The sequence below is a fragment of the Paramisgurnus dabryanus genome, chromosome 11 (genome assembly GCF_030506205.2).
Source record: "Paramisgurnus dabryanus chromosome 11, PD_genome_1.1, whole genome shotgun sequence".
Classification (NCBI taxonomy): domain Eukaryota; kingdom Metazoa; phylum Chordata; class Actinopteri; order Cypriniformes; family Cobitidae; genus Paramisgurnus; species Paramisgurnus dabryanus.
Genome location: NC_133347.1, coordinates 30,587,332 through 30,648,279, shown reverse-complemented (window position 1 = coordinate 30,648,279; position 60,948 = coordinate 30,587,332). Strand labels below are relative to the sequence as shown.

Here is a 60,948-nt window from a genome sequence, read left to right as displayed (position 1 = left end):
TCTATCACGGTCATCTCCAGAAAATAAACAGTGACATAATCGATTATGGCATTTGCTGCATCGATGCTGAATCGTGCATGTGCGCATTGCGATGCATTGCCGAATCGATTATTGTTGACACTCCTACCAATTTGTGTCCAAATTTTGGCGCGAGTTTTGCAAATTGCTAGGAGTGACTGTTAGTCTTTTATCAGGGTTCCATTCCCAGAGCAATGGTCAAACCGAACGAGCCAATCAGGATGTCGAAAGGGTGTTGCGATGTTTGGTCTCCAAGAATCCTTCGTCCTGGAGCCAGCAACTCTCAATTGTGGAGTACGCGCACAATTCATTGCCAGTGTCATCCACAGGCATGTCTCCATTTAAGTGTAGTTTAGGTTACCAACCACCTAATTTTTCCAGTCTGGAATCCGAGGTCTCGGTCCCCTCCGCACACCCACTAGTCCAGAGGTGTCACTGCACCTGGACCAAGGCTCGTAGATCCACCAGGTGGCGCCCTTCCGCAACTTTTTAAACTCGGAAGTATTGCCCTATGGCAAGCTGCTGCATGTCCGTGTCTGTTTTAAAGATCGCTCTGAATGGGATCTCTATGAAAAGTCCGTCACAAAAATGGAATTATCTCTGCTTTTTGCTCAAAATATGGTGTTTTTGCAAAAACCTACCCATATTCAAAAGCTGATTGCAAAAGAACCACTAAAGGTAGGATGAAACGTTTTTTTTTTTGTTTGAAAGCAGAGGGTCTGTTCTTTCATTTGGTATATTGTATGTTTATATATTTAAAGAAGAACATTTTCTGGAAGGCATTAAACTTTGGTGAAAATCATGCTGGCACTGGCTGGCAACTTTTTTTTAAAACGCTGGCGGTGAAAGAGTTAATAAACATTGTCATTTTTCACCTGCATTTGCTTCCGCGCATTTCGTGTCATTACAAAACCAGGGAAAGGCATGCAAGAAATTATCAGAGGAGGTGCTTGTGGTTGGCAAAGCTCAGGAAAAATAGTAGTATTGTATTAGAAATATGATTGAAGTACACAAAGAATAAAACAATTATGCTTCATTTAAAGAGTTTTTAATATGTACTTTTAGTTTTGCACAAAATGTACTTAAACACAACTAAAATTTGCGCTGCAATGCCTTAATGCCAGTGTGCTTAATTGCTCATAACAAATTTTCTATTGTAATGATAAATAGTAAAAACAATTACTGCTTTTATTGTTTTACTGTGTGGTTATTTTAGTGTACAGTACTTTGGTACGACTATTTTAAATTTGCTATATAAATAAAGCTGACATTGACATATGGGCTCGGCATGCCGTGAATTACGACTTCAAAACCATGACTCACGACTCTATGCGTTCCAGGCAGCCTGTTACCCGTCACTTCCCACCCGTGAACTCGTACTAGATCGATGTACTCCCAGTTCAGAGTCGTGGTTTTGAAGTCGTGATTTACGGGTTACAGGTTGCCTGGAACGCAGCATATATCGGGAGATGCAACTGAAGGAGGAATCGCCGGGTTGTCACGGATCCTAGAAGAGGGAGCTAACTCGTAAGGATCTGCACCGCCTTTAAATTGTAATTTCTCAGAATATTGTGCCTTTTCTTGTGGTCCAAGTCCTTCCCTATATGCCTTTGCATCTTGGATGGGTTTTCTGTTGTTTAGACATGTCTACATTCACTTAAAGTATCCAAAGCGCAGAATATTCCATTGTACTCCGTTCAGTTCTTTACACCGAGTGCCTCCACAATGGCAGCGCATCCGGGTTACCGCCCAGAACGTGACGTCGGTGAAAACCCTCTCTTGAATGGTTTTATAGATATAGACATTTGAATTAAAGTTGTCTGTCCCCTTTTTTCAACTGAAAACCTGAGAAAAAACGCATTTAAAGTTTTTTGCCCATTTTAAAATCCATTGCATTTTTAAAGGGATAAATGATTTATTTTACAGCTTAATTTGACCAAAGACATTAATATAAATGCTATTACAGTAAACCAAGAAACAAGCTTATAAATCAAACAGAATGATGTTTATTGAAAATGTGAAGTAACAGAAAAGTTTCTGTGATGGTTGGGGTTTGAGTTAGGGGAAGGGAATTGAACATTACGTCTATGGAATGTCCCCACAAAACATGGAAACCAGAATGTGTGTGTGTGTGTGCGTGTGTGTGAGAGAAATTGAGGGAGGCAGAGAGACAAGCAAAAAGAAAACAAATAATGCTTGCCTATGAAATCATATCTTTGTGTAGGCTAGTTGACAATAACAGTGTAAACATTTCAAAAAGGAGTTAAATAGGAGAGGAGAGTGCTGCGAGTATGACAGGAGGATGGCTGGACCAATCGCGTGCCCCGGGGTTTCCCATTGACAAATGATCAGCGTTTATGAAGATTTCTTATTGGCTCTAAAACAACATGTAACACCATATTTGGAGAGATAGTTATGTTTCAGGGGATACCCGGGAAATGCTTGGAGGTGACGAGAGGATTTGAGAAAAGCAATGTTCATTTCCAGCGAATTTAGTAAAACTGTTTCAACTTTAATAGTCATTTAAACACCTTTAATCAATTATTTGGACTACGAAACTTTGGGAGATTATTTTTTAATGTCTGTTCTTTGAAATTAGCTAAAAATATTTTTTTTGGATAATTTCATTGTTTTTCCACATTATCGGCTCATATCTTAAACGGAACGTTGCGACTTCTGACTCATTTCGCCAGAGCGGGTCACAAATTACTTTCAGACTCATGTGTTCATCAGCCCATCATCTGACTGAGAAGAACTAATTTCAATCACCTTTGATACTTTTGTGACTTGATCAATATTTGATTTGTTTTCTGTTTTTTTTCTCTTAGTTGACAATTTACATCCATTAAAACCTCCATCTCCTTAAACAACACTGACTCCGCGACTCTAGTCGCCGTTTGACCAACCGTGGTTCTATGGCGTTAGCGGCTACCCTGCTCACACATGCTCACTCTGGGCACAAGCGAATCATATGCCCTGAAGCTCCACACCCAAAACATTTCATAATTTCCAATGTCACATGGACGGAATAATCATAATCATCAGCTTTAAACTTAAACACCAAGTTCTTCGTTGCTGTTTTTAAGAATCATTTGAACTTGTCTCCTAAAAGACACACCATGTTTTAGATGAGGAGATTTGCAGCTGATAGGAATCATCTTAATCGGAGATACTAATTTTCCGTGTCTCTCTAGTTCTTTATCTAAAAGCTCGTTTTTCAAAAACAGGGGTACCTTCGAAATAATAACCTTTTTAGCAGGACTTACTAGGGACAAAACTGGTGTGTAAGCAGTGGTTAAATTGGCTTTTGTAGGGAGGGGGAGCCCTTATTTATGGTAAATAGTCATCATTCAAAATACGCCGTAAAATTACTTAATGTGTTTTACACTAAAGGGGCTCTTTTTCCAGTATTAATGTGTAAGGTAAAGTTGAGTATAGTTATTCAAACAAAGATAAATACTTTACAATTCATTTACAAGTTTCAGCTTTAAATCTGTGCCAGAGGTTGATCCAAACTTTAAAACCTGAACTTTAAATTATGCTAATCTATGAGTCTGACACCCTATATGCATTTTTTGCACATGTTATTATGCACAATTGATCAAACTTTGAAAGAAGGTATAAGACTCAACCTCTTTTACTAATTCTAAGCATAAGATTAAATCAACAAGAAAAACGACATACTGAATCAGCATCAATATGTCTTATAAATTAGCCATAGAGATAAACTGGTCAGCAGTTAGTATAAATAATCACTATAGTTAGATTGTAATTGATTTTTATAATCAAATACATAATTTTATTAAACTATACAATAAGTTCAGTGTTATCTTTTAACATATTGTAATGAGATTAGTGATATGGCTATACATACTTTAATCATTTTTTTCTAGACTTCTTTTAAGTTTTCTCGACGTGTGCATCACTCTTACCTCTCTATCTCTCATCTCTACAATGTCTAATGTCATCCTGTGAGAATGCGCATTCTTGAGGATCTGAGTGAGACGCGGGGCTGCGTACCAGTGATGCGCGGGTCAATGTATAAACAACCGGCACCCGCCCGCAACTTGGACCGCAAAAAAAACATCTGTAATTTTGGCAGATCCGGACGGGATAAAAATTATCATGCTATTCCTGAGATAGGAGCGTCTGTTTCCTGCGTTGCAAAAGATCACGTGCTCTGGATATGCGTGTTTGCAGTTGATATTTTGCTTTAAATGTAAAATTATTAGCCTACAAAACATGTCATTTATTAATTTAATTTTAACAAATCAAAATAACTTATACAAATCATATAAAGTAGCCTACGTGTTTTATATAACTGGCTGCTTATAAAAAGCCCAAATAAATTAAGAAATAATGATTAATAACAATTTATTATCTTTTATTAATTAACATTACCATTCCAGAGTGAAACAAAATAAGGTTGAGTTCATACCTTATAACGTTACTGATATTACAGTGTTTAGTCTTAACAGTATATGCAGCTCGTCTTGATTTAATTATTTTATTCCGCCAAATGGAAAAAAAACATATCTGAATGAATGGGACTCAAGACCTATATGTCGGATTGCGTTGGCCAAAACACAAAAAGAACTGCTTTTTCAAAAGATATTGCGAGCAGACACAGATATTTGCATCCGGGCGGGATTACATTTATCAAAAGACCTCTGAGTTTGGCGAAAAACAGTAAGTAAATTGCTCTGGAATTTTTTACAGAGGTTGCAGAGAAAAACACAGACACGGATGGCCGATTCGGACGGGATTAAAATCACAGTGGACCTTTGAGAAGCATGATTTTTTTCAGAGGTTCCCTTGTAAAACTCCCGTCCAAAATTACAAAGGTTTAAATGGCATCTTTATTCAAACGAACTGACCGACCGCGACCCGAATGTCATTATATTTGGCCCGGCCCAATTTAACCCTGTTGCTGAAGGAGACGGAGCTGAGCTCCGGCAGGGTGTGTTGTGGACCTGAGGAGGCGGAGCTGCGCTCCGGTGAGCTCCGGCCCAATTTAACCACTGTGTGTAAGTATCATGAATCACAAAACCACTCTCAAGTAGCTGATTCACCTTTTCTACATTATCCAGAAAAATCACAACAGCACTATTCATCCTAGAAGTTGATTTAATATTTTCATAAATAATAGCCTGTCGGCGCATGAGTGTATGTAAACTAAACTGACTTCCTGCAGCCATGCTAACCGGTCACACTGGCCGCAGCCGCCTCCACACAACAAACAAACAATAAAACTCCACCAAACACTGTTTCTCTAATCAACTCTACAAAACATCAGCAGAGAAATGTTGAGAGGAGAAAAGTTTAGAAAAAAATTACGAAACTCACAATCACCACGCTCACTCCCAACACACACATGCAGAGAGAGAGAGAGAAAGAGAGGGAGGGACAGAGAGAGAGTGAGAGAGAGAGAGAGATGAACTGTGAACTGTAAACATAAGAACAAAATGTAGTTGAATGCGGAAGAGTTTTCAGCAGAAAGATTTGATGAGAACAGAAGATCAGAGCTAGAAGACTTCATCAGAATGGAAACCCCTGACATGTCCTCAGTGAGTAAAATAAAAACTGTTTAATGATAATAAGATTTTAAGAAGGATGTTTAAATGCATTTGATAGAAATAAAGTTGTAATATCAGTATCTAACATTTGATATCATTCATCTGACCATATAAATGCTAGTGACATATACTATTCAACATGAGATTAATAACATAATGAAGAGATTACACTGCAAAAAATGACTTTCTTACTTAGTATTTTTGTCTTGTTTTCAATAGAAATATCTAAAAATTCTTAAATTAAGGTGTTTTTTCTTGATGAGCAAAACGACCTAAGTAAATAAGTCTAGTTTTAAGACAAATAATATACAATTTAAGTGAAATTGTCCTTAAAACAAGTAAAATTTTCTCACCCAATTGGCAGATATTTTTGCTTGTTTTAAGCATAAATTCACTTAAATTGTATATTTTTTGTCTAAAAACTAGTATTATTTTCTTAGGTCATTTTGCTCATCAAGAAAATACATCTTGATTTAAGAATTTTTTGATATTTCTACTGAAAACAAGACAAAAATACTAAGTAAGAAAGTCATTTTTTGCAGTGTACAAACTTGAATAAATATCAATACATTAAATAAATTGAATATTAACCTTTAACTCTTTCACCGCCAGCGTTTTTCATGATTTTCACAAAAGTTTAATGTCTTCCAGAAAATGTTCTTCTTCAAATATATAAACATACAATATACCAAATGAAAGAACAGACCCTCTGCTTTCAAAAAAAAAAAAAGGTTCATCCTACCTTCAGTAGTTTTTTGTAATCAGCTTTTGAATATGGGTAGGTTTCTGCAAAAACACCACATTTTGAGCAAAAAGCAGAGATAATTCCATTTTTGTGACAAACTTTTCATAGAGATCCCATTCAGAGCGATTTTTAAAACAGACACAGACATGCAGCAGCTTGCCATAGGGCAATACTTCCGGGTTTAAAAAGTTGCGGAATTAACCCAGTTGTTTTGTAACCCAACTTTGGGTTAAATATGGACCAACCCAACTCTGGGTTATTTTAACGCAACAAGTTGAGTTGTATAATCAACCCAACTCATTGGGTTGATTTTTAACCCATCTGTTGGGTATAAATAACTTTTTGTTGGGTTGTTTCAACCCAATGTTTGGTTAATGTGTTTAAAGCTGTTAGTGGTTTAAATTGCATTCATACCTTTCATTGTGGCGTCTATAAATAACAAAGCATAGATTTAATTGAAAAAAGCATATTTATTGCCTATAAAATAAAAGAGTACATAAAAGAATACATAGCCCTACACAAACAATCAAATTTCTGATAAAAATATATTAGTATTACATACATTAATCTGCAAACAAGCATCATCACACCACTTCATGAAATCATCAACCACTGGACCATGGCACGTTTCATTGTCTTCTAGAAGACTCACAATGACTGTTTCATCTGCAAATAAAAAATACCTATTTCTATGTTTACTTAGACAATAATTTGTGTATAAAATATACAATAGAGGAGACAAAACAGATCCCTGGTGAGAACCTGTGGATGTTGTCAAGGGGGCTGAAAGACTACCATTTACTCTCGCTCTCTGAGTTCGTTCGGTTAAAAATCTAAGACCCAACCTACCAAGTTAAGATCAAGACTTAAATGAGTAATTAACTTATCTGCTAAAATATGGGGTTGTAGGGAATTAAAAGCAGATGAAAAGTCTATAAATAAGAGCTTAAAGGAATATTCCATTTTCTTAAAAGAAAAATCCAGATAATTTACTCACCACCATGTCATCCAAAATGTTGATGTCTTTCTTTGTTCAGTCCAGAAGAAATTATGTTTTTTGAGGAAAACATTGCAGGATTTTTCTAATTTTAATAGACTTTAATAGAGCCCAACATTTAATACTTAACTCAACACTTAACACTTAGTTTTTTTCAACGGAGTTTCAAAGGTCTATAAACGATCTCAAACGAGGCATAAAGCCGAAAGTATACTATGGACGTCCGCGTATGCGCGCCGTCCGCATGACGTCATTTTCGTCATCAAGAGGGTCCAGCCCAAAATTTGAGACCACGCGGACAGTGCGCGTACAGTCCGCGTACAACAGCGCATGCGCGTGAAAATATTTAGACAGTGCACTCCACTATAAACAATTATACAAAGGAAATAGACAGCATTTGCACACACACTATGGTTTTTCTTCTTTAACTTTTACTTCTTCCAAGAACAGAAAGCTCTGGAGCATGTTTGTTTGATTCCTGTTCTTTGTTGTCTTGTTGTTTGTTCCAAACTGTGTTTGCAATGGTGGATCAGTTACTTTTCTTCACCTATCCTAATGTTTTAATGTACTGTAAATGTCGCCAAATCAGTGCTGCCCTGACAGCCTGTTAGACTAATAATTTGAATAAGAAATCATTTGTATTGCATATAGTGTCGAACACGGCCATCCGCGTGTAGCCGCGGGGAGTATACTCGAAAAGCTGCACGGACGTGTGCGCGCGCGAGCCGGACGCGGAAAAAAAGTATACCGCGGCCTTAAGGGTCTTATCTAGCAATACGATTGTCATTTTTGACAAGAAAAATAAAAAATATGTACTTTTAAACCACAACTTTTCGTGTAGGTCCGGTCCAGGTGCGACCTAACGTAAATGCGTAGTGACGTAGGGAGGTCACGTGTTACATATATAAAACGCACATTTGCGGACCATTTTAAACAATAAACTGCCACAAAGACATTAATTAGTATCAGTTGACATACAACAACGTAGGAACGGTCCTCTTTCAAGACGCTTGTAAAAACTGGGGCGGAGTTTCTCGTTCGTCCTCTGTGACCTCTTGACGTCATGACGTATTGCGTGGGGTCAGCTGGCGCATAACGATCGGATCTACATGACGAGAAGTTGTGGTTTAAAAGTGTATATTTATTATTTTTCTATCGTTTTGCTAGATAAGACCCTTATGCCTCGTTTGGGATTGTTTATAGACCTTTGAAACTCTGTTGAAAAAAAACGTTAAGTGTTGAGTTAAGTATTAAATGTTGGGCTCTATTAAAGTCCATTAAAATAAGAAAAATCCTGCAATGTTTTCCTCAAAAAACATAATTTCTTCTCGACTGAACAAAGAAAGACATCAACATTTTGGATGACATGGTGGTGAGTAAATTATCTGGATTTTTCTATTAAGAAAATGGACTAATCCTTTAACATAAGTTCTACTACCCTCCAGGTGCTTTAATGTTTAGTAAAGTTAAAGTAGCATCTTCCACATCTCGCTTTGTTCTATATGCGAACTGAAGAGGGTCTAACAGATCCTTAGTTTAATGTAATAATTCTTCTTTTACTAATTTCTCAAAGCATTTTATTATAAGGGATGTTAATGCTATCGCCCTAAGGTCATTTAATGTTACAGCATGTGTGGTTTTCGGCACTGGCACTACAGTGGCTTCCTTCCAAAGTTTTGGAACTCTCTGGAGGGCAAATGATCTTTGAAAGATATTACAAAACACTGGCGCCAATTGTTCTGCACAGACCTTAATTAAACACTCCCATACTTTATCTGGACCAGGGCTTTTTCTCATATTGCAACCCTTAAAGCAGGGGTCTTCAAATACTCTTCTTCGGGGGCCAGATTTAAAAATTGTAAATATGACGAGGGCCAAACTTTTACCCATATTTTTTATATATATATATATTTGTGTGTGTTGTTGTTGTTACTTTTGTTATAGTATATTTAAAAAAAAGATAATTAAGCACCTGCAGATGGTTAGCACCCCACGCAGCCCCTTTCTGACTCACTTTCCGTGTTTTCGGTCGTCATTTGTCATGTACAGTGGAAAGGGTAAAAGTAACCACACTGAATTTAAATCAGACTATAGTGGTTTCTCAATCGGAAGGCTGCAGTTTCCGGAGGTCGCATTTTCAGGCTGCATACGTCATTAAGTCTTATTTCAGAATTTTAACAATTATAAAGTTGACTATTATTCTTAGTTAATCATAAATTGTTGTAATATGCTTATGATTTGTGAATGTAATAATCAGTTAACTTAAACTTGATGATGTATGCAGTCTGCATATGCGACCTCCGGAGGCTGCAGCCTTCCGAATTGAGAAACGGTCAAAGGTGACCAGTTGACTAGCCCTGCCTTAAAGGAACAGTATGTTAGAAATGTATATCAATTAATCATAAAATGACGCTAATATGTCACTATACATTAGGAAATAATTTTCATTTCAAATACCTATATCACTCACAACAGTGGTCTGGCCAGGATATTGTTATTTAAAAAGTGGAGTTGCAGCCTTCAACTGATGTTTATGTTGTCATGTTGTGTATTGGCCACCAGTTCTGTGATTGCAGTACCAGTTTTAGCCACAAGTTTTGTGATCAGCTTTATCCACAATCCTACATACTGTTTCTTTAAAGACTTTCATTACAGACAACAGGCACGTGCACAGATAGGGCTCAACCTGTGCAGAACACATGCCCTTTTTGTCCTTACACTCCGAAGTGCCCTTTTTTGGAGGTGTTTTATTATTATTATTTTATATATATAAATTAATGCTATTGTTAAACATTTACCTCTGTCTGTGTGTTTTACAAATATATTTATCAAGTAAAATTATTAAAAAACTAAATATTTTTGGATCCGCTCAAACTGTCTGTCAAACATCTTAACTCCGCCCCCTGAGTGCAGCGAGCTGAAGTTCCACAGCAGTCAGAGGCAGCTGAACGTCTTGCAACGGTAAATAAGTATCTTGTTGTTTGAGTACAATGCTGTCTCATTACGAAAGAAACACTAGTATGTATATAACGGCGCATGTTTTATAAATTTTAGCAGAGCCGAATTATCCATAGACGGGATTGGTCGAGTGGGCAATCAGGGGGCACTAAGAGCTCCAAACTGCGACCAAATTGAGTTTTTGACAAAGCGCGAGCAGTTTTTGAACAAGTGTTCACCCATGTGAAGGGCACCCGTGACAACAATACGGAATGCACGGTCGGGTTTTTACCGCTTTTTTTGCATGACGCGTCTCAATCGTTAAAATCGTTAAAATGTCTAGCCTACATTAACACCAAAAACATATCAGATTAGAAAGGTCTTAGACATCAGATGCCCAGTTGGGAAAACTGGATAGAGACGAAAAACGTGTAAAGGATACAAGTATGTACATTATATTGCCTGTCACTCATTATAGTATGCAATCTGGATATAATTTATTGTATATGCATGTATCTTATGCCTTGAATTAGTCAAGGGAGTTGTATGATTGTTGTATGATTATTTGGTTCATAACTTTTTATTCTGAAATCAACTGCATAGAGTTAAGTCTACTTAGTATTTAGTATATTTATTAGTAATGCAGTTATTTGCACCTTCAAAAGACCAAGGTTCCTGGTCCTCAGCACAGTTTTTGCCAGGTAGGCAGAGATACATGTTGAATATGCTAATGGTATGGCTATAGTATAGTATAATCTCCTATTTTGATCTTTAATCTCCTATTTCCCCTCTTCTCAATCACATATCAATCACACAAACATGTTAACCAAATAATAAAAATGAGCTTATAAAACAAACAGAATACCTTTTTTTTCTTCAAACATATTTTAATGTAACTTTATGTAAGCAGAGGAAAAAAATAAAATTTATATATTCTACAATTAAATAAGAGCAAGTTCACAAGAGCACTTCACAAACACATGACTACAAATAGGCCTAATACAGACAAACACCCAGGATGTAAATTGTTAAAGCCAACTTAAAAGGGCAGATATCGTTTGCACTGTATAATGCCAAGCTATCATAAAATGTCATTTTTCATTCATTAATAGTGATTTTTTTCAATCATTAATAGCGAATAAATATAAAGCTATTAAGATGATTATTAAGTTATATTTATTTGGAGGGGGTGCCCTTTTTCAGTTTCACTCTGTGCACGGCCCTGACAGACAATTCATAAAAAAATATATGCACAAGCATGACTCGTTTTAGATTTCATAAACTCTATCAATGGATCAGATTCAGGCACATCAAATTGTAAATAAAGTTTGTTTAAGTCCTCTGTTAGCTGACTGTTTCAGTCATATTCAGGTAATTGAACTTGCTTAGTCTCACAACCTTTAGTTCCAGTTATAAGCTTCATTCCCCTCAAAACAGAACCCAAATTGTTCATACAATATACCCTTTGTTCATGCCAATAACTCAGATTCATAGTAATTTCAGATTCTGCCACATCACTCTACCTGGCAGTAAGCCCAATTTTTAGATTTCGCAACAACCTGCATACTTGCCCTACTTAATATAGCCAACACTTTATTAGCATATATTATGTAACGAATACAGGGCTGGACATTGACGTTTGTCCCTGAAGTTAAAATTTTAGATGTGCTAGTGAAAGACAATTTAACTTCCGAGTTTTAACTCTATTCCTACTTATAAACATGTCTACTTGCTAGTTCACCAACAAAATATTAAGTGTTTTAGGTTGCTTGCAAAGCAAAGTGTGCAATACTTCCATTACTTACATGTAGACTTAAGATTTTCTTCCCACTTTTGTAGACAGGAGTTGGAATATCATCATGGGGTTCTGTAAAGATTAATGTTTAGATTAAATTAGTAACTTTATTGTCATAATACTCAAAAAAACTTTTGTATTCCCAAGTGTACCTGGAGGTGATTTGTTGATGTTCCTGGTTCCTGAGTGGGAGGTTGCAGGATTCTGTCTGTAAAATGCAATGCCCAAGTTTCAAATAGCTTAGTCTTCAATGAGCAAATATAAAAGCACAGAGACATGCTGTATCTCTACAGTGGGACAGTCAGTCGAGTCGAGTGTTTAATACATGGAATATACCGACACTTCTTGTTTTTAACCTTCAGGTGATGGTGATGTCACAACTGTCCCTGGTGTGAGTTTTTTTTAAACAGCAATTTTTAATCGACTTGTTTGAGTTTTTATGGCGACACATCAAGCTTCACGCGATCCGACAGCAGCAGTAACTTATGCTTCTCATTCAACACATTGTATGTTATTTAAACAAACCATAATAAACATATTAAACTACTATTACATGTTTTCAGTATTGTTTTCGTTTTATGGAAATATTATTATGGAGTACTAGATAAGACATGAGCTTATGAAATTATTTGCTTAAAAAATCATTTAAAACATAACAAAGGTAACGGTACGCGTAAACACATCACAAACTATCATAAACATTAACTAATAAGCAGTTAATGTAATCTCATTTTTATAATAATTAGGGCTGTCAAATTGAACGCGTTAATAACGTGTTAACGCAAATTCATTTTAACGGCACTAATTTCATTAACGCGCGATTAACACAACACATAATTTCTGTTTGACCCACAGCTGGATGAATTGAGACGCAGCAAGTGTTGTCTAGATGAGTCGGAGGTTTTCATAAAAATAAGAGCATTAAGCTCTCGTTTAGCGAATCCAAATAGTTGTAAATAGTCATTAAACATCTAAAATGATCTTTATCTGCACGTCTCCTGAGAGGTGTACCGTCCCAAATCCATAATCTAAAGCAAAGATGCGTCTTCATTCAATTTTTGGTTTCGTTTTTAAAGCATTCAGAAATTATAGAAAATAGACTGCAGGATTTTCTTGATGTTAAAATAATTATTAAGAGAGATAAAGTTCAGGACCTGATTGATGTTAAAATAGTTATTAAGAGTGACAAGACTCAAAAGCGATGTCTGACGCAGAGCAGCGCATGCACACAAACATGCGAGTGCGCGACCCCGATATAAATAGACATCTAACACAAAATTACAGTTTTAAAAATATCTGTTTTGACAAGAATTCATGCAGGTATGACCTATAATCTTTTATATCTGAAGTGAATGTTTGGTTAACTGTTGAGGAAAAGTATCTGTTGTGTAATATTATATTAAACCCTTGCATTAGTATACAGTATCTTAAAGCGTTTTTTTTTTTCAATATCAAAATTAAACAATAAAAGAAAAACATATATGTAACACATATTGATATTGTTTTTGCTCTGCGTAAACAGGTATAGTTCTGTCATGCTTTGTCAGATTCCAACAATTGTTCCAATTGTTTTGAAGTTTTTTAATAGAGAATGTTAAAATATAAATAACACATTTTTGAAAATTTGCTCATCCCAACTCAATTTGCCAGCACATGTCACAAATGATGCAGCAGCAAACAGAAATGAAGAAAGAACAAGGTCTTCTAAAGGGAAAATCATATATAAAACTGTGGCTGTTGGTTCTGTTGAAAATGTAAACAGGCTGTTGTAAACAAACATTTGCATAAAGCATATATATTGACCAAATCCATGCTGATTAGAGGATTTAAAACTTGAAAAGTTTTACATTTAGGTAAATTGAGAACAGATAAAAATGTGCAATTAAGTTGAAATCATGAGATTAATCTAGATTAAATATTTTAATCTATTGACAGCCCTAGTTATAATATATAGTAGCAGAATAAATAAATCAGCATATTTTATCAGCATAATATATTGTTTTAGAATAATTATTGTATTTATTGTTCACTGTCAGTTTCTATGAAAGGTTTTACTGGAAGGATTTGTGGATAATAGATGCACGTGCATCACATTCAGTTCTTGTGCGTGTATTATAGTTAAAACAAATGTTTGGAAAAAAATTTACTGCGTTTGTATCATCTACTATGGCAACCCCTAACTGAACAAGTTATGCCTGTCTTCCGGGATTTCAAAATACCAGTTAAAACGGCAGACTCGTATCCCTCGCATTGGACTACCATTAGCTGTAGTGGCTCACCAGAAGTTTTACCCATCTGAGCTCAAAGATGTTGTCGATCACATTTACGTCATGAATAGTATGGATATGGCCAGGCTTGTCAGTGAACCACGGCTGCATGTAGTAAATGGTGCTTCATCTGAAAACAGGTGATGGCAATTTACTAATAATCACAGAACCGGGTTTACCGATGAGATGTGCTTGACAATTTTCTACAATTAAAGGGATAGTTTGGCTAAAAATTATAATAAACCCATGATTTACTCCCCCCAAGCCGTCCAAGATGCATATGTCCATCATTTTTCAGACAAACAAATTTTTTGTTATTTTAGAAAATGTGTACGATCTTTCAGTTAATCAAATGTGAAGTTATGGGGTCCACTTCCTTCAAGTCCAAAAAATGTGCATCTATCTTTCACAAAATAAATCCAAACAGCTACAGGATGATAAACAAAGGCCTTCTGATGGTAATCCGTGTGGTGTTGTTGTAGAAATATCCATATTTAAAACTTTATAAACGAAAATAACTTGCTTCTGGTAACGCCGCCATCTTGGTTGCATCCGCATTCAAGATGAGAGCTGTCCTGAATGCAGATGAGGCTAAGATGGCAGCATGAGATTAAAACTATCAGTTTGATTTCAACTTTTACTTTATTTATTTATTTAAAATGTACATGTTTCTTTCTCATATTAATGTTTTCTGTTTTAAGCTGGATTTCTAAACCATTATAAGTTACCTTCTAACGTTATCCAAGTTACGTTTCTAAAATGATTAAAACAAGCCATGTTTTAAACAGGTTTCATAAAAAGTTTAATCAACCAAAATATTTTAATTATTTAAAAGCAAGCATAAACATAGTTTAGATTTAGTCGGCATTACAGACTAGCCAACAGAAGCTAATAAAACTAGTTTAATAACAGTTACATGTGAACCATCATTTTGCATACTTTTACATTCAGAAATAGTTTAGATTAAAAACAATGATACAAACCTTGTTCCTTCAAATAAATCAAAGATAAGTAGATGAAAAACAGTTCATGAATCGTGAGGTGATAGTAAATTCCTGCATCAGGTAGCGTTGCAGTGAGAAGCAGCAGCAGGAGTTCAGCTGATGCGTCTGTGTGGGGGAGGGGAGGAGTTCTCTCTGGGGAAAAAGAACACTGACATCCGGTGGTTGCGCCTGGAACTTTTGCGACTTCACTTAGTGCCAAGGTGCTATCTTTAAAATTGACTGCAAATTTGAACATTACACATACATATTCTCGCCTGAACTGATACATTTTGATGAAAGAGAAAGTAATATTGTGAAACAGCTATATGTATCTATTAAGTTGGCTCTATTTCAAAATTACCCAACATAAAACCCAATGCGTTGTGTTACACAAAAAACTACCCAACACTGATAAAACAACCCAACAATATAACCCAACTGGCTCAACCCAGCAGTTGGGTTGAAAAAACAACCTAACGTTTTTTAGAGTGTATACTCTAATTATATTGCTATTTGAAATTGCATATGCATTTTAAAAACAGCTTGTTAAAGGGACACTTCACCCATTTGCATTAAACTTTGTATAGTTAGAACCCCAGTCATGTTTTTGAATGGTCATGCAACATTTCCTCAGTTGCCGCTGAGACAGGAGAAATACAGATTTCAGTGTTGCACTTCCTTCTTTCAATGATGTAAAAATCATCATTTTGAATCATTGAAAGAAGGAAGTGCAATATCTTTGTTGAGTGTGTGAGACTTCAAACACCCCTTTTCTCGGTCAAATGGGCACCAAATTCTAAATGTATTTTACATTTTGACAAAAAATTGACACACTTTCAATAAAGATTAATGTTTCTACGGGTGAAATTCTCCTTTAATGTTTTCAACAATATTGGAACACATTGGCTTCTATGTTTTCAAGGCGGTGTACAATTTTTTAAATGTAGCTTTCAAATACTCTTATTAAGACCTTAACAAGCATTTCTTCTCCAGATTATAAAAAACCTTAATCCAAAATGACATTATATAATAACCCAGTGCTTCTTAACTCCGTTACTGGAGTCCCACTGCTCTGCATATTTTGTATGTCTCTTTTATCTCACAGATTCAGTTCAGTTCATGTAGATCTCTGCTGATCTCTGAACTAATGATTAGAATCAGGTGTGTAAAATAGGGGAGACATTAAAAATGTGCAGAGCAGTGAGGCTCCTGGAATAACGTTAAGAAACACTGATATAATTAAACTTTTACTAAAACAGGCCCTAGAACACTGCTTATCAGCAAAACATGTTATCTGTAATTACTCATCAATGCGTGATTATGACAGTGTGAACTTTTATAATACTATAAAATTTGTCATGAAAACAAGCTGCAGTGTTTTTTAAGCAAATCATTCATGGGGTATGGCCCTGAAGCACATTCCATGACAGAATTAAACTACATTTAAATTTGTATTTGGGTGATTACAGAACTGCTTCAAATTCACAGTTGGAGACCTCTTAAAAAAAAAACACAAATTGTGCATGTATTCAAAGTGTATAATAGGTACACATTTCTAGTAATTGTGCAGTTAATGCACATAATTGTACTTTCAGAGAGTTATATTCTTCCTCTACCCAAATTGCAAGGCTCCGCATCAGAAAATGACCAACCTAAACCCATATCGTCGCTGCCCGATGAAACTCACGTATGTCCAAAACGGTTACTTTTCAGTAAGTGACAAAAACACAGTATTTCAAAAGCAGTTGAATGTAGCGTTGTCATACTTGGTACGGCATCTTGTAACCATATTCTTGCCAGTGTAATGCTATAATCCACATTTGACCAAAATTGAGTTTAAATGGACATACGTGCATATTTTACACTAACAGTGGTCGATACACGTTCTTCCGATCATTAATGAAAATGGCCAAGTCGCATTTCATATTGACAGATGAATACGCTCAGTTTATTAAATAGCCTACCTCTTAGTTTATTTAATATTAATTATACATTTATTAAATGTCTCTTGCAAACTATGAAGGGACAATGAATCAATACACTGATATGATAATGCTAGACCAGATGTGTCCAGACATTTTTGTGGTGGTCTACTTTTAAAATGATAAAGCCGACAAGATCTACCTGCTAAAAAAACACAGTTAATTATTTTTATAACACTTTCAATGCTTGTAGGACTATACTGCATATATCTCTACATTGAATTTAGGGATGTCACCATTACTCTATTCTTTCTGAGGAGTTTTGGTGAAAATCCTTGAGTACATGTTAAGTACTCCTTAAAATAGCTGAGATGCTGTGACTGTAGAAGATGACAACAGTATCAAAAGCATACAAATCAGCGCTACGCTGCCTCTCTCTCTCTCTCTCTCTCTCTCTCTCGTTTGCTCGCTCTCTCTCACACACACACACACACACACACACACTGTGCGCATGGATCAGCTACTGCGTGAAGGCAAGAATGTGCATCCTGGTAAATTTTGGAAGTTAAAGACGACTGAGCTGCAGCGGCCTGGCATAAGATTTATAAAAACACATTTGAGAAGAAAGGCGCAGCAACTCAAAAAGACTTGCATGTTTCACAATTACTCTAAGACCATAATGCCAATTTCGCGCGTGGAGTAGCAGTTAACTTATGTGCAATCTACTGGCATTGCCTTTGCGATCGACTGGTTGATAATTTTGTCACTCCTAGACAACGTACGTATGGCGTCAGGGAGGAAACGTTTACCTCGATGAAGGAAAGTCATTGTCTCACCAGGCTATGTTTATTCTGCTATCCAGTGCTCGATGAAACTTCATGAGATCGGCGAGATGCTTCCACAGGGCGGGAGATACGCGGCGTGATTGACAGCTTTGACACCACATGGATATACGTGAAAATCAGATGACATGATTTCACAACTTTTCATTGGCCATTTAGATATGTGAAGCATACTGTATATGGAAATAAACCTGGACATTCAATCCGTCGAAAAATCTCAAAATCGGCAAAATGGACATACGTGGTTTTCATCGGACAGCGACGATATGTTATATAAGTAAAGCGCACTTCTGAGAGTCATGGGGATTACTTTTGTATTGTATTTATCTGCTTTTTGAACTCTCAAAGTGACGGAAACCATTAACCTGCATTATGTGAATCACAGAACACTGGGGTTTCTTTATTTTTCTACTGAAGGACAAATGACACCAATATATCGGATGGCCTAAGAGTAACAGCTTATTTTTATTTTTGGGTAAACTATACATTTAATAAATTTCACTGTCTTTCTCTGCAAAACCCTCTAAGCGCATTGAAAGCATTTTGGGCCAAAATATGCAATTAGAAATTTAGAATGTAAAAATGAAGAAACTGAAACACACATTAGGGGGTGCTGTAATTCATGTGACCGCCACATATGGGTTATGATCAGGTCCAAGTACTCACAAGGGACACAAGTTTGAATGTGAACTACAGTTTTTTCAAGCGCCTTCATTTATCCAATTCATCTTTGGTGGAGTTAGGGTTAAGACATTTTTGATGTGAAGTTTAAAGAATTCTGCCAACAAAGTGGTATTTCTTAATGGCCTGAGGTGAGGATGGAGCAGAATTAAAGCAAAGGTTTTTGATGAACAAATAATACGTGCTGAGAGCATTCGGTTAATATCATTATCTCATTTTTGATGGTGGTTGTGCAACTTGATGCATGACCTGCTTATTAACTCTTTTAAAAGTTGCCAGTCAGCGTCAGCATTTCTTATGATTTTCACAAAAGTTTAATGCCTTACAGAAATGTTCTTCTTTAAATATATAAACATTTAAATTAAACCAAAAGAACAGTCCCTCTGTTTTTAAACAAACAGACAAACAAGGTTTCATCCTATCTTCTTTTGTTTTATATGGTGGGCAAGAGCGCCAACTAGTGCATAATAACGGAAATATGGATTGCCATAAAAACTTGTCTTTGGCAGGAAAGCGTTTTCTCTTGTTAAGATAACTCATCAATGGCAGGGAAAGAGTTAATCAATTATTAAATGGTGTATAATAGATTTAATACCACTAGTCAACAATTGAAGTGGATCAAAACCTTTTCTAAAAGTTGTCTTAAAACCAATACCCAATATACGTTCATCTTAGGACTACTTTTATAAACATTTTTGATCCACTTCAAATGTTGACTAGTATATTATTTTATTGTAAGATCACGACACACCTAGTTTTTGTCAGTGATAATTCATATATTGATCATTAATTGAAACATGAAACTGATCTAATTAGTTTCATTTTATTACAGCTGATGCCATCTCGGCCTGAGCTATTTGATTTTGAGGGCATTTCTATGACCCACTTCTTTACTGACAATTGGGAAAATGTTAAGAACTTCCAAGCGAGACCAGACGACATCCTAATCGCCACTTACCCTAAAGCAGGTGAGTGTACTGAATGAAGTGATTTAGTGTAGCTGAAGTAATTGTGCTTAGCATACGGCTAATCTTCTGACTAATGCAACTAAAAATGCCAGAGCACTGTAACTTAAGGGCTTACATCAAACCTAGAACACTCTAGATCAGTGTTTCTCAACCCTGGTCCTCAAGGACCCTCTTCCAGAAAGTTTTAGATGTCTACCAATTTAAAACACCTGAACTAACTCATCAGCCTCCTTCCAGAATGTCTCCCTAACAAGCTAATAATTTAAATCAGGTGTGTTAATTAAGGAGACATCTAAAACATTCTGGAAGGGGGTCCTTGAGGACCAGGGTTGAGAAACACTGCTCTAGAGCACCTCAATATTTAGGCTCTGTTTACACGTACATGGTTATTTTTAAAAACTGAGAGATTTACCTTCGTTTGTGCCCCTCGTTTACACGCAAACGGAGAACTCGCCTCTGAAACCGATTGTTTCTAAGAACTCCGGCCAGAGTGGAGATATTGAAAATCTTCGGTTGCACGGTTGCATGTAAAGTGAGACAAACGGATGTTTAAGCAGGCAACGTCACAGAGTATGCGCCAGAGCTCACACCTACGTCAAAAGTGCGACCCATGTTTACATGTGACTGCTACTCTGAACGCTTCCAAGATCACATTTATGTTCGTGCAAACTCGTTTCGTGTGTTTGTATTTGCAAATACAGCTGCTCCATTATGTCAAGGAGCAGAGACGAGTGCTCTGAGGTCAGCAATTTTACGCGTGTTTGACTTCATGCGGCGCTGCAACGGATGATGTCAAAGTACCGCGAGAGCGATTCGAAATTAGACCTCTACGTATGATTCCTCAACTCGCTCTCGCGGTACTTTGACGTCATCGATCACCTACTGCAACAACTCCTCCCTCCAACATGAAGAACCAGTTCGCGTCACCACCAGCGCAGCCGGTGATTGGCTTACGTGGGCTTGAGCTTCTCTTGACGGCATATATGCACGGGTACGTGTAAATAAACACTTTTCTGAAAACTGACATGTGTGCACGATATTATTTTTGAAACCGGAGAGGTTGAAATGTCCGTTTATGAAAATAACCGCCCACGTGTAAACATAGCCTTAATATAATCTGAAAAATCTTCTGTTGAAGTCATATGACCAGAAAGTGTTTATCCAATCATCAGATACAATGATAGGATGTCCTATTAGTCTGTCAAATTATGTAAAAGTTAAGACACTCCAAAGATCATATATTTGCATATCTCAGCACACACTGCTCATGCATTAGGTTTTAACTCATTACCCACCAACCATTTTTTGAAAAGTTGCCTGCCAGCAGTTTTTGCGATCTAGTGGATAATCGTGGTATTAAAGATAAACATAAAACCTCATTAGGAAAACAGTTTTTTCATGCAAATGTTTTCTCTTAATTGATGAGATAACTGTTAAACATAAAACATAAAAGAGTTAAACATATTGATGGGTTTCAGTAGTTCTTCACAATAAAACTCTGCCTGGTGACAGACAGCTGACTTAAAAATTTTCCAGCTTCTTTGAATGAGGACACTATGGATATCATGTGACATCATATTATTGGCAGCTAAGGCTTGTCTGTGGAATACACAGTGGGTCAACATTGCTCTCACAACCTCTTTAACCTTCGAGATGAGACCACTGTGGGCTTCTCTCATTGTTTTTGCACCAGTCAATTTCAATTTTTCAATTTAAAGAACTTTATTCTTCAACTGTTCTATAACAGTCTTTATCATGCTATGTATCGTCTCAACTGATCAAAAGATGATGCCATCTCCACCACCTGCCATATGGCCATCACCACCTGGACATAAAACATCTGAGCAGAACTTCACTTCCAGTCTCTGTTTGCTTTATTGTCTGACTAGTTGCTAAACTAAACTCTTGAACAAATACCTTGTTGAAAATAACTGTAACGTAGGGCTGCTTACACAAAGCGAGAGAAAGACAAATCCAAATGCAGAGTGTTTATTATAAAATCCCAGAAGGGCAAGCAAACAAATCCAAAACAGGGTAATCCAAAAGCAGGCAAAAGGTCAAAACCATGAAAATAAAAACAGAACCATGAAACAAGACAAGACAAGACAAGACAATGAACCCTTGGTATGTAGTTTACAGCTGGCAATACTTTATACAATACAGTCCCCATCTTAAAAACAGGTGCAGGTAACTTGACAGCCATCTTGGGTGCAGAGACAAGCATGGTGGCGGCCATCTTAGAGACAGGCATGGGCTTAAGCAAAACAGACATGACTTTAACTGGCTCTGGTCTGGTAGTTGTGGTTGAGCTGTAGTGCTCATCTACAGCTTCCACAGTGAAGGGAGAGCCACTCATCAACAATGCAAAGTCAGCACACCTCTCTAAAGTCCAGGTGGAGGCATTTCGTGGCATACGCTGACTTAAATCCTCATGAAGTCCATGATAAAACAAGTCCTTGGGCGCCACATCATTAAACCCTACCTGGGGCCCGTTTCAGAAAGGTGGTTAAGTGAAAACTCTGAGTTTGTTAACCCTGAAATGAGGGAAACTCTGAGTTTTCTGTTTCAAAAAGGGAGGTAGGTTAAACCTGAGACAGCGGGGTAAGTCAAGCCTGTTTCAGAAGGAGAGGTAACTTATACTCAGAGTCTGTTTCCGGGGTAACTTACTCGCCGAACCTAACCTGGTCGGGAGCAGGTTTTATCCTGTAAACTCTGAGTTTCTTGTGGTCTCCTCCCCTTTTTCAAAGGAGTGGCGGTGTTTAATCTTGTTAGTTGCTTTAGTACATTCATTCATTGCGCACATTTTTATTATGTACACTGTAAAATATTTTTAGCTGTCTTTAAGTTATAATTAAATTGCCAGTGCAAACCATTACTACTTTATATTTTTATATATTACACTAAACTTTCAACAACAAAAAATTAAAACAGTAAATTGAAATGACTTGTAAAGCTAATAAGATATACTTAGGTGCATAGATCGTGTTAGTGACTAAAATGTCATGTACTTTTATAGAGAATCCTGTAGATGATGATGTTGCATTCATTTGTAGAAAGTTAGATTTATGTCGCGAGAGGATTTTGAGACCCCGAGTGGTTTTTTGTCATATCCACTTACATTTATGTGAGCGAAATTATTATTTTTTTGCAGTCATTTTAGATATATAAATATCCTTATATATGACTAATATCAGTCTTTGTGGTGCTCTTACATCTATACAGTTGTCTTGACATTTCTTACAAATCCACTCGTCATTATCGTTGGTCCAGTGGGTAGTGCTGTGCGCCGTGGTTTGGGCAGACGTGCTGTCGGCAATTGAAGTTCGAATCCCGGCTTGGCGAATTTTTTTTTATTCATGACAAACATTTGAAAAGTTCGTAGCCTCATATTACAAAGTATTATGCTTGATTTCATTTTTAGCTGAGCAGCTGTCATCTTTTTGTCCATGGGATTGCATCTGCATGTAAATGAATATAATGACGTACAGTCCTCAGTTTATTTACTTCGGATATTTTAACTGTGATGAAAAATTAAATGTACGCATTTACTAGAGTAGCATTTTACAAAAACAACTCTTTTCTTAAAAATATATGCTCGTAGTTGCTGTACACTTGCAGTAACTTTCAGTTTTAGTAGTAAAAATGATTAAGACCTCTTTGTCACGTGCTGTTGCCATGGTAAATCGTAATATCTGAGCTCCATTGATGATGGCTTTTCATTGTGGCTGTGCACGCGCTTAACTCAGAGTCAACCTACTCAGAGTTGATTGAACTAACTCAGATCAGCTTTTCTGTAACCGAAAACTCAGAGTTTCCTATCTCAGAGTAAGTCAACTCAGAGTTCAAGTTTAAACTCAGAGTTGGTTGAACCTCCTTATTGAAACGGGCCCCTGGTCACTTAACTTCAGGAATTCCTTGATGTAATCCTCAATCTGGTGGTTGTCATGGCGTAATTCAAATAAAGCAAACACAGTATTCATGTTGCCGGCTGGAAATTACAAACCTCCGCTGGATTCTGGTATGGCGAAGGATTCTGTAACGTAGGGCTGCTTACACAAAGCGAGAGAGAGAGACGAATCCAAATGCAGTGTGTTTATTATTAAATCCAAGAAAGGCAAGCAAAAAAATCCAAAACAGGGTAATCCAAACAGCGTAATCCAGGTCAAAACCATGAAAATGAAAACAGAACCATGAAACAAGACAAGACTATAAACGCTCAGTATGCAGTTTACAGCTGGGAATACTTCTAAGTGAGATGTAGAAATGGAACTGGTTATATAGGGACAAACAGGAAATAAAATGTGACATGACATGATTTCAAAATACAACACCTGAAACAAACTTCAAAATAAAAGACCTAACAGCAGAATACAAACAGAACACAAGACCCTTATAATAACAAATGTTTTGGTTTCCTAATGTAATGATGTACCATTTGAGGCTGAGGGTCCATTTGTAAACTTTTCTTATCTCCAAGATAAACAGAACTGGTTAAACACCAACAACCACAATGTAAAGGGGCAGGCAAACTTGTTGTCAAATAACAGGCAGTATAGTCAGGGCAGGCAGCAAACAATCGTAGTAATCAATAAACAGATCAAAGTAACAAACCAGAATATAAACCGACAGTATACCGCTCAGAAATGACAGCCGTGGCAAATCAAGACTTCGCAATGAGTTCAAGTTCAAGTGAGGTATATAAGCAGTTCATGATTGGATGCAGGTGGTAACGTAATCAGGCCCTGTATGTGGAATCATGGGAAATGCAGTCCGAAATGAGAATTAAAACTCAGGGGATGGCTCCCTCTGGTGGTGATCGGAGGACGAGGCAGGCACCTCGTTCATCACACCTAAAGATGAGGGAAGACAGCGATAATGGATTACCACTATTTGATGGGAAGTTTGGCAGCCAATCTGTAGTTAAGATTGTATACATTATATAGTACACATTTTACACAGTAACGTTAGCTAAGTGTAGTTTTTTATATGTTTTAGCTATAATTAGAACTAAGCTAATCTATGTGTTGTTTATTTAGCTTGTTATCAGAAATAAACTACTCTAAAATGACTCTGTTGTTGATTCTTTGTGGAGTTTACCGGAAGATAGGTTTGTTCCACGAAAGCCATTTGTTTATGTTGTTACTGCTGAAACCGTCTAAAGACCTGAAGCTGGCAGTGATTCTGTTACTGTTGTTATGCTGTAGCTTTCTTGTGTTCAGCAAATGCTGTCTGTGTGTAATCGCCATCTTTACAGAAGAAATTAACACACCAGTTTGCTGTCAAATTTATTATAGTTCTTAGTCCAATTCTTTAATATAAGTATTTAATATATATCAATGTAATATAATTAAGTAACATTGAAAAAATCATTAAACAATCCACACAGTAGTTTGTAAGCTTTCCTTTCCCATTGTTATTTAAGGTTTATAACAGGTATAACTATCAGACTCTCAAGACTTTCTCTCTGTCTCTCTTGTTCCACTAGGTACCACCTGGGTTTCTTATATATTAGACCTTCTGTATTTTGGTAATGATGATCCAGATCGCCAGACTTCACAGCCAATCTACACGAGGGTGCCATTCCTGGAGTCATGCTTTCAATTTATTCCAACAGGTCAGAGATCACAGTATAATTCACTTTACAGGTTAAAGGAAAAAAACTGTCATAATTTTCTCATCCTCATGATGTTCTAAACCTGTATGAGTTTCTTTATTCTGTTGAAGACGAAAGAAGATATTTTGATAAATGATGGTAACCACAAAACCACTACGGAAGTCAACGGGTGCAGTCAACTGTCCATCATCATTCAGCTCTTTAGTTTTATCCCTTTTTGGTAGCATGTGGTTTTCCTAAAACATATGTACTAGTCCACGTGAAGTTACAAGACAAATTTGCCTTTTAATTTTATGTTTCCAAGGTCCCCTTAAAATATTTCTTTAACTAATTTAGCTAAACTTATGAACCTTAACCCAATATAATTGTAGTTGAGCTTATACAGAATGAGAAAGCTCATGAGAAAAAGCCATATTCATAGGATAAAAATTAAAGCTTAAGTTACTGAGTAAAAATTTTTAAATGTAAAATAAAATAGGTAGTAAAAAATAAAGGTAGTGTCTGACTGTAAATTTGGCTAAGTTGACCTTTGTAGAGTATTTTTATGGGACTAAAAATGGGACCTCAGTTCTGTTAGGTTATATGTCTTCTTTGTGTGTGTTTGGGGTCATAAAACATAAAGGGGCAGTTTCCCGGACAGGGTTTAGATTAATCCAGGACTAGCCCTTAAGTTTTTTTAGGGCATTTAAGACATTTTTACAAACAAACCTTACAAAACAACTATACTGGTGTGCATCTTGAGACAAAACAATGGCACTGATATATGTTAAAATATGTCAGTACAATGGCCCTTATTTATCATTCTTGCGTAGAAATGGGCGTATATGTTGGCGTAAGATTATGCTTACACTCCTCTCACCGCCTGATTTATGAAACTGTGCGTACCTCTGAAATTCAGGTGTAAGCAATATCTGCCCTTCATAAATGCGGCGGCTGAAAACTGTCACGTATTATTCACACACAACGATGAGGAGACACTGGATAAACAATAAACTAGAACTTTAATGATACAACGATGAGGAGCATAGCAAATCCACAACATACATTGACGATCACCGACAAAGAACACACACACAGGGGCAAACTATATACAGGCAAGTGATAAGCAAACACAGATGTAAGACCTTAACTATAATTAAGCACAGGTGAAACTAATAATGAGGTAACAAGTTAACTAAACAAGATGATCAACAATGAACAGAAATTAATGAAACACAAAAACCCTTACAGTACGCCCCCCCTCGCAAGGCGCGTCCCGCGCCGTAACTAAAACAACACCGAAGTGGAGGGAGGGAGGGACTAAAAAACAATAAGTCCAAAGGAGGGATCAGGCAGGGGTCTGGAGCAGGCCCCAGAGACCGAACGGGATGAAGCCCCAGGGTGGAGTCGCTGGTGGGAGGAGCCAGGGTGGAGTATTGTTCTTACTACGCACCCTGGGGACGGACAACGGCACTTGGAGGATCCAGGGTGGAGCCGTGTGAGCAGAGAACCCGGGGGGAGGCAAGGAACCGGAGGGGCGGGGCAGAGCTGGTGGGTCTCCCGACCGAGATGAAGGAGGTGGACCGGAGCTACGAGGCGGAGCCAGAGCAAACAACGCTCGTTGTTTCATATCAATCACCTCGTACTGTACATGCAGTCCATTTAATGAGGTATTTTAGCAATGCAGCATTCTCGACCGTGTTATCCGTGTTAATGCGATTGGACAAAACTATGATGGTTTCATTTGTAATCAACAAGACAGGCTGATATCCCGCCGCCTGTATAAGCTGATGAGTCATCTCCTTTTAAGAGCTCATTGCATCGCCTTAAGGCTATGTTCAATCAGAGTGATACGCATCTCGTGCTTAAACCACCACGGTACAGACATAATAATACCTATGTGGCGGCGATCACAGCGACCCACGCTTTTATGGCCGCCATTTTATTTAAATCACAAACTTGTCATTTCTCAGATGCGGACGGTGCCTGAGGCGCACCGCTTGGGACCTGCCCAAGCTCCTGAAGGCAAAGTGCAGCAAGCACCGCTTAAAAGACACATGGTTTTTCTCTCGCCCTCCCTTTGGTCGTCGGCGGACAACCATAAAAAAAAAACACTCTGCCCGTCAATGCATTAAAAGGTGTGCCCGAGAGCTCACCTGTATGCACGCTATGTGGTTTAATTATATGCGTCCACTATGCGCTTGGAGAAGCTCACCTATGCACGCTATAAGATTTCGGTATACACTAAAGGTGCGCTTGGAGAGGCTCACCTGTATGCATGGCTGTGTTATCTATTTGTAATACATGCACACTATTGTTGTTCATCTGTGTATGTTCACGGTGCGTTTGGGTACCCACCGTTACGTTCACCAATTATATCTGTACACATTCACGGCGCGTTCTGTGCACTGATTTATCTATATGCATTCATGTGCACTCAAGGGTTCACCTGTGTCCGCGCAATTTATAATCAGTAAACATTTATGGCGCGCTCGAGAAGCTCACCGGCCTGTGCACTATAATATTGCCTATATGCATCCCCGGTGTGCTCGAGGGCTCACCTGGGTTCACACTATTGTGGTGTCTGTATAATCCAACGTTACACAAACCATTCTGGAGATCACTCACTAAGTATGCCGGTTACTAACAGCAGCTATCTAGATGGATTGTCGAGGTATTCTCTCTGGCGTGCGCCCCCTCATTGAACAACGCCTGCATGGTGTCAGTGCCCCCTCTATGCGGAGTATGGCCTCATGTTGGGCTTGGTCTATAGGGATTTCCATCTTGACATTTGCGACGCGGATGGATGCTCAAAGAACTCAAAGAAAGGATGCTCTGGGAACTCGCCGGCTTGTATACTACGAATTTAGGATCTGTCCCACATTGTCCCACTTTACCATGCTACTTGTCCCACATTTTGTCTGACTGGAGGTGGTCCACCTTATAGTACGTAGGTTATCTGTAGCCTTATAAGCAGAGAACAAATATATTTAGGAAGAAACATTCTTTATTACGTCCTTTTTATAGATAGTATGAATGCTCTGTTCTTTCTTTTGATACATTTATATGTTTATATATTTTTTTGAAGAAATTTTTCCTGGAAGGCATTTTGTGTAACTTTTGTAAAAGTCACAAAAAATGTTGGCGGCAACTTTTCAAAAAAGGCTGGCGGGCAACTTTCAAAAGAGGCTGGTGGGGAATAAGTTAAAAATATCTGGTTCACCAAATAAGTTCTGCGAATGTATACATGGAATTTTATATTAATCGATAAATGAGCTACATTCATGTGGGCAGGGATTTGACTGTATCAGATTATACTTAAAACTGTGCAATAATAAATTCATCATCAATAACTGACAGAATCAAATCTCATTCACAAAGCTACAACATGTGAAGGACATTGTCTGTTTCAGGTTTTTATCTCGTTGAAAAACATTTACAAACAGTGCACAAAGCAAGGTTCTTATGTGTTTTTATCTTATGTGTATATAAATTATGGAAAAATCACTTCACGGTGTCGTGCTAAAAATATTTCTGTCAAATTATGACATTGGTAAATGTCCACACATCACTATACAGTTGCAGGGGTGTGGTACTTAAAAGTGAAACTAAAGTGAAACTGATTAAAGGAATAGTCTACCCTTTTGCCATATTAAACTATGTTATTACCTCAACTTAGACGAATTAATGCATACCTAAGGCAAATTAATCGCCAGGCTGCTGGGAATTGTTCTGGCTCGTGATTCCTGGACATACTTAATTTTTTCTCTTACTTGCGAGATCCACAGGGGAGTCTAGATAGATGTGTGGGCGACCAATGGTCTAGTGTGTGCCAGTTACTTTGGACAAAAGAGCCTGTAACACCATTAAATGTTTATTTCTTAATTTCAGGGACAGAGCTGGCAGATAATCTGAAAACTTCTCCTCGCCTCATCAAAACTCATCTACCTGTTCAGCTGGTGCCTAAATCATTCTGGGAACAGAACTCGAAGGTATATTAAATATATTTAAATATATTTAACTACATATATTAATTGTGTACTATCACTGTACTAATTTGAAGTTGTAGTAGTATGCTAAAGATTAACTAGCTGTAGGGGTTTTGAATTACATTAAGAGTGAGTAAGTTGGGACAATCCCTTCAATACAACTTTAAATACATATTTAATAATATTGCAGAAACAGTACATCATATGCTGTTTTTTATCATAACTATATAGTTTATTGGGACGTGTCTTGTCTCTAGAAAGTTACTCTAGAAATCAGTGGTTCTCGATCTTTTTTAGGCCAGCACCCATCCATTTTCCAGGCCTCTTTTTGCCCACCAACAAAAATGAGCTAAACATCTTTCCTGAACATATGATAATTAATTTAAAAATGTCATGGATAATATTATTATTTTCCGTCTTCTTTTATTATTACAAGGCTTGCAAAATTTAAAAATCCCTGGTAGCTCTTTGGACAATCACTCTTAAATTTTGGGTAGCTTGAAATGATGCAAGTAGCTCTACTAATAATTTAAAATTCAATAAAAACAATATTTTTAATGTAAAATATACAGTATGTAATAATGTAGTTCCCTCACAGTGAGCTCATACTATGGTCACTATGTGAGGTCATGGTTCACTCACAGTGAGCTCATACTATGGTCACTATGTGAGGTCATGGCACACTCATTGAACACTCATACCATGAACTCAAACATTCTGAATTCACAATGATCTTGCATATTACTCACAATGTGAGAATCTCACAGTATGAGAATTGTGTGATGTCACTGTGATCCTCCACTATCCATCTTTTCCTAGTGAGATATAGGAAGTAGGATGCTCTCCTTGTGTTGTATTGCCTCCCCTAACCTCCTCAACATTTTGAAATCACACACAACTGTGATTATCATGGTATGAGAATGGTGTGACATCACTGTGATCATTGTGTTGTGATTTTGACACAGCACCAATTAATTTAGTGATTTTCAACAATTGGGTAGTATACCATACATAGGACACTGGAGGTTTCACCCCAAGTGTGTGTGCGTGTGTGTGTCAAATGACCCCTCCTTCCTCTACTTCGGGGCACCAGCTTAAGAATTTCACTTTAACAATAATATATACTATTATTATACTATTTTTGGGCTTTACATAGCTTCCTCTTCTATACGTTGCTTTAGTAATACGTGCAATTATAATATTGAGTCATAGCCGCAGCAAATTTAACTGCTCATGCTATCATGTATTTTGTTGTGCTATCTGTCGTTTTCTGTGCTTTTCACTGCTTCTATTTATGTAAAGCTGCTTTGAAACAATTGACTTTTGTGAAAAGCGCTATATAAATAAAATTGAATTGAATTGAATTGAATAAGAATCATCTAAATAGATCATTCAATAAATAAGAGAATATGTAAATTGGAGAGAGTTTGTCATCTAATTTATCTGAAGGATTTTGTGAGATTCTGGCCAGCTTGTAGAACCTTTAAATGTATTATCAGCACAAAGAAGACACAGTGATAATAAAATGGAATTTATTAACAAATGATAAACAAGAATAACTAAAAACACTACTAAATGATACTAAAATACTAAAGAATAGACAAATATGGAAACTAAAATTCAAGGAATAGAAAATAGGAGTGACTGAGTTGAATTTATGGCAGAATGTTTTCTATTTCTGATAAGATGAAAACCTTATTTCTCAAAACCCTAATAATCTAGGTATTATCTGATAAACGTAAAAGAAATCAGTTATGCAATATTGAGAAGTATCCATAGTAAATAGTTACGGACAGAATATGCCAATGCCAAGATTTAAGCAAAGAGGTTTGGTTATGTGATTTTAAAGTTTGGTCCAGTTGAAAGAGCAACAGCCACAGGTCAGGCTTTTCCATCCTGCAAATGGAAAAGAGTCAGGTTCAGTTCAACGGCCTTGAACACAAAGTGCTGTGAAAATGCTGATCTCCGGGAAGCACTGAGAGGATTCTAGTGATCTGGAACACGCAGATGTGGTCCTGTAGTCCGTGCAGAAGGTCCTTAAAAAATCTGGAACACGCAGATGAAGGTCCCTTGAAGTGAAGGTTTGCTCTCCTGAGCTTCACCTTGTCGCAGACGTGGGTAATTGCCTTTGTGGACGTGATGCTCGGAACGTGGTGTGATCCGCTTAGTCTCTAGGCGCACAGGCCAGAAACTCAAAACTTGTGGTCGATCTGGTTCAGTCTTTGTTGTTAAACTCAGAATGAGGAGCTATAAGTAAAGATTCAGAAACTTGGTTGGTTTTCTGATGATCTGTTATTGTCTCTCTCAGTGGGAGAAGTTGGGTGCTCTGTCTCTTGGCACATGGCCAAAAACTCAGATTGATGGGGTCTTTTGGTTTGTCCTGTTACAATCTCTGGGGAGATTCAGAACCTGGGTGCTCTGTTTAATGTCTCTCTTTTCAGGAGGACTCAGAGCTTTGGGGTACTCTGCTAATGTCTCTCTTTTCAGGGTAAGACTCAGAGCAAGGAATGTCTGGTACCTTTGTCTGGTACCTTTATAACTTTTAGACCAAGTTTGTTTGGTGCAGTTTAAACTAAGGACCAGTAAGGTGCAGCCCGCACCGGGAGTCAGGGAGGTGCAGGCAGTTCAGGTGGCCAAGGTGTTGCATTCCGCACCGGGCACAAGGAAGGTGCTGCCGGCACCGGGAGTCAGTGAGTAGCAAGTATAGTAGAAAGCCCTGGGGGTTCCGGCAGAGAAGGAAACTACAGAGAAGCCGACAGATGGTATAGCTCCCCCCAAAATTCCTTGGAGAAAATCAGGGGAGTGTGTTCAGGGAAGTGTAGAAGCTTGGGGCAAAGTTCAGTGTAGACAGTGGGTGCTGGGGAGAGTTCAGGGTAGACAGCGACCCAGGCTGAGATCTGTAGTACTGTTCCTGTAACCTAAATACAACTGAGGAGAGCAATACTTGAATAATGAAGTAACTGAATTCACATAATACAGACCATTTAGTGAGGCACCCAATGTCTGTTTTTAAATGCCATTTCATGTATTGATTTGATGCAGGAAGCAGCATTTGTACTTATTACAAATACAACCCTACCGCTTCCGTATCTCACCATAATAAGAAATCAAATCTTATGGATCATAAAAATGGCAATAAGTAAGCAAATAGATAAACACTGACAAGACAGATTATTGCCCAGCAGACGCATCAGGCTACTTCGAGAAATAATACGCTCACTTGTTGTGATTTGCTGAATGCTAGTTCACTCAAATGTAAGTAACAAATCAGAGAATATAGACGAGAATAGTGGATGTGGTTGTAAAAAGTTGTCTGGTACGTGTTCTCTGGTCAACATGATCTCACAAAGTTCCGTGGGATAGTCACAGAATTTTTTGCTCATTTTTCCATGGCATTCTCACGGATCTCCGCATATTTCCGTGGCCCTGCCACGGACTTTCTTTTCCGTGGCATTCTCACGGATTGGTTATTCAACTGCTTTTTCCTATTTTCAAACCATTGTCGCTTCGGTTTAGGGTTAGATTTGGTGTTTGCATTAGTTTGTCACTTTAAGTATTGGTTTATACTATTTTTTCTGATGTATTCTTTTATATTTTCTAAACTTTAATCAATTGTTGCCTGGCGTTGGGGTTAGAGTTGGGTTTGGGTAGGGATGTCATTTTATGTAAATCTAACCCTAAACCGAAGCGACAATGGTAAGAAAATAGGACAAAACAGTTGAGTTACCAATCCGTGAGAATGCCACGGAAAAGAAAGTCCGTGGCAGGGCCACGGAAATATGCGGAGATCCGTGAGAATGCCACGGAAAAATGAGCAAAAAATTCCGTGACTATGCAACGGAAATTCGTGAGATCAGGTTATCTCTGGTCCACTGCAGTTGCGCACATGGTTGCAGTATTTAAAGTTTAATTAAGTTTAATATAATCTTGCCTTGATTTTTGTTGTAAACTCACAAACACCCCCAAAGAACACCTCAATGCCCCTTCCAAAAATTTTGCTTTCAGCGAACACCCCATCCCCCGTTGCCTTCTGAACGCCCCATTGAGAAAGACTAATCCGGATAATTTTATGTTTTTACATAAAAAATAAATTTACTGATCTTTGCTCTGTACTTAATCAATATTTGACCTTTAAAACTCTTTCTACGTTTGCTTTGTTGCACAATTTTTAGCATTATTAAACTTTACACTACAATTTTATCAAAATATAAAGGCTTTCATAAACAACATTGCTGTTTTGTCTGTTCAGTTATGCTGTATTGACATTTCAATGCTACTGAAAGAAAACCTACCAGAGAGGTATTTTGACAATTCCAGTGTTTCATTTTAGTTTGTTAAAAAAAAGTACTTTTAGGAACTGGTAAAGTTGGGTAGGCCTAATCCATTTTTTTTTTTTTTGTGGTAAAATGTTAAATATGTTTGTTGTTATGTTTTTAAAATGTTGCTTGAACCTAAATGCAACTAAAATGTAACATTGAGTAAATGTGTAAAACATTGAATTGTTGTAAAGACTGTTAACTGGCATTAATTTGATGTTTAGTGACACATAAACATACTATACATTATTTTATTCTGTTTATTACACTGCATGCAACCTTATATTTATATGAAGATAATACTCACTCCAAGAAGTGTTTAATATAAATTGTGTGTTAACTGTTATTATTGTGTAAATGTACTGTGTATATCATCCATTATAAATTGTCCTGTATCATCATATCTATATGTCAATATTTTTTGTCATTTATTCCAGGTTGTGTATGTGGCTCGTAATGCGAAGGACAATGCAGTTTCCTATTTTCATTTTGATCGCATGGTCAAGTTACAGCCTGAACCGGGAGACTGGAACAACCATTTACAGAAATTTATGGAAGGAAAAAGTAAGTAAAACAATTGTTAAAGTTAAACTACAACTGAATAAAATTGGTCAGACCCTTTTTAATAAGTAAACATTGGGCTGTTTTTTGTGGGTGGAGTTTAGTTTTAGGCAGAAAGACCGCTGAGTTTCACTATGCTAGCTAGCTATGTTTTGTTAGTTTGTTTGGTAATACCTTACAATAAGGTTGTATTTGTTAACATTAGAAAATACAGTAGCTAACATGAGCTAACAATTATAAGAATACTTTTCCATAATTTATTAATCTTTGTTAATGTTTGTTAATGCCAAGAGTTATTCATGTTAGTTCATGTTGCATTAACTAATGTTAAGAAATACAACTTTTCATTCTATAAATGCATGAGTAAATGCTAAAATGAACATTAATACATGCTGCAGAAGTATTGTTCATTGTTAGTTAATGTCAGCTTAGCTAATGCATTCACCTTATTGTAAAGTGTTACTTGTCATGATTCTCCCGCTTTTCCTTGTTCCACTCTAGTTTTGAGGCAGGATCTTGACAGACCCATGTTTTGTGTGCTAGCACATGGCCTTTTCTTTGGGCTGTTTGCTTGCGTGTTTTGTCTCCTGACCCCACCCCCTCGTCTCCTCGTTAATCATCCTGTCATTGTTTGTACATTGTCACATGTTCCCCTCTCAAGTCAAGTCAAGTTTATTGTCATGTTTATTGTCTAGTTTATATTCAAGTTTAGGGTTTGATCTGTCTAGTGGTAAGTATCTTGTTTATGTTGTTTGCACGCTCGTGGTTTCTTTGTTTTCCTGTTTTGTTTGTTAATAAGTGTCTTTTGTGAAACTGCTGTCTGTGCTTAGGTTCTGTCTTCCTGACAGTTACTATTTGTGTGAAAATAATTTTAAGTCATTGTCTTTTTTTATTGTGTATATGTTCATTATGTTTGAGAGCAAAACCAACTAACACTGTCTTCTAAATGATAATGTAAGTGGGTTCCAGCAAGTTCCTGTCTCATCTTAATATAAAAGAAATTGGCAGGTAACTGTGGCCCTGGTGCCTTTTGTTCTATTGGAACAAGGAAATCCAATTCTCCTGGTCTTCGTTTAAAAGTGTCCAACACAGTGTTTGTGTGATTGAAAATGACCCTTTGGATTCCTGAGCCCGCAGGGATGCTGTTAGTGATCATGTAGGGTTTGGTTACATGATCAAGGAAGAGATAAAAGACAATGTTTGGAAATGCCCTGGCTTTTTTTTCTTTTCCCTTATCCTCATTTGGGCGGGTCTCAATAAGCTCTGTTCATTCTCTTTGCTCTTCATCTTTATCTGAGCTCTGGGGTTCAGGCCATCAGGCCGAGCTTCCAGTCCTCAATGGTGCCTCTATCCTTCTAAAGTTTCCCAAGCAGCTTTACATTAATAGATGTAGGAAAAGCATAGAAAAGCGAGCGTAGTAATAATGTAACGTATACAGTAAAGTAGTAAGTTAGGCCAAAGGTGGCGGACTCTCCAGGTGTTAAAAAAACCCCTAGGAGAAAAACCCTCCTGGCTAGTCCAGGGGGAAAACTCCTAGGAGGGAAAAACCCTTGAGAGAGATACATAGTATATATTCGTTCACATACCCTGAGTTCACATAAACTCAGGGTATGTGAACGAGTAAGCGGATTAAACTGGTTCCGCCAGTGGTCACTGCTCAGGCATCGGCTGGGCATTTTCTTGAAGGACGATCAGTAGATCAGTGGTGTGATGACCTTCACAGCTGCAGGAACTAGGTCTGTTGTCTCATTGTCCTCAGGGTCGAGGACAGGGAGACAAAAACTGAGTCCTATTAGCGTAGGGGCCGTTCACATGCAATGCAAGTGTCATACATTATAGTGGTTTAAGTCAGCTTGGTTCCAGACAGGCTAACTATTAGGGCATAAGTACAGTATATTACCCATATGAGGTATGTGCGTGCTTTGTTCTAGACAAAATAACTATTGCGAGATAAGTACATTTACTGGACATGTGAATGCTTTGTTAAAGAAGAATGTCTTAAGTTTAGCTTTAAATTGATCGACTGTGTCTGATACTCAAACATTATTTGGTAAATCATTCCAGAGCTTAGGGGCTAAGTAGGGGAAGGATCTACCACCTTAAGACACTTTTGATATTCTAGGGATAATTAAGTGGCCAAAATTTTGTGTTCGCAGTGTACGTGGTGGATTGTATTCTGATAGTAATTCTTTAATATACTGCAACTCTTTTATATCCTATTAGGTAATATCTCTTACAGATTGGAGACAGTTAATTGTACAGGTTTTTTTTACTATTTCATGCATTTATAGTGTAATCATTTGAATTGTAACCTTAAGTCAGTGCTGTTATTAAACCTTTTTACCTATAAATCTCTTGTTTAGTTTTGATTTAATCTTGATACTTAAACAATACATATTGCAATACAATATATTCATATTCTAGCAATACTCTCCTACATATTTTGCTATAATAAATGCCCTTATTTCTGTCATTTTTATAATTTTAGCCTGGCCTTGCTCACTCAAGATGTGACAGGATTATCTCTAGTTAAGTGCCATGACATCTGCACCTATCTCATAAAGAAACCTAGTATGTATAATGAAGAGAAACTGAGGGATTATGAATCAGTTGATGTCTATGTGTTGAATGGACACATACATTATATTAAGTGTGTGTTGCAAACATGGGTACTTATGATGATCATTTATGTCTAGTCTGCTTGTTTTATTGCATTAAACCACAGCTTTCATCAGGTTTTTTTTGCCTGGCAGTGGCAGCAGAAATGCAAAAAAAAAAAAATACAAATTGAGGCCTGTACTAACATAAGAGGAAATTTGTGTTCCTCATGTGACGTAGTTGGCACTAAAATGGTCTATTAAATCAAATCAATTAAAATGTCTGGTTAGTAATTAAAGACATTCTAAAATTGCAATAATAAATATAATTCATTTCTCAAGAGAAGTGTGCAAGAGAAGTAAAATGTCACAGAGAAATTGTTTAAACATCTGCATTTCACCCCACAGAGGTGTGTGGTTCGTGGTATGACCATGTCAGTGGATGGTGGGAGAAGAAACAGACATATTCTAACTTACTGTATCTGTTCTATGAGGATTTGGTAGAAGTATGTTTCTTACATATACGGTAGTAATATATTTTACTTTTCCAGACTCTGGGTCTAAAGTGTAATTTGTTGAATTATTTCCTAAGGACACAGGACGTGAGGTGGAACGTTTGTGCTCTTTCCTGGGATTATCAACTCCGGCTGAGGAGAGAAAGAAAATAACAAAAGGAGTTCATTTTGATGCCATGAAAAACAACAAGATGACCAATTATTCTACAATCCCAGTCATGGACTTCAAGATCTCACCCTTCATGAGGAAAGGTTAGAAAACATCATCTACATTTGTCCGACTGTAACAGAGGGTTCTGCCTTTCAGCTGATTTGCTTCTCTTTGTTTGTTTTCAAAGGTAAAGTTGGAGACTGGAAAACTCACTTTACTGTGGCACAAAATGAAGAGTTTGATGAGGTCTACAAACAAAAGATGAAGAACACCACTGTCAAGTTTAGGACCGAACTTTAATGCTTGGTGAATATAGCCAATGCCAGGGTCATTCACTAATGCAGTGTCCTACAGATTAATATTCTTTAAATTTACATATATTATGATCTTTTTTTGTTTAGTTAAAACACCCAGTTTTATTAGCAAAAATAACAAGTATCGTAGGCATGGTTTTAAAACATCAAGTGTTACATAGCATTAGGTAACGCTGTTGTCACATGCATCAACATGTTTATTAATCTGTTTTTGTTTACAGGACCATTGTGGGATAAATCTAAGGTCTTATCGTTTTGCTTTGTTTTATTATTCAAATAAAGTAATTCTGTGTTTTAACTCTCTGGGGTCGAACGCAAACTCAAACTGTGCAAAGTGAATTGGATTAATCTGGTGATTTTGGACATTAAAATGATTTATACATTTAAATGTTAAAGTGTCTATTTTTTGTGTCCACTCCCAATTAAAACAGAATGTTGTGCTTTTTGGCAAAATTAAGAAAATAAACATGATGTGCGTTGTTGGACTTTAAGGCGTCCATTTGCATGTTCATAATTTAGAGGAAAGGCACAAGATACGAATATCTAAGTTCAAATATTTATTGATCAGATATGAAAAAGTTTAACAGCGCGCTGGGTCCTCTCAAGTAGCGAACAACCAGCTCAGGAAGTAACATGCTTATTTATAAAATATGTGACGTCGATCTTTCTTCAGAAAATCTCCACCCACAAAGGCTGTTCTTCCTCGTGAATTTGACTCCCTTACCACACCCAATTTCAGCCTGTAGGCAAAGATGGACACACATAGACAAAGAAAAAACAATCTGTTCTCCTCTCATCCCTGGGAGCCCTGCAGTTCTTCTCTAGTACTCCTCCACTTGACATAGCATGTTATAATGCTTTCTTAAAAACAAATCATTAATAAAACATTCATTTATAAAAAACATAAGCTGTAAGATGAAAGTGATTATTATGTAAAACATATTTCAATATCATGACATTGTCATGATTTCGGTCTTATTGGCCGCTTTGTCTTTGTTTCACCATGTGTTGTGTTGTGTTTATGTTTTGACAGCTCCACACGTGCGCGCCTTCCACCTGGTGACCTCATTATCTCAGACTCTTCTCACCGGCGTCCCACACCTGATCCTTATTATTTGCCCATCCGGTTTGATTTAAATTCCCCTCGTTTCCTCTGTTCCTTGCAAGTTCGTCTTAGTATGTTCATGCCCGCTAGCCTGGCTAGTTCTAGTCCTGTTCGTGTCGAGTGTCTGTGTGTAGTTTTGTCTGGATTATTTACCGTGCTCTCTGCTGTCTTTACCCCGTTAGACTCCGAGCCCTGCTGTCAGTCTCTCCCGAGTGGTGTGTCACCGTCAAACCTCAGTGTTCTCTCTGTCTGTGGATTCTCCGAGCGCCAGTCTACCTCTTGCGCTGTCCAGCAGCAGTGCGCTTTCGGGCGCGTAATTCTGCGTAAGGCTCGGACTGCCGCTGTGCGCTGTCCAGCACAGACTCTGCTGAAGACTCTGACTGCCTCTCTCTCTCTCTGTACCCCGCCAGGATTTCTTCTCTGAGGATTTCGGATGTGCGAGTGGAGGTTCTACGGCCGTGCTGTGTTTCCCACTCTGAGCCTTTCCCGAAGGGATTCCATTGAGCCTGTCTCGCCTGTGTTGTCTCCTCCTCACATACATCTCCACAAACACAGAGTGTCTTCTCATATACATATTGACTTTCACTGAGTGTCTCCTGTTATACATATTGACTTTCACATTGTGTCATCTCTTATACATCTTAAATAAACACCTCTGCGCTGGGATCCTTGTATTTGTCGTTCCTCACAGGACGAACTTGCCAGAATGGATCCCGCGGAGGTTGAGGACTTATCTGCCCGTATGTCGGACCTTTCCTCACGTTTGGACCAGCTCAGTGCCGATGCCACCCAACTCAGCCTGCCATCGCAGACGGAGCCTCATGTTACTGCCCCACCTCCATACGACGGTAATCCTACCTCCTGTCGGGCTTTTCTGACTCAATGCTCTTTGATTTTTGCACTCCAGCCTCGCCGCTATTTCTTGGAGATCACCCGGGTTGCGTTTGTGATCACCCTTCTGATTGGCAAGGCGCGCGAGTGGGCTACGGCCGTGTGGGACGCCCGCGATCCTTGCTGTCGGTCGTTTCAGGAGTTTCGCGAGGAGATGGAGAGGCTTTTCGACCGTTCAGTGCGCGGAGACGCCGCTGCGGCTCGGTTGGCACATCTGGTTCAGGGAGGACACACAGTCACCGAGTACGCCATCGAGTTTAAGACCCTAGCGGCTGCCTGCCACTGGAATGAAGCGGCTCTCCGAGCGCAGTTTGTCGAGGGGTTGTCTGATGATCTCCAGTAGTGTTGTTTTTGGCAGCCTGTTTTCATTTTAGTTTTAGTCTAGTCTTTGTGTCAAGCTGTCATTTTAGTTTTTATTAGTTTTAGTCACGTCATACTCTTTTTAGTCTAGTCAAGTTTTAGTCGACTAAAATTCTTGCCATTTTAGTCTTATTTTAGTCAGACTTATCCATTACTATTTTAGTCTAGTTTTAGTCGACGAAAACTGATGACATTTTAGTCTAGTTTTAGTCAGTGATATTGTATTTAGTCTCTTTTTAGTAATGCAATTCTATTTAACCCATATAGTATAATGACCTAATAGTATTATAGACAAAACAATATTTTCTTTTAGCCAAACCCATTTCAAACAAAAGTTATATTGTTACCTTATAGACCCAAGAATACATCCATTCCAGACATGGAAGATGCTCTGATTTGAATAGATATTTATTTTACTATCCTCTGAGTGAGTGACTTGACTGTTCGTAAGAGTCTACATAAAAGTCTACATAATCAAAACAAAAGTAGTCTAAACACACACACACACACGCACGCACGCACGCACGCACGCACGCACGCACACACACACACACACACACACACACACACACACACACACACACAAAGGTCAAATGGGTCACACACAACTATAGTATGTGTGAGAATAGAAATATGCTATTGTTAACATTTATTGTATTTTGACAGCAGCACAAACTACAATCATACATATGTAATTATATATTATTATAGTTTATATTTCTGCATCTGTACGTTACCACCAGTGTACCTAATGGACTTTGGCTTAATCTAATGTGACAAAGCTGATCTTAAATGTCAGTATAAATTCAAGCAATTTTGGAGAATTACTAAATGTTTTTCTTGTAAGTAAATTAAAAGTCAGCTTTAAGAAAACAGCAGATGTCTATTAAGAAAAGCAAAGTTGGTATGTATGGTTATGTTCTCAACAGTACAGGTGTTTGATTGATTTAATACTCAAGTATTCAGCGAAGTATGTTTTGTTTATTTAAATAATAAATAAGTGTAGTTATTAAGCATATACAAAACAACGAATGTCTTTAGCATAGCTATATTTACAATGTTTCAAAACGCAACGCAGCACAATGTCATTTAAACAACTGTTACATGATATAAATTTGTACATTGTTATACTGGTGGTGTCAGCAATCAAAGCTATAGATTTTAACAGGCTTGTTGAACTGACCTGAAAGTGATGCACGGGATTTATTTTGGACTTTTCTTTTACATTTGGAGCCAGAATGCTGCATCTTCCCGGTCGGAATCGCCGCGCGGCTACAGCGTTTCTCATGTAGTGGAAGCGTTTTGTGCAGCATTTAGTGGAAATGTGTTTATCTTCAACAGCGACTGCCATGAAGAGTCGTGTCCGTAAAAGGGAGAGGATCTTAGGTGCACGAGCAAGGCTTGTGGACCAACTCCGCTTCACCTCTGTAACCGCCCCCGTTTCTCCGCTTTCCGCATGTCTCGCGGTTGCCGCGTACACTGTTTGAAATGCCCATTAACGTGCAAATGGAGGCGTATGATATCAAAGCATCGCGAGAGCAGACTGCCCCGCATGCTTTCTACTCACTCTCGCGGTACTTTCATGTTTTGATTGATCTACGCAGCGCCAACAACACACGTGATCACCTGCAGTCAGGTGGTGGGGGCGCGGAGATGCTGAGATGGGTAAAAGACGAAATAACGTTATAACATTTCGTCTCGTCTCGTTTTGGTCAACGAAAATGAAGAGACATTTTAGCTTAGTTTTTATTTTGTAAACCACTTTTAGTCTCGTTTTTATTCGTCAACAATATTGCATTATACATTTTATTATAGTCATCGTCACATGACCAGCATTTTCGTTACGTCTCGTCTCGTTTTCGTCACGTGAAAAAGGTTCGTTGACGACTATATTTCGTCATACTTTTCGTTGACGAAAGCAACACTAATCTCCAGGACGAGATCGCTGTCCAGGATCTTCCTCCCTCATTGGATGCCATCATTGACCTCGCTCTTCGGATCGAAGCCCGGAGATTGCTTCGCGAGCAGCGACGCTCCATTCGCCAGCGAGCGTTTTCGGACAAGACCACCACTTCCCCCTCTTCATCATCTTCACCCTCTGCCGTGTCTGAACCCATGCAGCTGGGGCGCATGCGCCTGTCACAGAGAGAGAGAGAGAGACGCTTGCAGAAGGCGCTGTGTTTATATTGCGGGAGATCCGGACATTTTGCTAAGACCTGCCCGTTAAAAGGCCGCTGCCCATCTGTGAATACGGGAGTCCTGGTGGGCGCCACTTCTTCAAAGCTCTCCCCTGCTTCTAGTACCCAGCTTCCCGTCATGTTGTCCTTCGCCGGACATGACCATCCATCCACTGCCCTTCTCGACTCTGGCGCGGAGGGCAACTTCATTGATGAAGCGCTGGTGCGCGCCTGGGGTGTCCCGGTTGTTCCTCTCCAATCCCCTTTGGATGTCTGGTCCCTCAAGGGGCAGCAGATGGCACGGATTACACATTGCACTTCTCCTGTGAGTCTCTCTGTGTCTGGTAATCATCGTGAGGAGATTGTGTTGCACGTCCTTCATGCGTCTCTATCTCCTATTATTTTAGGGCATGGATGGTTAGCGCAACACAACCCTCACGTTGATTGGCAGCATAGTATTATCTTGTCTTGGTCCCAGTCTTGTCATGTGTCATGTCTTGGTTCTGCTGTTTCTGGTTCTGTTCTTTCTCTTCCTCAGGTTCCGGCGGTTGATTTGACCGGGGTCCCGGCGGAGTATGCGGATATCGCTCAGGTGTTTAGTAAAGCCCGGGCCACCTCCCTGCCTCCTCACCGGCCATATGATTGCGCTATTGATCTCCTCCCCGGCACTTCTCCGCCTAAGGGTAGACTTTATTCGTTATCGGGTCCTGAGAGAGAGGCTATGGACCAGTATATTAATGATGCCCTGCGTGCCGGTCTCATCCGTCCCTCCACCTCGCCCGCAGGGGCGGGGTTTTTCTTTGTTGGCAAGAAAGACGGCTCCCTGCGCCCTTGTATTGATTATAGGGGCTTAAATGACATTACTGTTAAGAATAGGTACCCCCTTCCCTTAATGTCTACTGCGTTTGAGCTCCTGCAGGGGGCGCAGTTCTTTACTAAGCTAGATTTACGCAACGCCTATCATCTGGTGCGAATAAGAGAGGGAGATGAATGGAAGACAGCCTTTAACACCCCTACCGGACACTTTGAGTACTGCGTTCTGCCGTTCGGCCTTTGTAACGCCCCCTCTGTCTTCCAAACTCTGGTTAATGATGTGCTGAGAGACATGGTTAACAAGTTTGTCTTTGTGTACATAGATGATATTCTCATCTTTTCTCCCTCTATGCAGGAACACACTCAGCATGTTCGCCGAGTCTTACGCCGGCTGTTAGAAAATAAGCTGTATGTCAAGGCGGAGAAGTGCGAATTCCATCGTAAGTCAGTTTCGTTCCTGGGTTTTGTTGTTGCCCCCGGTGAGATCCGTCCCGACCCTGCCAAGATCAAAGCGGTGGCCGAATGGCCAGTCCCCGACTCCCGTAAGGATTTATTAAGATTTCTGGGTTTCGCCAATTTTTACCGGCGATTTATCAGAAATTATGGTCAGATTGCTCAACCTCTTACTGCTCTCACTTCCACTAAGGAGAGGTTTGTCTGGAATTCCAGTGCTCAGGAGGCCTTTGATATTTTAAAGTCCCGGTTTATCTCTGCTCCTGTTCTCTCTATTCCAGATCCGGCTGCTCAATTTATTGTGGAGGTGGATGCTTCGGATGTCGGGGTAGGCGCCGTTTTGTCTCAGCGGTCTGCTAAGGATGGCAAGGTGCATCCCTGTGCCTTCTTCTCCCATCGGTTAAATCCAGCAGAGCGAAATTATGACATAGGCAATCGGGAGCTGCTGGCGGTCAGACTGGCTTTGGGTGAGTGGCGTCACTGGTTAGAGGGGACCTCGGAGCCCTTCCTGGTCTGGACGGATCATAAGAACCTCGAATACATCCGTTCAGCCAGGAGGTTATCTTCTCGTCAGGCTCGTTGGGCGCTCTTCTTTGACAGATTTAACTTCACCCTCTCGTACCGGCCCGGTTCCAAGAATACTAAGCCCGATGCTCTCTCTCGTTTGTTCGAAAGCCCCGGTTCCGCTGGGGACGAAACCATCCTCCCGGAGGGGCGGGTGGTGGGTGCCCTGCGCTGGGGAATAGAACAACGGGTGAGACGGGCCGGCCGGGAGGGGGAAGTGCCAGAAGGGTGCCCAGCGGGTCGATTGTGGGTTCCGAATGCGCTTCGCTCCGAGGTCATCCGGTGGGGTCACGAGTCCAAGTTTGTTTGCCATCCGGGGGTTCGGAGAACGTTGGCTACCGTACGTCAGCGTTTTTGGTGGCCCTCTATGGGCCCCGATGTCAGACAGTTTGTGTTAGCCTGTCAGGTTTGTGCCCGTAATAAGGCCTCTCATCAAGCCCCTATTGGTCTGCTTAAACCACTACCCATTCCCTCTCGTCCTTGGTCACATATCGCCATCGATTTTGTAACCAATTTGCCTAGTTCTAAGGGAAACACTGTAGTTTTGACCATTGTCGACCGCTTCTCCAAGGCGGCTCACTTTGTCCCTTTGCCCAAGCTTCCCACTGCCAAGGAAACGGCCCAGGTTATGATAGAACACGTCTTTCGCTTACATGGTCTGCCCACAGACGTTGTTTCAGATAGGGGTCCTCAGTTTATTTCTCGTTTCTGGCAGGAATTTTGTAGACAAATAGGCTCCACAGCTAGCTTGTCTTCAGGGTATCATCCTCAGACCAACGGGCAATGTGAACGGGCTAACCAAGATTTAGGTAGAGCTCTCCGCTGTCTGACATCGCAATATCCAAGCTCCTGGTGCCAACAGTTACCCTGGGTTGAATACGCCCATAATTCTCTCCCTGTTTCTTCCCTTAACATGTCCCCTTTTGAGGCGTCCATGGGGTTTCAGCCCCCTTTATTCCCATCACAGGAACCCGATGCGGTGGTTCCGTCTGCGCTGGCTTTTGTCCGTCGTTGCGAACGCACCTGGAGAAAGGCTAGATTTACATTACGTCAGGTTTCCAGACGAACCAAAGCCGCAGCCGACCGTCACCGTAGAACTGCGCCCCGTTTTATCTGTGGGCAGAAAGTATGGCTTTCGTCCAAGGATTTACCTCTCCGTGAGCCTTCTCGCAAGCTGGCTCCACGATTCCTTGGGCCATACAGCATTGTTAAGGTCATTAATCCCGTGACGGTCAGGCTCAGATTGCCCCCAGCACTCGGTCGGGTTCATCCAGTATTTCATGTGTCTAAACTGAAGCCTGTGTATTTTTCCCACCTTAACCCTGTTCCCTCTGCCCCCACCCCTCCCACCCCTCAGCTTATAGATGGTGCCCCTGTGTATTCGGTTAAGTCGTTACTGGATATGCGTCGCCGGGGTAGGGGATTTCAATATCTCGTTGACTGGGAAGGATATGGTCCGGAGGAGAGGTGTTGGGTACCGGCCCGGGACATCCTGGACCCTGGGCTGATAGAGGATCTCCGCCGGCGACGGGGTGAGCCCCCTCATGGACCGCCCGGTGGCGGTCGTGGGGGGGGAGTCCTGTCATGATTTCGGTCTTATTGGCCGCTTTGTCTTTGTTTCACCATGTGTTGTGTTGTGTTTATGTTTTGACAGCTCCACACGTGCGCGCCTTCCACCTGGTGACCTCATTATCTCCGACTCTTCTCACCGGCGTCCCACACCTGATCCTTATTATTTGCCCATCCGGTTTGATTTAAATTCCCCTCGTTTCCTCTGTTCCTTGCAAGTTCGTCTTAGTATGTTCATGCCCGCTAGCCTGGCTAGTTCTAGTCCTGTTCGTGTCGAGTGTCTGTGTGTAGTTTTGTCTGGATTATTTACCGTGCTCTCTGCTGTCTTTACCCCGTTAGACTCCGAGCCCTGCTGTCAGTCTCTCCCAAGTGGTGTGTCACCGTCAAACCTCAGTGTTCTCTCTGTCTGTGGATTCTCCGAGCGCCAGTCTACCTCTTGCGCTGTCCAGCAGCAGTGCGCTTTCGGGCGCGTAATTCTGCGTAAGGCTCGGACTGCCGCTGTGCGCTGTCCAGCACAGACTCTGCTGAAGACTCTGACTGCCTCTCTCTCTCTCTGTACCCCGCCAGGATTTCTTCTCTGAGGATTTCGGATGTGCGAGTGGAGGTTCTACGGCCGTGCTGTGTTTCCCACTCTGAGCCTTTCCCGAAGGGATTCCATTGAGCCTGTCTCGCCTGTGTTGTCTCCTCCTCACATACATCTCCACAAACACAGAGTGTCTTCTCATATACATATTGACTTTCACTGAGTGTCTCCTGTTATACATATTGACTTTCACGTTGTGTCATCTCTTATACATCTTAAATAAACACCTCTGCGCTGGGATCCTTGTATTTGTCGTTCCTCACAGACATCATTTCATTATTTGTAAAATTGGTTATATGAATAAGGCACACATTAACTTCTTTAGATAGATAAACACATATTAAATCTTTTACTGCAATACTATTTCTAAGCAAACACTTTAATCATTATTAAAAACCATCTGTTAGGAAAGAAAACACACACACACAGACACACAGGAGATTCTGTTCTTCAAGGTTGAGCTGCCCTGCCCCCATTAGGTTATTCTGTATGCAACCTTCATTTCATTGGTTAATACACATTTATCAAAGACAACATCTTATATTTATTACATCAATTATTCAATGATTAATACTGATTAAGTAAGAAATACATTGCACATTTTATCCTGTGAACATTAAAGCATTAATTAATGACATAGTTGCCTGTTTGCTTTCCCCCTCAGGCCTCTCTCTTATCTTGATCTATACCAGGCGTAAATTCCTTGCTAATCCTCCTTACAGCACACACACAAAAACTGGTAATTTTCCTCTCTCAAACACCTCATTTCTACATAATAGCTCAGTGCATATATGAAACACACAATGTTTATAGAATAAAATGATTAATTAAAGAAATATAAAAATGGAACAAAATCAATTTCCACAGTCCTTATTTGGACATCTTTGTAACTTTAACACTATTAGCAATCAGCATGAAATGTAGGCAGTAAATATGTAAAACATAATTATTCAACAACACAACAGTACTCCATTGTTCATGAATTGGTTAAATGCATTCATTAGTTAAACATACTAATTTTCACTTTCTCTAAATATAACATAGTTATAAAGCAAACAACTTGTTTATTGAAACCATCTGTTCTGTGTGTTTTCTCTTCAGGGGTATGTTCCTACCCCCAACTGAAACAGCCTTTCCACTCACACAGACAATCTCTCACATATCTCAGCACAAAAAGCATAATGGCACATATCAATTATAACATGACATACTGATTAATAAAACAACATAAAAATCCCACAGCGTTCTGTTCTCTCTCCCTCCTTTCAGAAACACATCACAAAATTAACTAACTTAACGAATACTTGTCATTCAAACAATATATAAATGTCTACATAATGCTTGGAGTGTCTAAATGATGTAAGTGAAACAGAAAACAAATATTCTCATTCGGTATAAGCTGTATGAGAAGGAGAAGAGGCGGGCCCTATTTTAACAATCTAAGCGCATTGTCTAAAGAGCACAGCGCAACATCTAAATTGACGTGTTCTAATCCACTTTTGCTAATTTAATGACGGGAAAAATGGTTTGTGCACCGAGCGCATGGTCGAAAAGGGTTGGTCCTATTTTTTTAATGAGTAATGGGAGTATTTTGGGCGTAACGTGCAATAATCCAATGAGAATCTTATCTCTCATCCCCTTTAAAAGCCAGTTGCGCTGGCGCTATGTCTAATCCCTATTTAGATGATGAACTTTGTAAACTGAAAAACTAAGCAGAGGAAGAAGATCCCCAGTTTAAGATTAATGCTAAATAATTGTGTTGTTTTTCACTTGTATTGAAATTGTTATTTTTTTATTAAAACCTTTTAGTCATGGAAGTAAAAAAGCAGGCTTTTAATTGATTTAAGTGTATGGCTATCCAATATCATCAAAAAATTATTTACAAGTATGTAAGAAAAGGTTTGTACTTTATTTGTAACAAACAGGAGATAAAGAATTCACTTGCGTGGCGCATTGCGCTGCATTGCGCCGGGTGTAAGATAGAGCCCATACTGGTTTCCATATCCAGAAAGGTAATAAAAAATTCATCAAGTAGTTCTTGTGACATCAGTGGGTCAGTTAGAATGTGTTAAAGCATTGAAAATACATTTTGGTCCGAAAATAGCAAGAATTACAACTTAAGTTCTGTTGTGAACCGCATGAAGTCACGTGACTTTAGTGACGCGGCTGACCTGTTCCTCAGACATGTTTGCTAAGTTTTTTTTTCAATCTTACAGTGTGCGTCTCCCCAGACTGTAAACAAAGCTCATGCGCACAAAAAAAAGCTGGGGTGCAAAAGATAACAGTCGGATGACGTCAAAGTACCACGAGAGCTCTTCGCTCTCGCTGTACTTTGACGTCATCTGCCATTCAGTTCTTGCAGCGCAGCATGAAATCAAATACACACAAAAAATGTCACACAGAGATCGTTGAATTCGTTATTTAATTGGCTACATGTTTTGTCTATCAATATTTTCCATTAAGTAATTGGCTGATGGGGGAACGAGCAAGCGATTGGTTACATCCATAAAGGACGTCACGTTTTCGACGGCACTGTTTGGATTATCTATTTTTTGTATGTTGTCATCCGGACCTCTGTCACAAAATACTACATATGATGCTAGAACATCTGAATCTCAAAATGGTTTATATAAATGATAAGTAAATGAGCCCCTATTGTCTCTCCCATCAGGAGAAAGTTGTAACTTTCAGAGTCTATTTTCTCGGTTTGAGTGTAACACTCCGCAACTATTATAAGTCACGGAGTGTACAAAATAAATAAAGGGGAAGATGCTCTCCTTTAAATCAGTTAATTACGATAGCAGACTATAATGAGACAGACACCAATAACTTTTAACTTGCCCAAGTGTATTATACAAAAGATACAAATATATACAATCACAAACTATATATACAAGACAAACAATGATTTTCAAGTAATACCGTGAATGTGCGCATATGTGTGTGCGTGAAAGTCTCAAGTCCAGTATATTTACAAGTGCGGATCAGACCCACCGGTGATGATAACAACCAGCAGCATAATCCAACAGAGTGAGAGTGAAGGTGTCCTCCAAGGTGAATAATAAAAAAAGAAAGATTAATTCCTCAGGGAAAGATAATCCTTCCAATGACAGCTATTCCCATTCAGTGTATAACAGCGATTGCCTGCCAACCATGAATCACGCTGTCCCACACGCCGGAACCGGTGCCATATATGGCCAATACGGAAGTCACAACCGGCAATCTCACACATGACGTGAGATCGCCGTGCAAACTCTCGCGACAGCGAGACGGGACAAAACACAAACGGAAGGGACAAAAACAATACAGGTGGAGATAATAAAGAAATTTAACGACACGCTAACATTCACAGCGTATTTAGTCCTCTCCATATGTGGCTACGCTACATGAGTTTTTCTAAGTTCCTACATTCAAATGGCCACAACTTCTCCAAATCTTATCAGATTTCCATGTGTTACACATCGTTGGTAAGCAACTGCACTTTCAGAATCTGTGAATAACTCAAAATGAACCAGATCCGACTTGTGTCCCTACTTTCCGTGACTGGTCACAAATATTCAAAGCCTAACTTTAAGCTTCAAGTAACTAAAAGTAGTTTTTTAATGATTCTCTCTTGTTCAAATTACTTTAAATGACAGGTTACTTTGAGCAATTGTCGTCTTTTTAAGAAATACAGAAGTTTTAAGAAGTTTTGGTCTGGCTTTTTTGCCAAAACAAAAACAGAATAAATCATATCTAAAGTATAACTCACTAAATACTAACGTCTCATTTGTTGGACTGGTGTATAAAATCAAATAATTTACAATCACACAATCAGAGAACTGAAAGGTCCTGGCAGATAACTAGTCAGGTCCTCAAAGATGTGTAAAAACAAATTTGATTACAAGAAATTAAGCGCACATTAATTAATTAGAGGAATCTAAATTTTAATTTTATAACAAGTGAGGTATCCGAATGCTAACCATGGTTTTCTGATTTTAGGATACACTGATTGATTTTCAATCTCTAACCCTAAAATATATATAACAATGAATGCACCAGCACTTCCACAGACATAAAAGGGTTAAATAATGAGTTATTAGTTAATTCTGATCATAAGAAGCTGCATATATGATCTAGGTTTGTAACATTACATTTACTAATCAATTATTTCTAGTTATTAATAGGAAGGTGTCAAGATATGATATGAACAGAGTGATATGATAGATACGCTTAGAAATTCAGACAATGTTAGCAAGGGCTCAGGTTCAGATCTTCCAGTCGTGGTTGAAAGTGCAGGTGACTCAGATTCATGGGATGGGGAATTGTCTGGTGAAACAGAAGAGCAGAAAGCAGATCACACACACCACAGAGCCATGGCAAATACATGGAGCACAGAATTCAAAGGCCATCCCTCAGATGCCATAGAGACCACAGAACTGGAAACAACTGGACTTGGGATCCCAGCCGCCCGTATAGACATCATCTGGGTATCCGACAGACTAGACATCAATTGCTGGGTCCTGGCATGAACTGAAGAGGCTGGTAAAGTCAATAAAGTCCTGAAAAGACCCAATTTCCCAACTGTTGGGCATGAGGTAGCGTAAATGGTCATTCAAGCCAAAACGAAAAATGTCTTTAGGAATTCCTCCACATATTCCTCTATCGGGCGGTTTCCTTGGCGTAGATCTAGCAACAAACATCCTGGGTCTGTATTGGGTGTGTAATTCTGAAATGGGTTGTGGCAAATACCTGCAGAGTTGAGTTTGTATTTGGCTGATTGTTCCATGGCTGGTGTAGAGAAATCGACCGGAGTGGATGAAGTAAACTGCTGGATCTTGTCGTGGCGAAGTCTTCTGTCATGCATGTGAAACGGGTAAGATCCAATTACTGGTTTTATTAAAGAATATCCACATACAGGCAAGGGTCGACAGCCAGGCAAACATCAACATCAAAGATAATCCAAAAACGTAGTCAATAATACAGGCGTAGGTCAGGGCAGGCAGCACACAATCATAAACATGATAAACAGGCACAGGTCAAAACAAGGCAGGATACAGAACAGAGTGATATGACATATTCACAATTTCAAACATATTCTCAAAACTTCATTTTCACTGACTTCATATTCTATATTTTTATCACTTGGAGGCTTATTCACCACATCCAGTATCAAATGAAAATGACATTTATATTTTATTGTGTATTGTAATTGCTCTGCAGTAAAGCCATTTTAAACAAGTTCAGTTTTTGCTGATGATATTCGTTTGTATGCCTACTGTCATTATCAGTAAAACATCACGTCATCATTGTGAATCAAAACAGTTCCACCTTGAGGTAAAAAAATGCATTGCACATATTGAGTCATACATTCATTATACAGCAAGGAACTGTTGTGATGAACATTATAATATTGTGTAAACAACAGAAATCATTTTCAGTGCAGAACAACTGTGTTTAATTAATCCAAACCGAACATCTGGGTGCAATGGCGAGCACCATGGCGGAAAACAAAATCAATACACTCCCCAAACTTCAGGGGGATGGGGTTTATAAATGTGGTCGTCTAGTCCATTAGAGAAACAGAACTTCAATCCCATGGTCCCTGATTACTCAATACTAGAAAGTCTGCAAAATATTTCTCAATGGGACGACCATCATGATTCAAAAAGTATAGTTTATCTCATATAGTGAAGGTAAAAGTGCTGATAAAGCATTTATAAACCCCATCCCCCTGAAGAAGTTCATGCACAGGTGAAAGTCGACACCTTATCAATAACGCCACGCCTGCAACTTGTCAGCAACTTTTGAAATGTTGGTGATTTTAGATGGGTACAGGAGTGTGTGCTGGAGTGATCAGGTTAAACACTTCTGCCTCAGAAGTTTGGTGTAGAGTTGATTGTATTGAGTTGGATGTACCCTGCGATTGTCTCTGTCTCTTGTCACTGCTAATGTTTCAATAAAACCATTACATGCCAACAGATTGTTTCTGTAGTGCTCTCAGCCATGCTGAATGTTTTGGACAACTGCACAGCTTTAACTGACAATGACAAGTAGGGCCGGTTCTAGATATTTGGAGGCCCTAGGCAAAATTTATGTTGGAGGCCCCTCACACCCCTCTAATTTTCAAAATAATCTTAGAAAGTGTTTTTCTACCCTGTAAGAAATCAAAGCAACTGTAAACCTCCGTCACCACAATGAAAGGCCCGCCTCTCCCATCATTCAATTGGAGAATGGAGAGACACGAATGACGTTTCCGCTCAGCACTCCTTCAAAAGCGCGTGCTGCGGCCGGCGGCAAAAAACGCAAGGCATTCGGCGCGCATAAACAGCGCGCAAACTCTCCCAGCCCATAGAATATCATCAAAAAAGGCGCCTACAACTTCCATAAACGCGTTTTGTGTGATCAGCCCCTTACTGAACCAATATACAGTATAAAGTTATCTATTAGACTATGGATATATTCATATGTTTTTCAATACCTTTTATACCTTAAATATCCATAATAACGCCAGTTTTGTTTGCTGTTTGACTTTAAATACAAACTTTTTTAACTTGACTTTTTTGATAGTCAGCTCCCCACACAATGCTATCGTGCACACGCATTCAAAATGTCTAAACAGAGTCAACAGCACGCAAGTTTGATCTGTCCTGAAATAATGTTGATAAACGGAACAAAGCTAAGATTATTTTTTAAATGCATTATTTTAAAATACCTGCATCCTGCTTTTGCTAAACAGGAAAAGGACGTGATAGCTGCTTTCAGCGTCACTCAAAGTGGGTCAGCTGCAGAGATTTGAATGCTGTTTATCTAGGCTTCTTTAACTTCATGAGGCGCTGCAAGAACCGACAGGTGGATGATATCAAAGCACAGCAAGAGCGAATCGAGAAATCATACAGAGGAGTTTGCTTATCAATCGTTCTCACATTACTTTGATGTCAAACGCCTGCAGTTCTTAAGGAGGCGGAGACGCATAAAGTTGAACTCACCTTAAAACTGTATTTATTGCTGTCTGACTAGCTCACATGGATTTAGCAGTTATGGAGGCCCCCCTCCAAGCTTGAGGCCCTAGGCATTTGCCTACTCTGCCTATAGCTAGCGCCGGCCCTGATGACAAGACTTCAAAGTAAAAGACATAAGACCGGACTGTTCACTACAGCCTATATGAAATTACCTAAATAAAATCATAGTAAAAAGTTTCATGATTCTGTAAGCAAGAAATATGATCAAATACATTTGTAAGTAATAGATTTTCAGCAACTGTAAATCCTCAGCTTATTGGTATAGTTATAATGTGATTGTGAAATGTACATGTTTAAACTTTAAAGATAAACATCATCGGATGAACTTATCTGGAATCACTGGAGGAAAAAGAGGCCACAGTTCACTTCCTGAAACCTCTGCTCTTACAATATCAGCAATAACCTCCTATATACTATAACAACTCAAAGTCAATGTTTGATTATCATAAAGTCTATTTTGTGCTGTTTTTACGTTGTTTTATATGTAAAGATCATATTTAGCATTGTTGTTGTTCATTCAACATTACACTTTAACAGCTTATTTGTGGAGAGAGTAATTGTGTAGAACTGAATGGAGGGAGGCCTCTTAGAAATGAACGCACAGACACACACACACACACAGACACACACACACACACACACACACACACACACACATTCTGGTTTCCATGTTCTGTAGGGACATTCCATAGACGTAATGCATTTTATACTGTACAAACTGTATATTCTATTCCCCTTACCTACCCCATTCCCTAACCCCAACCATCACAGAAAACTTTCTGATACTTCACATTTTCAAGAAACATCATTCTGTTTGATTTATAAGCTTGTTTCCTCATGGGGACATCAAAATGTCCCCACAAGGTCACAAAAACACTGGTATTCCTATCTTTGTGGGGACAATTGGTCCCCACAATGTGATAATTACCAGGCACACACACACACACACACACACACACACAGAGAGAGAAAGAGAGAGAGAGAGAGAGAGAGAGAGAGAGAGAGAGAGAGAGAGAGAAAGAGAGAGAGAATGCTTTGGCGATGTTGTAGCGGACCCAATCATGCCAGTAAAGTTCCTTTAAATTGAAAAATTGAGATATATGAACTGTGAACCTTGAATGCGGAAGAGTTTCTAGCAGAAAGATTTGATGAGAACAGAAGATCAGAGCTTTAAGACTTCATCATAATGGAAACCCCTGACATGTCCTCAGTGAGTAAAATAAAACTTTAAAGAAGTTAAATGGATGTTTTAATACATTCCTTAGAAATAAAGTTGTATTATCAGTATCTTCATTCATCTGATCACACAAATATTAATGACGTATACTGTTCAACATGATGTTCATTTCATAAAGAAAAAACAAATTTGAATAAATATCAATAAATATAATACATTTAATATTAATAAACATCAAGCATTGTTATTCTCTTTAAATGTATATAGGGGTGGTTTCCCAGACAGGGCTTAACCTTGAGCTGTCTGAATTTAAAAACATCTTGCACTGACATACTTAAAATATATTAGTTGTTTTGGCTTAAAATGCACACCAGTATTGTTTTTTGTAATGTTTGTTTGTAAAAATGACCTAAATGTCCTACTATACACTGTTTCAGCAGTAACAACATAAACAAGCGGCTGTCGCGGTCCGCACGTAACTTCCGGTAAACTCCGCTAGGAATAAATAACAACAAAGTCCTTTAAACGTAGTTTATTTATATAACAAGCAAAAAAACAACACAAAGATTACCTAGGAAACCAAAACATTTGTTATTTTCGATGAGGCATTCGTTCAAGAGATCAGTTTAGTAACTAACTATTAAAAAAACGAAACCGGGAGTAAGGTTCGGATCCAGACGTGTATCACGTGCGTCCGATGAAACCGTCTATAACTAACGCCCCATTCAGACAGCCAACGACAAGCAGTAGCAGAGCGACGCGATCTCATTAATTTCAATGGAAACCTGGCGACTTCCGGCGACACGAGTGAAAGTGACCGTTGGCGACCGTATGGGCGTGTCCAGCGACGCGAGAAAGTTAAGAAAAGTTTAACTTTATGCAAATGTCGAGCGACTTTCGGGAGCGACTACCAATGAGAACAAAGCAGTGGAGTTCACGTCATCCTTCTCTCGTCAGTTACTGGCGTGGCTGGTACTCATTTGTTTATGACAAGCAGATTTAGAAACGCCTCATTGAAAGAGACGGGCGACACACAGCGATAACGTTGCTGGCTGTCTGAACGAGGGGTAAGGCCTAGTCCTGGACTAATCTAAACCCTGTCCGGGAAACACCCCCTTATGATATTGTTACTTATATTGCATATGCATTTTAATAATAGCTTTTTAGTCTGACAGCAATTTCATTTCTATTATGATTCTTTATTTATGGTATTATTTGTTTTTTATATTCATATTTATTTTTAATATGGACATAGAACAATATTGGAACACATTGGCTTCTATAGGTAGTTTGCAAGGTGCTGTACAATTTTTTTAAATGTAGCTTTTAAACACCCTTATTAAGACCTGAGCAAGCATTTCTTCTTTAGATTATAACAAACCTTAATCTAAAATGATATTATATTATATAATTATTCTCAACTCTGTTCATGTATTCTTGTAATTTTTCAAGAATAATTTTTGAAGGTGACACCAATAATACAGGCAAAATTGTACTTGCAAGGAAATGTGTACAGATAGAAAACGTTTCTCTTTCTCTATGAACGGACGCACATTTAATTTTAATACACATGAATGCAGAGGTGGAAAGATAATAAAATATTCTACTTAAGTAAAAGTAAAGTAACTGGTCTAAAAATCTACTCAAGTAAAAGTAAGTCATTTTAATTTTACTCAGAGTAAAAGTTACTTTTTTACAGCGGGGAGAGGTTTCTAGTATAGTTCAAAAAGGACAGGGGAATATAAATCTCAAACTAGTTGTTTTTTATTGTAGGAACATCTTAACAATTAAAGTGCAATAACAAAAAGTTAATAAAACAAAAAGCTTTTTTATAACTAAGAAACATTTATGGAATTGTTTAATGATTTTTACTGGTGAGTTATGCACTTGAAGCAAAAATAATATGAGGTCAGCAGCTAGTAAATAAAATCACTATAGTAAGGTTGTAATTGATGTATTGCTGGTAACATGCATTATTTTATTAAACTATATACCTAGTTTAAATGAGCATATAATGAGATGAGTGCCATATACTTTTATCCTTTACATGTTTATTGTATTCTAGCTTCCCAGACCTGTGTACCTGATGTCTTTCAATCTCTCTCTATCTCTCGCTCTCTCCCACTCTGCAATGTCTAATGACCTGCGCATTCCCGAGGACGTTCTTAAGTTGTTTGACTTGACGTGAAGCTGATAGACCTCTAAGGATAATGCACATGTATTAAAAACGCGTCGTGCAAATTAGCGGTACAAACCCGGCTCAATGAATCGCTTCGCGTCAATGGCTAGGGGTTTCTTTCATAAGAATTGAATTAGGGTCTGCATTAGCCCTCGTCTGTCTCATCCCTCTCCATGGCTCTTTTTGCGCGTTCCCCCGCCCATCAATCAATCATCCGTGGCGCTTCTTTATCACCTTGCTATTTTATAATTTTTTACTCAGTAATGGATATGATTTAAAATGTAGCGAAGTAGCCTACAATACTTTAAACAAAACATACTTAAGTAAAAGTTAAAGTACAGATTTTAAACCTACTCAAAAAAGTAAAAGTACACAAAAAAACCCCTCAATTACAGCAACGTGACTAAATGTAATTTGTTACTTTCAGCTCTGCCTCACCTCTGCATGAATGCATAAAAAAAATTTCTTGTTCGTTTATCTGCTTCTGTTCTCATAAAACGAAATATGTTCATGTTTATGTCCAAATAGTCCCGTTTTAAAATATATGAGGTTAAACTGATAAGTGATTGGAAACGTTGGTTTGTAGGTATATAGCTGATTAATGCGTCGGCTCCGTACACTTCTCAACCACCCGACTGTGTGGCGCTGGCAGTGGACCAAACCACTGTGCGGCAAGGGAGGGGGAATCAAAATGTTTACAACAAAATGTTGCTCCGTTTGCATTTGTATTGTTTTACTTCTTACACAACTATTTTAAGTATTATAAATCATTAAATTATTTTCAATACACATATTTTAATGATATTTTAGGGGGGGACAACCCTCAGATAGGGGGGGTTCTGTCCCCCCGACCCCCCCGGGATTTCCGCCTATGATTAAGCCACACGGGTGTAAGGGTTTATGACGAATCCCTGTGACAGCTCTTTGACGCACGGTATTTACGCTAGTATCTGAAATCGCTCACTCATTTGAATTTGCTTCTTCCCCATATAGTGAACTCAATTGTCATTCCCTATATACGGAATAGTGAATAAGTGAACAAGGGAGTGGTTTCAGACACAGCACATGTCTTTCTTATCTGCCACCCTCAGTTCAGTTCATCTCTGCTGATGAGCTGATGATTTGAATCAGGTGTGTAAAATAGGGGAGACATGCAAAATGTGCAGAGAAGTGGGGCTCCAGGAATAACGTTAAGAAACACAGTTCTATAAAGTTTGCCAGAAGAAAGCAAATTTACAAGTTGCAGTATTTTTTAGCAAATCTTTCATGGGGTATGGGGCTGAAGCACTTTTCTATGACATAATAAAACTGCATTTGCATTTATATAAGGGTCTTTCTACAGAACTGCTTCAAAGTCAGAGTTGGAAACCTCTTGAAAAACATTCCTACAAATTTTGCATGTATTGAAATTGTATAATATCTAAAGGTATACATTTCTAATAATTTTGCAATTGTGCATGCTCATATTGTAGTTTCAAAAAGTTTTGGAATATTTTCCTCTCCTGAAATTGCGCAGCTAGTTGCAGTGTGATTTTCAAAAAAAGTTAAATGGTTTACAAAATTGTTCTTATTTTAATATATATGCTGATCTAATTAGTTTCCTTTTATTACAGCTGATGCTATCTCGGCCTGAGCTGATTGATTTTGAGGGCATTTCTATGACCCACTTCTTTACTGACAACTGGGAAAATGTGAAGAACTTCCAGGCGAGACCAGATGACATCCTAATCGCCACTTACCCTAAAGCAGGTGAGTGTACTGAATAAAGTGATTTAGTGTAGCTGAAGTAATTGTGTTTAGTAGGGCTACACGATTAATCGTATTTTTATCATGATAACGATATGCGTGCCCCACGATTAATTAATGACAATCGTCGCAATTAATGTGCAAAGACCAAGCACAAAACACACGTCTAGAATCAAGCAAAGTGTTTGTTATGGGCGGAGTCAGAGTAAACGGAGTGTTAAGTGCAGTCTGTGTTAAGGTAGAAATACGTTAGCATCACGAGATTTACAGTCATTCGAACATAATGGCAGAGCAACAAGAAGAAAGTGCAGAAATATGTATGTTTAATTCCCAAAAAGGGAATAGGCTTACTCCATTGTTTGGATATTTCGGATTTGAGGAAAGTGATGTTGATCAGGTACGTCACGAGACTGCAAACTGTGTTCTTGTTCCGTCCAAACGTGAAATATCAAGAGTTTCAAAAGCTGAAGACACAAGCCGCAACCATAAAAAATCCCTGACCATCCACGACACAGACAACAATAACGGATCGCGTATCATGTAAGTTAGCCAAGGATATGTGTCCAATAAGCACCTTGAGCAGCAAGGGGTTTAAAAAAATATATTGCCACATAAAAGGCATATCATAGGCATTTTTTATTCAAAAATGTTTTGTTTTTATTTTAATTTGATATAAATGTATATTAGAGCCCTGCATTTCAGCCTTTTTACGCCCATTGGGTCGGGTTTCGGACCAATTTTAACATCACAGTTGATATGCGGCCAGGCCTCTGGATTTTTTAGGCTTCTCGACCTTTATATATAATAATTTAAATAAAAGAAACGTTGAGACATTGATAAATTATAAAAGAAAGACGTTTAACCTATCGCACGAGTCCACGCACATTTACAATGCACCTGTTGCAAGGGTGTTTAGCGTCTCCGCCAGCAGCAGGACCTTCAGCGCATCGGGGAATATGAAGAACTGAATAAAAATCTAAAATACTGTGCATAATCTATAAAAGACTTCTTTCGGTAGTCATGTAAAAAATGCGGTGTAAAGCCTTGAATTTTAATTGATGCATAGCGAATGTGTAAGGTAAGGCAACCTGCATGTTTATTTCGTTTCATGTTTATTTCGTTTTGTTTTGATTCATTATTTTTCTGCACCCCGCCGCAACTGCGAGCAACAGAGCAGCCCCCCTCCGCTTTTTAAAAAATAGTGTGTTAATAATAAAGATTTAAACTAACATTGTTATATGCTGAAAATATATATATTATATAGACGTTATTGTCAACATGATGTTAGCTGTCGGCCGCTATCTGCTTGGTCATTATCAAAAACCTTAATTTAACAAACAAAAAAGGCTCTAAAATAAATAAAAGATATTTATAATTTTGACAGTTAAAACTGAACTGCTTTAATTGCTGCAATAGTCATACAGCTGTTAGGAATCTGTGTAAGGAGTTATTTTTGTTATTTCTGCGGATTTCTTTTGCAAAATCTGCGGAATTTTGCGGAATTATTTTAAATGTTTTAAAAAGATCTAAGAGAATGGGAGCTGTGGATATTACAAAACAATAAAATATTTTATAATATAGGCCTATAAAATGTTTATAATATTATATAAATGGCTGTAAAGTGTAATAAAAATACTGAAGTAAATAGAAGTTCTTCACTAAAAGAATGATCGTATTTTTAATCGTGATCAAAAGTTTGAGCAAAACAATCGTGATCATCATTTTTCCTGTAATCGTGCAGTCTTAGTGTTTAGCATGTGGCTACTCTTCTGACCAATGAAACAAAAAATGCCAAAGGGTGTCATGATTTCAGTCTTATCGGCTGCTGTGTTTTCGCTTCCCTGTCTTTTGTGTTCTGTTTTTACAGCTTCACACGTGCGCGTCTCTCACATGGGTGTCATCAGTGTGATTTCCTTCACGTGCGTCACTTCACAGCTGCCCCTCATTTTGATGCCCAATCGGTTTGCTATTTAATCCCTGCGTGTTTTGTGTCTCGTTGCAAGTTCGTCTTTGTATGTACTCGCCGGTTTCTAGCGCGGCTAGATTCTAGTCTTGTCCTGTCGTGTTTTGCATATGATACTAGTCTGTTTATTGTCTTTTTCCCTGTTTATCTGTGCTCTCTGCTACCCGGAAGAATTGTATAATCGCCTCTGATATCTTCGGCTGTCCTCTGCTCCATTCTACATATTAAAGACTGTTATCTCTCCATCTACGGGCGAGGATTCTTGCCGCGGCTTTGCCGCTGTCCAGCAGGGCGGTCCTTCGCCTCAGGAGCTGTCCAGTTTCTCCCCATCAGCACTCAGCACCACTAATGCTCTCTCTCTCTCTGCCCGCCACAGGATCACTCCTCTCGCCTGCCGAGTGTGGCGTTGTGCCCAGGGGAGTTGTGGATTTCTCTCGCTGTGCAGTGTGTGTTATTATATCTCTCCCACCGTCTGTTGAAGTGTGGCTGGTGCCCAGACGTGTGTGGCTTTCGCCCAGTTCCAGTGTGCCCTCCTTCCTCTCTCCCACCGTCCGTTGTAGTGTGGCTGGAGCCCGGACGTGTGTGGTTCTCGCCCTGACC

The 60,948-nt window shown here is 38.8% G+C and overlaps 1 protein-coding gene across 1 annotated transcript; it reads left to right on the top strand.

Annotated features, from left to right (window-relative positions):
- The first annotated feature begins 5,425 nt into the window (after positions 1-5,425).
- On the top strand, positions 5,426-38,155 carry LOC135729884 (cytosolic sulfotransferase 3-like). Its single transcript, XM_065247775.2, has 8 exons — positions 5,426-5,585; positions 19,596-19,731; positions 25,217-25,345; positions 29,216-29,316; positions 34,067-34,193; positions 37,196-37,293; positions 37,380-37,554; positions 37,641-38,155. The coding sequence occupies exons 1-8, from the start codon at positions 5,562-5,564 to the stop codon at positions 37,751-37,753; spliced, it is 903 nt and encodes a 300-aa protein (XP_065103847.1). The 5' UTR covers positions 5,426-5,561; the 3' UTR covers positions 37,754-38,155.
- The last annotated feature ends 22,793 nt before the right edge of the window (positions 38,156-60,948 follow it).

Coding starts and splice junctions, on each gene's coding strand:
- LOC135729884 (XM_065247775.2), top strand. CDS start 5,562: ATGGAAACCCCTGACATGTCCTCA. Junction 19,732..25,216: donor CGCCACTTACCCTAAAGCAG/GTGAGTGTACTG, acceptor TTGTTCCACTAG/GTACCACCTGGGTTTCTTAT. Junction 37,555..37,640: donor CTCACCCTTCATGAGGAAAG/GTTAGAAAACAT, acceptor TTGTTTTCAAAG/GTAAAGTTGGAGACTGGAAA.